Source organism: Dermacentor silvarum, chromosome 7, assembly GCF_013339745.2.
Source record: "Dermacentor silvarum isolate Dsil-2018 chromosome 7, BIME_Dsil_1.4, whole genome shotgun sequence".
In the NCBI taxonomy this organism is placed as follows: Eukaryota; Metazoa; Arthropoda; class Arachnida; order Ixodida; family Ixodidae; genus Dermacentor; species Dermacentor silvarum.
In genome coordinates this window covers 142,302,203-142,374,291 of record NC_051160.1, presented here as the reverse complement: position 1 = coordinate 142,374,291, position 72,089 = coordinate 142,302,203, and the positions used below count along the sequence as shown (strand labels likewise).

The window sequence follows — 72,089 nt, the reverse complement described above, 5'->3', positions numbered from 1 at the left end:
CAAGTTTTGGAAACGCGAAGTCGCTCGTGTATTTGTGCTGCCTAAGTGCAGGAAATAATGCCCGGAAATTGGGGAACGCTTGGAAATCAGATGTTTTCATATAAGTTTGGGATGAGTCGGGTATTTTCTACGCCATGTATGTAAAAGCGAATTGCTTTTGTTTGTAATGCCGCCCATTCACCGCTTTCGCACGTTTCGCCTCGCAGTATTCCTGTCTAAATACCAAAATGACTCATGCTTGTAACATGATGTTACGTGCTTGCAAATGTAACATGCTTGTAATTTACTTTTTTTTCAGCTGGTACCGTCCGGCTGGAGCTATATACAGGAACTACTGCCTTGCCTGCTGGTGTCACAACGTTGGATGAATGCGGACAAAAAGCGCGGAACGAGCTTTTATATAGAGCAAAATAAATATTTTCTAATTGCACAAAAGGTCTTGCGTCTACTTTGTGAAATTGCACGTGGCACAGATTCGATGGGACTTTACGAGATCGTTCGCAATCATTTTTACTAAATAATAAACCGATTCTGCACGAAGAGCAAAAAAAAAAGGAAAAAAAAAGGGGGGGGGGGGGGTGCGGCAGCCGGCGTGCTTGCTTGCGTTCAAAATACGCGCGCCCAAAACCAAAACCGGAAGTGATGCAAGTGATCGACACCGACCGCTTGGCACGCTGCAGTCAATTCGGCCGCTGGGCCCTATGGGAGTGTCCCCTCTTGTTGAATCCCTTTCTCTATGGTTTGACTGCCAAAATGACGAAGCCAAATGGACGCACTGCCACACTGCGGGGCGGCGTTCTGCTATCCGCTGCTGGCATATCAGCGTGGTGTGCGCAAACGCTATAGACTTCACCAGAACTGTTTCCTGGCCTAGTTGGTGTTTGCTGAAGGACATATTTTTTGCAGCACATTAAGACACGCACACAAGAAAGAAACGTATCGCCGCCCGTGACGTCGTCCATGTTTCTTTCTTTTGTGTGCGTCTTGCGGTAAAATATGTCCTTCAGCTAGCGTTTATACTGAGCAGCGTTCGTATCCTGAACCGCACAGTGGTTTCAGCGAAACAAGCAGCAGTACACTTCAAGTACCATGTTTTCCCGCGTAGAACCCGCGTTCCCAGTTATAACACCACGGGAGAAAAAAAGTCTGCGCGTATAGCCCCCGGAAATAACAGCATACAACAGCGCTCAAATCTATGTAAAGGCGTACAGTCTCCGTACGCGACCTGTCCTCGTCTTATCTTCTGTATGCGGCTCTGTTTCCCACATTCTCAGCTTCTGCTGCGCTGCAAAGGGTTGCCGTTGAGCGCAGCTCATTGTGATCGGAGTTATAGTTAGGCGACGCCGCATGCACTATTCGGTAACTGCTAACCGTCTAACACAGCCAACGTGCAAAATGGGACCCGAAAATAGCAAGACAGTGGGCGACCATAAAAGAGGGGAGAAAAGAGCTTCAACACGGGGTTAGAAGAAGGCGCAGTTCCTTAGGGGATAGCGAAACTGACTGGCGGAGAACTTAGCCTTGAGGTGTGGTTTCACAGCGGCAGGCGCAGCGCTGCCGAAACCACACCTTAACGTGAAATTCGCATTTAACCTGCACTACTACTACACCGTGGAATTATGTAAATTTCTGATGTGAGTATATAAGAAAGCTGCAGTTTTTTTTTTTTTTTTTTGGTGGGGGGAAGGGTCATCTAGTGCACCATCGAGATGGGACGCCTGCAACGCCGATGGCTGCGTTCCTCACCACGCCAGCATTGTGAAACGCCTGTTTGGTGGAAGGGCTGTGTTTGTGCTTCGCGCAGTTGCTTCGCGTGCTGTTTGCGCGAATGTGTGGCCCCCGCGTAATTAAACAATATCCTGGGCTTTTGCGCGCCAGAACCACGATCTGATTATGAGGCATGCCATAGTGGGTGACTCCGGAATAATTTTTGCCACCTGGGGTTCTTTAACGTGCACCCAATGCACACAACAGGGATATTTTTGCATTTCGGCCCCATCGAGGTGCGGCCGCCGTGGCCAGAATTTGATCCCACGTCCTTGGGCTTAGCGGCTGAACGCTAAAGTCACTACGCCGCCACGGTGGGTCTACCCCACCGTATTGTCAGAACATTGTCCGAGAAGGTTCAACGCCAGGATGTCGTTTTGCTGTCGTTTTCAATGTTTTGTCCTTGTGGTGAAACTGCCGAATTGTTTTCGTCGCTGTTCTTTTTTCGCACCCACGAACTGGACCCATGAAACACACCCACTAAATCGAAGGCCTAGACTCAATACATGTTTAACTCTACAATGAGTCAAACTGTCGAATCAAGGCATAGAAGTCTCTTTATGCGTGATATTTTTTAACACACTGTGCTCAAGAATACGATGCCATGACCTTATTGAGGGCAGGACAATGTTCCGTCAAAGTATATTGAAGTCGTCTTGCTCTGTAATATTTCGGGTGGTTTGAAGACACGCTGTACAAGCACCATGGTGCACAATATCTGAACGTATATATTCGGTGTTTTGTCAAAGGAACTTACGTCAAACAAGGTGCAGTGTTTAAACACCCAGTCCAGCAGATTGTGAAGTCGCGCTAGAGTTAGGTTGGGGTCGGTGATGGTTTTCCAGAGAATGCGCAGTAGGTCCTGGTAGTGAAGACGGAAAAGGAAGAAGCGACGCCGAGAACACAGGCAACTGCTAAGAACACTCTGAAAAGTAAGGCAGAACAGGCGAGAAGGGAATGAGTCTGGAGGCAGCTGATATGCGTTTGGAGATGTAATGACCATCAAGCACAATTCAAGGCGTCAACGCACGCAGTACTGTCCGTTGCGACCGTGAGAGTTTCTGTGGCTACAGGTATCGACTGAAATCAGCTCTGGTGACGAAACACGTGAGGTTCGTCATATAAGTCGAATAGTCACTGCATATCGTGTATTTTCTGCGTGGCCAACAACATATCAGTGCAGATGAAAAGGACTAAAAGCTCCAGCCAGACATGATGATAATGAGCACAATAGTGGAGCTATGTGAATGTAATGCAGTGATGCAATCGATGAAAATGCCTATGATGCAACGAGTGGAGGGACGACTGGGTTATGTCATTGTCTCCGAGACGAGGAGGGCCTCATTAATGAGCCGTCAATGCCCGGAGGTGAGAATCCTGTTGGGCTAAATAATTGAAATGGCGGTGCCCTACTTTCGGCATGCTTGTTTCGATATTATGAGACGTGTCTGGCTTTGCAACAGTGCCTGAACGAACGAACGAACGAACGAACGAACGACGAACGAACGAACGAACGAACGAACGAACGAACGAACGAACGAACGAACGGACGGACGGACGCGGACGGACGGACGGACGGACGGACGGACGGACGGACGGACGGACGAACGAACGAACGAACGAACAACGAACGAACGAACGAACGACACGAACGAACGAACGAACGAACGACACGAACGAACGAACGAACGAACGAACGGACGACGGACGGACGGACGGACGGACGGACGGACGGACGGACGGACGGCGGACGGACGGACGGACGGACGGACGGAGGACGGACGGACGGACGGACGGACGACGGACGGACGGACGACGGACGAGACGAACGAACGAACGAACGAACGAACAACGAACGAACGAACGAACGAACGAACGAACGAACGAACGAACGAAACGAACGAACGAACGAACGAACGAACGAACGAACGAACGAACGAACGAACGAACGAACGAACGAACGAACGAACGAACGAACGAACGAACGAACGAACGAACGAACGAACGAACGAACTAATAAGTCATCCAGCTAATCAGCTAATCATTTGCGTGCCTTCAGCATTTGCTGAGAGATTTAACAAGGCGGGCAAGTGCACTGTCTTTGTTTAGAACGAAAGGGCAGGTTGACAAATGTACATTTCAGGGAATACAATTCGAAAGCACGCAGAGGTAATCAAGAACGCATGCGCTGTCTATCAGTAGTGTCACTCCCCTTGCTTACATATTCGTCTGCTCTGCTTATTGCTCAGCTTATGGCGTGTCAATGTTGGTTCACACTTATATAATGAACTGTGTGATCGAAACAAAGATGTCAGTATAACAGCATTTATTCTTTGACCTTGACATTGATTTTCCTGGTAAATGAACTATCCGCGGCTTATTAAATCTCCTATTTCAGACGAGCCACTCACAGAACGTAAGTAACCTTGAAATTGGGTAATATTTTTTTTCATTGCCTTCTGCTGTTACATTAGTCTAGCTCAATATTAACATCACACAAGACAACTATTCTGGATTGTGCCTGCATGTGGTACGCTGCACACGAATCTTACGTAGGTCAGCCTGCTGTCAGTCAAGCCGGTCATGGTGGGCTTTTATCATCACTTTAAAGCAATGCGTCTCCATCCGAGACTTTGATGACGGAGAGCGAACAGCCTGAAAAGAAATATTTAATCCTAGGACAGTGCCGTCATAGTGGGTCTACCGCTATATCTATCTATTGTTAGGGGATTATTTTCAAGACAAATAATTTTAGTGGAAACCCGAAATTTGCGCTTAATTTCCAAAGATAATTTTCTTTGGCAATGCTCAGCGAATTCTATACACATATATGTAGTATTCTGGAGAGGATTCTTGGCGTTCGCTCGCAGAGTCTTCGCAAACAAAATTGGCAACGTTGATTTGCGATGTCTCTCGCTTGTCAGAGACATACAATTCTTTCTGCATATTTGACAGCGTTATTATATGGAGTATTTTTTGTGAGTTGTTACCAAGCATGTTGAGACCAACGTAATGTCAAGTGTTGGACGCTAAGAAGTTTATACATACTAGGAACGTTGAGCAGTATGTACAGCGTTACTTATTATTTCTAGCGTTAATAATTAGCATTTGTGTAGCTCAGAAATGTCCGTTTGTGCCTAACTTCTAAGAATAACTTAGTAACAGGTTCCTTAGTGGGCTCCAGAAATAACAGAGTATTTCCGTGGATAATATTTAGTGGAATCCTTGCAAGAAAAATGGCGTACTAAAAATCGATTTCAAAGTATACTGCTGCTGTATGTGTTTAGAAAGGCGCTGTCTATAGTGTGCCCACGCACTCATTAGGAAAAAAAAAACATTTTGGCAAGGAACTCTATCCATTGGTGTGTGTAGTAGACCTAATTACTGCCGAAATATGTTTTCATGGGTGCCGAGATGCTGGTCCTTAGCGCTGCGAATTTGCTGTTCAGATAAGTCGTTCATGAATTGTGAAAGTTCATGCACGACTATGTGAAAGGGGATGATGACACAAAATCTCCTGTTTCGCGCGAAAATTCTTAATGGAATCATCAAGTGCACTGTTTCCCTTTTCTGAGCTTAAAAATCAGCCACCGCACAGTGGAGATTTTTGTTTCCTTCAACAATATGTTGGTCGCCTACTCGTCTATTTATTTAATAGTAACACAGTTTTGCTTTGCCGCTTTTCCGTCAATTATTCTTGAATATGCTATGCATCATGTACTCATACATTTACGATGTTGTCTCTAACGCTAGATCTGCCTGCCCACACACAAGCACTACATGCTTAGGTGCGACAGCTTGTGCACGTGGACGCTTTTCTGCAGTGTATAAAGTTATCAGTATTATTATTTATAACCACACGCTGTCATTTTCAAGCCATTAGTGGAGGAAAACAGTAGCAGGGCATCGGCATTCACTATGCGGGCGCGATCTAGTTATCGCAGTTGTCTGCGTCGTTCAGCGGGAACCTGATAATCAAAGACGTTCATGGGAATCAAAGGAGAGACAAAAATGTCTAAGTGCCTTCATAGCACAGTCAATGGAGACCACGTATCACATAAATCGAAGGTTGCAATCTAATAGTCTTATAACAAAGCAAGCATGTTGCGCAGAGGGATACAAAAGAGAATAGACAGTGCATGAAAGAGGGGTTAAGAGGATGCCTTACTTCGGAGAACTCCTATGCAAATTCATCGGAACTGAGAAATTGTTTTTCTCGGAATCCATAGTACGAGTTTCTTCGTTTATAGAAAAAAGTTAGTCTGCCGACTGTGTGGAGCTGATTTTTCACTTAAGCCATCACTTTTTTACAAAAAATTCATTTATTGTGATATCTATGACGTAAACAATTAGGTTATCCACGCTGTTCTGAAATATGCCACTAAAGTGCGGTTAGGACTTATGCGAAACATTTGTAAATATTGTAAGAACGTCACGTCAGATGTAAACTTATATATTGAATTGACCAGCTGCAATTCTTGCATTTGGTCCAGCAGATGCAAGTTACAGAACTTTGATATTTGATTTCAGTGCAGAACTATGTACTTGTAAACTTCGTACGTGTTTGAATTTTTTTAAGCTGCCCGATGGTAAGCAATTTGCTTAAACAAGACTGTCATGGCAGGTCGCTACAGATATGTAGAACAAGAATGTTTGTGCTTGTCGAATTTTTGGGTGAGACAAATAGGTGCAACTGCTGATGACTGGCAGTCTGCATCGCCTTCCCACCAGTAAGTCGGAACGGAACGAAAACAAAAACGAAGCGCGAAGAAAACAACTACATTTGTGACCAGAACAAAAACATAACCGGAACGTTATTTATTCTTTTGTTTCGGAGTCAAACCGATTTTTTTATCGGTTTTCGGTTCAAGGGGAAAGTCGGCAATCCAAAACAACCGATGGCAGGCAACGTCAGGATTAGCGCGTATCTCAGGCAGGCATAGTGCGAGCAATAGCTGGTTGCGAAACTAATCTAAACCTTCCGCTCGGTGCACCAGCATATCGGCATCATAGCAAAACCCAGGGCTTGCGCGCAGAAGAGCTTATCGTTTCGTTTTCTACGGTTACAACGCTTTGTTACCGAAGTTTTATCGTTCGTTTATATAGTTTAAGTTCATTTTATTGAAACAGCGTTCTCAAATTTCGGTGAGTAGAGTAGATGACGTGCTGTTTCTGAGATCATGCTCAGTGCCTTGACTCGAGGTACTGAGTATGTTCTCAGAATTAGTAATTTCCTTATTGATAAAAATAAATACGGTTCTCATCGTTAATTCGCTTCGGAAATTTTGCATTCGAACCGGGACGGAACTTATCTCAGTGGAAAGAAACTAAAACCAGAACAAAAACATTTCGTTCCGACACCCTGCTTTCCACATACTTCTTAATTTGTCTGCAAATATTGAAGTTCAAGCAGACGAATTTGCTAATCTTTCCCGCACAATGGTAATTGCGGCTGTTTTCTTAGTCCGATTTATTTTATGTTCCATGTTATTTCACGCACAGATTTTGATACTCCATGACTATATCGCCTGTTACGATATACAGTGACCGCCCGAATACAAAAAAATTACTCCATCTCCCGCTAAAGGGAACCATGCGCGGATGCGAAGCAGTGGGGAGATGGTTAGCTTGAGCGGGAGATGGTTTCGCGGCAGCGGCCCGAGCGCTCATCGCGGCGCTGCACAGGCGAGAGAATGAGGTGCGCGCGCTCCGTCATTTTCATTCCGCGGGACTACGTGGCGCCCCCAGCGGAGTATGCAGCTGTCGCACCACCTGTCGAGCGTGCCGCTCCGGATTCCTAGAGGAGAGAAAGGGGGTAGCGTAGGAGAGGAGAGAGAGGGCGAGGGGACGCGCATGCGCTGTGGGGATGTGGCACGCGGGACAACGGACATAGCCGCCGGCAAGAAATGATTCGCATTTAAAATTCGTACCGAGCCTGTTTGCTCAATGATACTCGTCGTCCGCCGTCTTCAAACGACAAGTTCTATAGCACTGTGCCAATAAATGTGCGTAATGTTGGATACAAAGCTCCTGCAACAACTATAGGGGACGGGGCATAGCAGCGAGCTGTCTCGGCAAGTGGCGTTGCTAAATAAGAATGCTATTGCGTCGACGTTTGCCAGTGTCGCCGTGCCTGGAGCTGCCCTTCTGGGCTCCGTGCCTGCCACCGTCGGCGCTGCAGCAGACGGCCAACGACAGCCGCTTCTTCTTCGACCGGCAGCTCCAGGCGTGCACAGTCAAGGAGCAGCTACCCATACCGTGCCTGCACCAGACCGCCGTTATGTTCAGAACCCAACACGAGTGCGTCAGTACTTGTGCAAGTCGACCGCCGGGGGGTGCGTGTAGATTTTGTTTTCTGTGCGCGTGGTACTGTTAGCTTGCAGAGGCACTGCAACCCTTGCGAGGAAGCTTCCTGATTATGGGCACCATTGATATCACCGCACCGCAGCAATTTTGGGCACTGTGGACGAGTCGCATTTATGGTGTTTAGATCAGGTTATAAGCGGCACCTCACCATAATTGACGGCAGTTACACGAATAGAGATAAAACGAAGTGTGTACTTGCAGTCTTAAAAAGTAGTCTGCATAGGGAAAAGCAAACATTACAATGATAATTTATAGACCGGCGTAGTGAGAACTTAATTTTAATTGTTCTTAGTCCGAAGCTAATAAATTGAGCGAGGACTGTTTCCACCTTGCTGGAAGAATTTCTTATTTTCTGAACAGGTTGTTCCAACAGGCATGAAAGAAAGTTAGGGAATGTCCTGGTGGCCAAAGCCACTTCATTTTCCAAAGAGCAGAGTTGGCCACCAAAGTGCACAAAGCTGTCGCCATTCCCGTTGCATTGTGTTAGACTGTTCCAAACCGTTACTCTATTCTTCTACCACTGCTTAACAGTTTTTTTTTCTTTTTCAGTCAGTTTTATTTTTTGGTACTTGTGGCACGACTCGAGGCGTAGTTATTTTTTCCATTACTCTTATTCTTTTGAGAGAGCCTAAATAGAGTTCTTTAAATCTGTAGTTTGTCGGTGGGAGGAATACTTATAAGAGGTTGGAATGTGCCCAAGGTAATGTGGGCGTCATATTGGACACTTTCGAATTACGTCGCCTTGTTTCAGTCATTTGGTAAAGAAGGTTTACGCAGTCGAGTGGCTCAAAAGATCAAACCTCGAGCAATCAGACTACATTCAGCAGGTCAATTTGTCAAGCTTTCTGCCCGCAAGCACCTGTCTAATGATGCCATACCGATTATCACGAGACAACTTGCCTTTGGATGGTAGAAACGAGCACAGGCCCGCTCACGGCGGCCGCGTTTCAATCGGGGTGGACTGCAAGATGCTCGTGTGCTTGGATTTAGGTGCAGCATAAACAACTCCAGGTGGTCGAAATTATTCCGGAGTCCCTCGCTACGGCGTGCCTTATAATCAGATAGTTCCCTTGGCACGTAAAAACCCAGAATTAAGAAAAAAAGACATGCAAATATAAAAGGGACCAGGAAGTACACAGGGGAGATTGCTCACTTGCAACGGATGTTTATCGGAACGAACACGTCGAATGAAACACTCCCCCATGTCTTAAGACACGCGCGCAGTGAATACGAACATTCACCAAATACAATCAATAAGTTTATCGATCAAATCAAATTCAGTTTCTTTCGAAGCAAATCTGAGGTGCCACTGGTACTCGCGTCACTGTTGTGGCAAATAGCCTATGCCTCGGGACTCACGTGCGAGAAATACAATAGTTTTTTTTTCCGCGTGCCTTCATAGTCGAAATACGATGCTGTGACGCGTCCACATTAAGCCACCAGAATAGGACGCCACGGCCGAAGGCACAGACATGAAGTTTTTATACGGTTTCGGATAGGAGTGCATGAGAGCAAACACAGTGAATGCGACATCAGACCTTGGTTGTCTGGAAGAAAGCTGGTCGAGTGGCCGCGTCGTTTGACGCTGTTTCGCCTCTGGAACGAACACAAGACTACTCTGGCGTACTATTCCGTGTTGCTCGTTTAATCTTAAAACTCCCAACTCTGATGCTACAATTGATTACGCCAGGACCCTGATTGCGCTGTGTTAGCGTTACGCCACTGCACCGTTTTGATTGCTCTGTATAATTTTAGGTTACTGATCTGTTACAATGCACTTGCTGTATTATAATTGGTTGTTCAAGCGGTGCCTTTCGTGAAAGCGTCCCTAGAGTGACTGGCAAGGATAGACATTTCCCGAAATTAAAGTTAATGAAGTAAATGACGAAAGTTTGCCTTGCTAGGCATGTGTGGAACCATGTATAAGGTGGTTGTTGCCACTTGCGAGCGCGGCTTCTCTGTGTAGGAAAACATGAGAGGCGGTTTCCACTCTCCGCTCCTCGATGCCTCCGAAGCTAAAATCATAGGAAATAAATGTGTTGCTGCAACCTTCGAACGCGGCGTATTTCTGCAGAAAAACGTGCGAGGCGGTTTTCGCTCGATCTCTCGAATAGAGGCCCTTCTGGCTGACTTCTACCATGGCGCTAGCTGTCGGACAGCCTTGAAGATACCTTCTAATCGTTTGTGATGTGATAGGTTTTATAACTTGTTTTCATGCGATGACCGACATGCGAGACAAGCTTTTCGAGAATTCCGGCAGTGTTTTACGAGAATCCAGGGGGTATTCTGTAAGTGTCCACTTATAGTGGACATGTCCATTTCGTCTGCTGCTGAAGTTCTGATTGGCTTCGATGGGGTACGCGTTCGAAGGAGATAGGCGCTCCCACCCAATAAGCACTTCAGCAGCAGACGAAATGTACATGTCCACTAAATGGACACTTGCAGAATACTCCCCTGTTCTGGTGCAGCAAACTAAACATCTTTAATGGTACAGCGTGTGCTGAGGAGGACAAGTTCTCTAGGCTGAACTGAACAGCACCATCACAAATTTATCACCTGCAGTGAACACGTTTTCTTTCCATGTTTCTGCTAAAAAGTGTTATTAGCACAAAGACGGTGTTGTCGTCTCGAGCGGCCCAGGGAATATAACCACAACGGAGAGCGCGCTATTTCATAAAAAGTCTAAAAAAATTACACCGCCTCCCCTACCGGGAAAAGTGGTGCCCGCGAGCTTGTCCAACCCTAGGGGAGGGGTTGATTAGTTTTTTGAGCGTTTGAGACACATTAAAGAGTCGTTGTGCGTCGACTTCAGCTTGCCAAAACTCTGCATTCGCTCGGCGTTGTCGTTGTGCTTCGGCGATGGCAGCCCTAACGTGAGGATCGCCCCGTCGTTGTCGTTTCGCTTCGACTTCAGCTTGCCGAAGCTCTGGATTAGCCCGGCGCGTAACGAGCACGTTCACGGGTGCGCTCCTGCTGCTGTTCCTTCAAAGCAGCCTGGTCTTCGGCAGAACGAACCAAACGCGGCCTCCCCAACTGACTGCCGGGCCTGAACTGCCGGAAAACGGCGGGCGCGAGGCGAGCGATCACGCGATCACACCCTTTCTCTCCTCCTGAGGGAGGGGACGGCAGTAATTGGATGGGGGTATGGCGGAATCGCGCGCACCAGCTTGCCGAGTTTGCAGTACGGCGTGCCTCATAATCAGAACTGATTTTTTCACGTAAAACCCCAGAAAGAAGATGAACCAATAGTGGCTGTGTAAGGAAGAAGTGCGCCGTGCAGAGCTCCGCAGCCGGATCGCCAGCGCTACTGAAGTGGGGCTCGGGCTCGACGCTGTTCCTGGTGCGCCTGGCTAAACCTACGCTGAAATTTGTCTTGAACACAGTCCAGCTTGGGACTTCGCTTTCGTGGTCGCGAAACCACAAGTGGGTAATTCCGGTGAGGTAAAAAGGGACGGTGGTCGATTATGTGATGTCATCCCATTTGTCATTAAGACTGACGCGTTCGTATGATGAAAGCCAGTCATCAACGTCGTGGTCGTCAGTGCCGCTCAAGATGGGAGGGTCCCGCTGACGGAGTGTGCCGGGGCATACGGAGGACTGGGGAGCAGGTGGTGGTAAGCTCGTGGCGCTTGCGGAGGTCATGATGGCAGGGAGAATCCGGCTGCGCAATTCCAGGATTACAGGAGACCCAGCAAACCTCCACCAATTATGACAAGGAAGTCTAGCACGGCTGTGGACGACACGAAGGACGCCGACAGGAAGACACAGCAGCGTAGGTTTAGCCAGGCGCACCAGGAACAGCGTCGCGCCCGAGCCCCACTTCAGTAGCGCTGGCTATCCGGCTGCGGAGCTCTGCACGGCGCACTTCTTCCTTACAGGTGAATCGATTAGCGTCGTGGTGTCGCAACCTGGATGTCGAAGGTTGGAGTCCATAGCCCGACGAGCAATTTTTATTTTCGCGCGGCTTGGGGTTTTTCGTACGCCAACACCAACACCAACAAAACCAACGGCGACACGAGTGAGGCAATACAAGCTTCGATTGAAAAAACTGTGTGTGTGCTAGTGTGCAAAAAATTTGGACAGTTTCGCACTAGTGGAGCGAAGACTGGGCAAACAGCGAAGCTGGTGGCCCCACCAAGCTCTAGGTGGGTGGCGGCCCAAGCACCTAGATTCTTGGTTCGGCTAAGTTTCTACGTGGTTATGGTTCGAGACTCGACCAAGTTATGGGTGGTTTTGGTAGATAATGTTCATATTCACTTGCAGCTGGAAATTATCCAGGACTCGCAGACCCGGATCGGTTTGTCGACGCTTCTGGATGCACGCACGCCTTTGCTCGCAAATGCGAGCTCGCAACTCCGTATCTTCTGCAACTCGCTGTCGTTTAACCGCCGCTTCTGCGGCGCGATACTCTGGATCGGCCCGAAGTCGTCTGACTCGCTCTCGAATAGTGGCGCGTCGTCTTTCGCGCCGCACTTCCTCTTCCTCCGGAGTGACGATATTCTTCGGTCGCCCCATTCTCTCCACAGCAATGCTCATGCGCTGGCAACGCGGGAGCCATGTATATATACCCCGTGGTCACTGACGTCACGGCTTAGAGCCGCCTGTGCACAACTGCGGCGACCACTCCGCACGGCGTGGTGACGTCATAAAACGGGATAAAACAACGAACGAAATTTCCGAAGCAGAGAATTTCTTGTCTGGATACCTGCGTATTCTCTGATAAGCAATGTCGGTCTAGAGATGCCACACCATAAATTTCAATGTCTGTATTTGTGATTCTGCTTCCTCGCTCTCTGAACGGCCATGATTTATCTATAGTATATTGTTAACTCTTCAGCAATGAGACTGAGCTGTTAGTTCAGCGCTTCTGGAATCCGTTTTGACTTACACCCGTCGTCGTTCTAAAGTCGCTTCTTGATTATATTAAAACAACGCGCCCATCATCTTGTTCTGATGAGGCTGGCCCTTATTCATAAACTGATCGCGTCGATGTGGCACGAATAATATATTAAGAAGTTGTTCATGGGCTAGTTGATTGTGGCCATCTGCAGCAGATCTTGCCGCATTTCCTGGATTTCGTAGCCACCTTGAGAGTACTTCTTTAGGCATTACATTACGCTTTGGCTGCGTGATAGCTCGCTCATCCGTCTTAAGCACTTGGCGTATTCATTTCAAAGCCTTCTCAAAACACTGATTTCAAAGAGAGTGTTTGTTCATTTCATTACACAGTTTTTCTACAGAGTGTACGCAAACCTTCGTAACGATTACGCCTATACTGTACATATTAGAATTCTATAGCATGCGCTGTACAAAGCTGTCAGTTGTGACTCCTTCGCGCGCAATTTTTTTGAGCGGTTATACGAATGTTATTGTTCCGAAAGTTCAGTTTTCTGGGGGCGTCAGTAGTCGTAGTGCAAGATCAAAGGGGATAATTGCATTTCTCCTACGTTTTTCAGAACTCAATTTCAGAAAGGACTGCTTTTACTGATGTGTTGCATTTATTTTGAGCTTTTTATTTTCATCTGAGAAATGCCTTTACCGAGACTTCCATTGATTGTTGGCCAGTGCATTTCATGGTGTCGTTTTTATGTAGTAGGGTTTACTTCCCTTATTGGTCCTGTTGAGTCACACCTCAACTTCTTAACAACGCGTCTAAGCCTTTGCAGATGTTTGTCGCAGCCGCTGTTAGGTAACACACTGGTCTCCACTCCTCGGTGCCTTCGGAGCTAAAATCATAGGAAATAAAACACTGACTAGAACCGATGCGTAAGAGGGAGCAAGAGGTAAATTCAGGCTCAAAAGGAACGAACAATGGCTAGGAAGCCGCATTGGTAAACGTGTATCGGCTTTTAAAAACTCCGAGCACTTGAGAACAACGTTTTCCCGCACAGCCTTGGTTCCCCAGGAGTGCCGAAGGCTGCATCTAGGTCCCTGCACTGCCAGCGACATCGTGGTCACGTACATACCCGTGGGACCGACGGGGTGCCAGCAGACGCGGCAGTGCCACGGCTGGCAGTTTGTCTTCCCCACACTCGCCGAGTGCCAGAACGTCTGCTTCGGTGAGTGGCGCACCCTGCTATGTCGAACAGATAAGTTTCGTACGCGCCCTGATGGGCCCCTAAACCAGCTATGACGAATGAAAAATCAAAGCGGGAACCGTCCTTGATGATTATCTATGTCATGCGAAGCATTTCTGAAAGGTGTAGACGATGCAAATGTATACAAAGAGAGGCGACGATGGAGTGAAGACGACTGCATGACTACCACGAGATGGCGTTAGGATGACGACGATTGTGTGACGTCGACAGCCTGACGACAACGTGATGCCGATGCTGGAGGGATGCCATTGGGATGACGAAGTTGAAATGATTACAGTGGTATCACGACGACGGCGTGACGACAAGAGTATGACGACAATGGGTTGACGACAGTGCAATCGCTACGAGAAAATGACGCCAATGAGACGACCACGACAGCATGACAGTGATTTTGCGACGACGGCACGATGTCGACAATGGGGCATGGCGACAATGGAACGAAAATGTGACGACAGCGGCTCGAAGACGGCGTGATGATGACGATATGTCAACGCAGTGACCGCAACAGAACAAAACGGGCAAAAGACGACGATGACATCATAACGAAAGGATGATCGCACTGTCATGAAGGCAATGGAATGACGATGACAGTGTAACATTGACGGCATGTTGGTGTTGAGCTCACGTCAGCGCTCACGCCCATCACCTGCCACCGCGGGCCACCCTAATTCGCACTATATCCGATGTTTGTTTACGCAATGTCAGGTGCCGGCCAATCGAGCTGTCCTAATTTGCACTATATTCAGTGTTTGTTTGCGTTATGTCCGGTGGATTTTCGAGCCGCACAATCTCCAGGATCGGCCCCCATTTCTCGGAGATAAAATTGAACTGCGTGACCTTGCTTTGACCGTGGCTCCGAGTAGGCAAAGAAATGTTTCGAGTGTAAAAACAGTTGGGTGCTTATTTTCGGACTTTTCTGGTCCCTTTTTAACACGTCGTGGCACCAACAGGGTCCCACACGTGACGTCACCGAGGCAGAGACTGTCTATTAGTCCACATACGAGCGACATCAATTCTGATTCGTCGGCTAGCAAGCCTTTGCCTTGAAGTTTTGTGCTAGTCTCTCTGATTTCTCCTCGTGTAGCATGTTTTGCACTACGTGTGCGGCAGCAACAGAGTGCAGCTGAAAAGCGCGAATTACTGGTAACCGGAAGGTTATAGTGTCTTCAAACAAGAAAAAGTGCCAACGTGACTTTTTGCATTGATAAAAATTGTATCCGCGTGTCTTCTAGAGAAGTGCGCGGCAAGGAGGAGAGAACTCCCGTGGAAAGGGTAGCGAAGGCGGGACAGAAACCGCTTTCTCGCCTGCGAGCTCAGATTGGTTTAGGGACCCTTTAACTCCTGACAGCCTGAATTCTTGCTTGAAGAAAAACATTTGAACTGCCGCAAGAAATATTTATATGGGAGATTACAGCACAAAATAGTTTGCCTCATCATTTGCTACCCTTGGGTGAAATGTGGGGGCACGTTACGAAAACCTGAAACCGGCTTCATGCATAAAAAATGCTTTTACGGTTTTCGCACTGTACAAACTCTGACTTGCTAGATGAGCCTTTTCGAATGCTATGACATCCCGTAAAACATTTAGTGTACATTCATTAATTCATTCACTATTGCATTCTACCATTACTAACATGGGGGAGGGGCAAGGAACTCACAGCCTAACAAAGAAACTTGAGAAGAATGTAAGGACCGCGCAACGAGCGATGGAACGAAGTGTGATAGGAGTAACGTTAAGAGGAAGCTTTAGCTCGGGCCCAACTCCGATGCAGCCTGTTCAAATGCATGTAAAACACAGAAATTATTTTGAGATAATTTTTGACCAATATTAATGAAATTGATTGAATTTGAGAGAGAAAGTTAAATTCTAGTGACTGCTTGAAGCGGAATTTTGATTTAGGGCGTGATGTTTTTTACAAGAATTTCCGAAAATGGGTAAATCTGAAAAAAAAAGACGAACCCTTCCTTATACCGCTAAATGGGGCAAGCGAAGCTTGTCGTGTATTTCTTCGGTGTTCTTCGGAACGAATTGCACTGACGAGTACGACGTTGTGCTCGAACCACAACCGGTCACACGCACTGCAACTGGCTACGAAGTTCCGGTTGAGAAACTCGCGTTGAAACCTGGCCGTCGCACCGGGGAAGTTGGCGCTAGCGTTGGCGAGGTGCGCACCCCCGTTGTCGGATTCCTGGAGGGCAAGAAGACGCTGACGTTTGGCCTCAACATCGCGCTCCCGCAACTCGGGGTCCGCGGCTCTTAGCTGACGTTTCGCCAGGGCTTCGGAAGCCCTCACGCTAGAATCGGCACGTCGATGACGAGCCCTTTCCCGAGCAAGTTCGCGGCGCCGTTGCTCAAACGCAGCCTGCTCCTTGGCGGATCGCACCACGACATTTGAGGTTCCCATCCGGTCGCCGAGTCTGGTCTGAGGCGAGGGAAGCCCGGCGGAGCGCGTGCCAACTCCCTTCCTTTTCCCTCCCCGCGGCACGGCAAACGACCCTGATTGGCCGCGCGCGTCACATGATCCGGTGCCGGTGCAGCTGGAACAGCTGCTCAACTCTGGGAGAACTTTTTTTTTTGCTTGACCACGATTACGCCACCGAAACTTGCGAGACAATACAAGCTACGCTTGAAAAACAGAAGCACGAAGTTTACAAATCGGTAACTCTGTAGCAAGAGCAGATATCGCAGTTCTGTAAACAGCGTCCGTTGGAATGTTCAGAGAGATATCTGAATTTATATCTTACGTGAATTTGTTACAATACTTACTAGGGTTTTACAAATGTCCTACTCACATATGAGCGGTGTATTTGAGAGCTATGTATAATACATTATTTTTAACGCTTTAGACGTACCATTTAATGAAGTTAACAAAACCGTGATACAATTTCTCGCGGTTGACTTTCAGAGTTGTAAACTTGATAGTTACGCATGCTGAAAACTTGTGATTTTCCAGAATTCTTATTAAAAAATTGATGGCGTAAATAAGAAATCCGCCTCCTAAAGTCACTAGATTTTAACTTTGTCTTTTAAACGGAACAAGTCTAATGAAATTTCTTGAAGCAAATGAAGGTAGCCAATACTATATTTGACACTAAGTGGAAAATATGGAGCTGTGTAGGCCATGTAGTGCAAAAGGCAGTTAGCAGGTGTTTTTATTAGAGTTACAGAATGGGATGCCAAGGCAAGGGAAGCGCAGTCGAGGATGGCAGCGAATTGGGTGGTGAGATGAAATGAGTAAATCTGCATGCATTAGATAGAATCAGCTGGCGGAATAGAAGGATAATCAAAGATCGTTGGGATACTGATGATGGTGGTGATGAATGCGATGATAAAAACCGTCAGTAGTGCCGAGATGACTGCAATTCAGCCACGTCAGTTTCGTTGGGTGTTCACCCTCGTTTGGGAATACCATATACTGAACATTGTATTAAAGTTAGAGATGGTGACATGCCGACATCTTTTGTCCGACAACAGGACATGACATCAAAATCGGCCTTTGTCTCGCTTAATCGTTCCATTCGGATTTAGGAGATCAGATTCGGTATGTCGCGAAATTGCGACAGGAGGTTAGAAGTGATTATTATTTCGACTGATCGCCATCGACTGTCATTTTGGTTTCGCGCGAACGCAGGCAACACGTCGCAACGGTGCGGGTTCCCGGCTCCGTCGGCGTTCTGCAGCAACTGGTCCCGCGCCGTACGTTGGTTCTACAACGCATACACGCTGGCCTGCCAGGAGTTCCGCCAGCTGTGTCTGTCTGGCAGGAACCGCTTCGCCACGTATGACCAGTGTCTGCGCGTATGCGTGACCGCCTGATGTGGCTGCCGTTTTGGCCAACACAGGCGCGGACGGCACGTTCAAGGGAGTTCAGAGTGCTCGATAACAAAGCCTCCCAAAAGGAAACAAGGTCCCGCGGTGCACGGTGTATTGACATCGATAATCATGTATTACGACCTCGTGAACTCTAAGTATGTCCGATACAACAGCGGAATCGCTCCAGACGGTGCAGTGGAGTATCGGAGAAGAAACGAGACTTGCTTGAGGGCTTTTCCTGCGCATATATGTGGCGTCTTTATTATTATTATTATTATTATTATTATTATTATTATTATTATTATTATTATTATTATTATTATTATTATTATTATTATTTGTCCAAGCGTGCAGTAAACGTTAATTTGCTACTATAGGCACTGCGTCGTATTCCTTGTGCACTTGCTGCCTGAGCCGTTAACACAACACCTACAGCTGGGGGCGTCGCTCATTGTGCTTGTCACCTGCGTTAGGTGACAAGCACACTGAGTGCACGATTTTCAGGTAACCAACATTTGCATTTCCGTTCCGCCACCATCGAAAGTGTTGATAGGTGAACCCGTCGCATCTCTCCATGGCACCATGTGACACTAAAAACCTGTTAACCCTAAAAAAGCAGAGAACCGCCAACTGTCATTTCTCGTGTGCTCTGGAGTCCCTGCGCAGGTCATCTGCCAGTCTTCGCGGCTGGGTTCTTCACGAGCAGAAAGCAAACCTAAGTTGTCTGTTATTGCTTAACGCTTGTTCTTATGAAAAAAAAAAACGCGTTTCGGTCACTTGTTGTTAACTAAGGTGAAATGCTTCGTGATAAGCCCAACCAAAGCCCGGGTGACCATCACTGTATAGCAGCACGAGCGACGAATGTGGCCGCTGATGATGATGATTTTTGTCATCCCCTTGGAAACGGGACAGTAAGTTTGCGAGTGTATAGGTTGGGTCGTTTGCTACGGTCTTTGCTGTCCCCGTACTGGATGCAGCTGCAGTGGCGCCGAGCGCATTCAGGAAAGCTCACGGGGGCTGTGTGCTGCGCCTGTCGGACACTGGTTGAACCGCGATCGTGTGGATAACGCTTCGCATCGTCTGCTAGCCGCTACTTGTTTACACGTGCGCGTACCGCGCACTTATTCTTTGAAGTCTGCTTATTCCGTTCTCGCAGCGCACTCGTAAATGATGGTATGCATTTTTTTACGATGTAGAGACTCATACGGCTTTGGGCTGTACGTAGTCGTTGCGCTGTGATAACATCGGTGACTGCATAGGCGTCGAGTGCGCGATGTGCGATCGTCGCGCATTTCCCTTCGTCACAATCATTAAAATTTTATTGCCGCATTGTCATTCAAGCATTTTGCAAAAAGAAGAAAGAACAACAACATTTGGCGTCGTTGCAAACAAATGAAGGGGTTTGCTGCGATACCTGAACGCAGCGCTTTAGTGATTCCTTGTAGCGATGTGCTGACCATTCCACAACCTTAGTGATAGCAAGAAACATCAACGAGGTAGCGCGAGATCACTCAGCGGTAGGAAAGAAAATCTTGAGCGATCATATGATGTCGCAGGGCACATTTGACCTCAGGCGTCTAACTGCATGACTGTGGTTGTGACTGTGTTTAGTGGTTACGCGACCATCCCTTAGCTGTTCCCGAGGCACCGTTTTATTATTATTATTATTATTATTATTATTATTATTATTATTATTATTATTATTATTATTATTATTATTATTATTATTATATGCACATTATTAGACTGCTCTTATTAACATCAGGGGATGTGGAGCTTAACCCTGGACCGTCGTCAGAGTCATAATCCGAGGCAACTGTAAACAGCCAGCTTCTCAAGAAAATCCTCAAAGAACAAAGACCAATAAGACGCTCAGCATACTCTCCGCCAACATGAAACAACTGGAAATAACGGTAGGCAATGTTCAAGAACGGCTATCTTCAATGGAGAAAGAGCTTGGACGATTACAAAAATGTGAGGAGAAGCTGGCCGAGCACGAAGTAAACCACAAAGAGACGAGGGAGCTAATGAATGAGTTATCGAATAAGGTGGATGATCTTGAAAACCGTAGTCGGAAAAACAATGTGATAATTTATGGATTAAGTGAAGAAACAAAAGAGGATAATAAATCCTTGCAAGACAGAGTCAAACAAGATATATTTAAGGAGTTGCTTGGCATCGAAGTGAATTCAATTGAGCGCATTCACAGGGTTGGTTATAAACATGCTGGCAAATGCCGACCAGTTATGCTGAGGCTATTTGATTTTTCTGAGAAAGCTAGAATAATGTCATCATGCTCTAAGCTAAAAGGAACGCAAATTTCAATATCGGAGGACTTTTCTAAAAAGATTCGTGACTTGCGCAGTAGACTGTGGCCTTCTGCAACTGTGGAAAAGGCCAATGGAGCAAAGGTGTCACTTGTTTTTGATAAATTGAAAGTAGATGACAAAGTTTATATCTGGGACCAGCTTCTAAACCGCCGAGTGGAAATCACACGATCTGATGCGCAGACGCAGCGTGGCTCCGATCATCCTGCGTCTGGCCGTGTGACCACACGAAGTCGCGATAAAAAATGACAATCTCCAAGCAAAGTTCTCCGAGTTGTTTCGGTTAATGCGCGCAGCGTTGTAAATAAATCCAGTTCCCTCGAAGATGTAATCTCCTGTTATCATCCACATGTCTTAGTAATTACTGAAACATGGTTGCATGCTCATGTACAGGATTCGGAAGTCGTACCTTGTAGTCTCCGGGTTCTCTCAAGCCGCCTTTGTCGTAAGGTTTAGGCTTGACGGCCAACTCCCGTGTGCTTGCCTTGTACTACCGGGGTTCGGCGGTACAAGGACAGGCAGAAACACGACAACACACGATAGTGTAACAAGTATAAAAAGGGTTTATTGCTCCATGGGAATTCGCGTGGAAGCAGGTTATAGAGTCGACCTCGACGTTTGTCGGGGTCGATAGTGGTCGCACGAGGTAGGGCACGACAAAGGAAGGGAACAAGATGGTTACCTGAGCTCCGTCCTTCGTCACGGCTCGCAGTCGTCTCCCATTTCTCCGGCGTGCGCCGGTCGCGCCGATCGCGACCGCCCCGCCTCGTTCTGGGCTCGGTCCAATGAGCGCGGGGCTCCGCGTACACGTCACCGCTGCGTTTGCAACCGGTTTCCAAGAGGATCGCGCCACCGCACGAAAAGCCGTTTGGCTCCCCGAACGGGAAGAGGGAAAAAGGCGTCTGCTCTCCTCACTTCCGTGGCGCGCGTAAGGACGCGGGGAAATATGAACCTTCATAATTCCCACAACCTTCTACTTATAAGCTTATCCGTAAAGATAGTCACGAGGTAGGGGAGTAGCTATCGCCATTAAAAATAATATTGTATTTACAGTATTGGACGGCATTAATAACCATAAAAGTATATGGTGCAAACTTAAATTCTTGGGCAAAAGTATACTTCTAGGGTGCGTATACCGACCCCCAAATGCTTCACCGGAATATTTGGAAGCCATGCACGACTACCTAGCAGATAATACGAATTCCCGGTCGAACATTATAATAACAGGAAACATTAATCTGCCGGGTATAAACTGGTCTAATTTTTCTCACGATGGCAAAGATTCTAAAAGTGCTCATGCATTGCTCACGACTACATTCAACTTCTGTTTACACCAACTAGTTTCCGACGATACCAGGGTCAATAGATCATCATCTTCACTCCTTGATTTAGCACTTGTTAGCAGTTCACTTCAAGGTTGTACGGTTAGTGTTGGAGACGGCATATCTGATCATAAGTTGCTCGCTCTGTCATATCCGGTTGCAGGGACACGTTCTTTTACTAAGCCTTCAGATACTTTCGTCAGAGATTACACACACGCCGACGATAATGCTGTTTTAAACTATTTGGAATCACGCTTTGATAATTTCAGGCAAATCAGTGATGTTAAGAAAATGTGGTCATGCCTCAGAGAAATTTTTCTCTTTTGCGAGCAACGAGTATGTCCCGTTAAAAAAGAAACGCACTAATAGGGAATACCCATGGTTCACGCGAGAAATGATTCATTTAAAACGTAAAATTAAGCGACGACGCAAAAGCGGTAATACAAGTGACCTTTCAAGCCTTACTTCTAACCTTCGGGAGCAAGCCAGATGGGCGAAAGAACGTTTTTTTTTCAGTCACTTTGCAGTCATTTATGAACAAAGAACCCCAAAAGTTCTGGCGCTATCTGTCGAAGGATAAACGGTGTATAACATAAAAGTTTCGGGTGAAAGTATTGTTGACTCGACTGTCATTTCTAACAAATTTAATGGATTTTTTCAATCCGTGTTCACGCGGACAGTTTCACATGCACTGTTACTGTCATATGTCTATGATAGTCCTATGCCTGAGGTAGAGATAACTGTGGACGGTGTTCTTGGCCTCTTGCATAGGCTAGATGTAAAGAAATCACCTGGTCCTGACCAACTGTGCAATACCTTTTTGAGTAGATATGCTGTATGGGTGGCCAAATATTTACATCACATTTTCGTCTTATCTTTAAGCACTGCAGTCATTCCTGATTATTGGCGCTCGGCCAAAATCATTCCGGTGCATAAATCTGGCTCTCCTCTTGAAATTAACAACTACAGGCCCGTGTCTTTAACTAGCACCTGTTGTAAATTATTCGAGCACATTATCTTTAAGGCCATTATTACTTACTTGGAAAATAATAATTTGCTTTATCCCCAACAACACGGCTTTAGATCTGGTTTATCTACTGTAACCCAACTAGCTGAAATAACGGATGAATTAATTAGTACACTCAATATAAAAGGCCAAACAGACGCTATATTTTTGGATTTTTCGAAAGCATTTGATGTCGTTCCTCATCAAGATTTACTAACAAAACTAATAGCAATTGGAATTGAACAGAAAGTAGTTGCATGGATTGAATCTTAATTAAGAGATAGAAAGCAGTGTGTTGCCATAAATGGGAGTGTCTCCGAATATTTGGATGTGTACTCGGGTGTTCCACAGGGCTCTGTCCTCGGGCCTCTCCTTTTCTTGGTATATATTGTCACGTAGTAGTGACGCTGAAGTAAACAGTCGTAAAACTGTGTATGACGAAACTGATCCTTTATTGGGCGAACCTGTGCCCACAAAAGCAAGCTACACTCAAAGCACAACGATAGCGGCGAACACAGTCGGCGATCGTCGAAAATCTGATCAGCGGCGAAACGCGTCGGCTTTTATACCTGAGTCATCGAAGGTTCTAGACTAATCCCTGATGCCCGCGTGTCTTCCAGAAAGTTCTAGACAATTCGCGTCGGTCATGTAATCAGATAACATAAGCGTCGGTGAAAACAGGCAACGGAAAGAAGCATCGATAACGTTCTAGAAAGCGCCGAGTGATAACGTTTAACATTTGTTAGCCGGTGGAAAGCGGCCACCGGTGAAAGATAAACATGTATACGTGTCAATATTAATGATATTCATCTTTGCGTCGAACCACCAATCCAGATTAAATTATTTGCAGACTGTGTTGTATACACAGCCATAAATAACCGAGATGACCAAATTAGGCTCCGTTCCGGCTTCGTCCTTACACCGGACGTGCTAGAGCGGTGGCGGCAGTACCGGCCACGCAGGGAGAGACGTCCTCCTTTCCCTTCTCCTGACCCCCTTCCGTCGCAGGAACTTGGCCCCTCGACAGCCTCGGAGGACGAAGAAGCACCCCAGGAGCCGCACAGGTGCCCTGACTGCGGCGTGGCCACGCGACCATCCGCAGCCCATTTGTTTTGGGAGTGTCAGCGCTACGCTAAGCAGCGGGACCACCACCTGAGGGCGGTGCAAGTGTCGTCCTACGAGGAGTGGATTAGGCCGGCAACTGGATTGGCGGATTCCGACAGGGCCATCCTGGACTCGCTCTTGGGTTTCGCCAAGGACACGCAGCTTCTAGGACGGCTCTAATTTCTCCTTCCCTCTCCCCTTCCTATTCCACATAATAGGCCTTCGAGCCATCCTCCAATAAATACATTTTCATCATCATCATCATCAAGTTGAACAATTCTTTACAGTCCATTGATGCGTGGTGTGCAAGGTGGGGCTTAAGAATAAACACTTCTAAAACAGCTTCCATTACGTTTAGCAACAAAAAGAAGCCCCTTGACTTTACTTACTCTTTAGGTAACGTTACCCTCACGAGAACCGACAAAGTTAAATATTTAGGCATCACACAAGTAACTTCAACTGGGAACCGCATGTTGAAAATGTATGTCGGGGAGCGCTACAGAAATTGTCGTTTTTGAAAAGGAAACTGCGTAATACCCCTTCTGCAGTAAAGCTAAGTGCATACAAATTGCTAGTACGACCGAAATTGGATTATGCATCGGTTATTTGGACCCCTCGCCAACAATACTTGATTAATAAAATCGAAAGAGTACAGAATTTAGCTTTGCGTTTTATTTATTCTGATTACTCCCGTCACTCTAGTATTAGCAACTTACGTAATAGGGCCAACCTACAAAAACTTGAGCAGCGCAGGATCATATCTAGATTAACATTTATTTACCAAATTTATCACGAGAACTTTAAACTATCACGGGAACGATATCTTGAGGATCCTTTCAAACGATCAGAGAGAACACATCACATTAAAAGTATTAGACAACCAGTTAGCCACATTAATGTTCACAAGTTCTCTTTATTTACTCGCGCAATTTATTATCGGAATATGTTACCTGAGGAAGGCAGTAAACTCCGTCTCGTTGGAATCATTTGTTGAAAGTATTAGTAATATCAACTTCTGTTGAAATTCGAGTCCAATAGTGGAGTACATTGCGAGTTAATGATAGTCCTTTGTTCGAGCATTCAATTATGTCATCTATGTCCAGTGTATTGCCATGTTTTTCCACTTTTGTATGTATTATATCTTTGCAACTATGTCAAGCACTTGATTTAAATTTTCTTCTCTTGTTTGTAACCACTCCTGCATGGGCCCGAGAAGGGCCTGCAGTATCTGTAAATAAATAAATAAAAATATAGATATCCCACTACGCATAAATAATCTGATCTCACAAGTGAAGTTTCCTGCTTTAGTACTTTGATTATGCTCTGCAAAAGAAAAGCGGAAATAGAGCATTACAAGAGCATCACGTGCACTTGGGCACAGGACGTCGTAAAGCTTAGTTGCTGGTGGCTAATTTAATGCGCCCTTTAGCATGGTGGTGTTAGTTTGACGGTACGTAGCGAGCATCATTTTCATAAATAAAGAAAACAATGTAATGAGGTTGGCTCCTAAAATAATTCAAAATTATTCGCACCATTCTCAAGCATGTATTCACGCAAAAAATCCATGTGCCAAAATTCTACGTGTTAATTGCCAGCGCAAAAAAAGCCACCTGTATGAAGCCACACAGCGATTCTGCCAATTCGCTGACACTCATAATAGGGGTACCTTGTTTAACTAAATTATCTTGGTAACTATCTTGTATTTGATAGATAATGTTGATAACTTATCACAACTAGCAAACACTGTCCTTGATAAACTATATTGGTGGAGTAAAGCAAATTATTTACAGATTAACTCTAAAAAAAAAACAAAGCTGTCCTTTTTGCACCCGCCCAAAGACATGTAAATCGTAATCTAAACATATTCTATCGATCAGAACGAATTGACGTCACCGCGGACGTGAAAACACTTGGAGTGATTTTTGATCAGCATTTAAACTGGGACAAACACGTAGAACGCGTGGACAACAAGTATGGCAAAAGCATGCGGTGCGCTTTGTAGGCTTCGAGATGTCCTTCCGTTAAAACTACGGTTATTGCTGTATAACACAATATTTATTTCTCATGCAAATTATTGTAGTCTTGTATGGGGGACAACGTCACAAAAAACATGCAGACGTTATCTCTTTTACAAAAAAAAAAAAAAGCATTGCGCCATGTTGCTTGTATTTCTTACGACAGTCATACAAGGACCTTGTTTTCTAAGTTTAATGTTCTCCCATTGCATTACAATTATCAGTTTAATCCTGCTATGAAATATAAAGAAAGCGTAAAACGAGGCCACACGGGATTTACTGATCTTTGTAATCTAAGCAAACCTCATCGCATCAAATACGACATTCGGGAGCGAGAAACTTGGGTCGTGCCTTTTTCACGAACTAATCATGGAAAGGACAGACTATCGTGCCGAATATCGGTATTACTGAACAGTCTTGAAAAAGAAAAATTGGATCTTAGGACTGTTTCACGTCGAATTCTGAAAGAATACTTCATTAGCCGTGCGATTGCATGTGAATAGTGTATGTTGTTATTTGCGTTTCCTTTTCTTGCTTGGAATAATTTTGTATTTGTCTTGTATGTAAAAGTACTTTTATATATTCTTATGTATCTGAAGCAATGTATTGCTTCATGACGTTACATAAATCTCTAATTTCTGCTAGGAAAAGGTGTGTATTGTTGGTAAAAAAAATGGTTATAGTGTATGTTTTTCAAATTGTAGTTTATGTATTGTTGCGTGAAAAAAGCTCACAAAATGTCTGCTGCCAAATACTGTAGGGGCAGGGGCCTTTGCCAAGCCGCTTAAAATAGCGGCTTTTTTGCTCCTGTCCTAGCATTTATACATTAAAAGATGAATGCTGAAATAAGGGAATGGAAGTAAGAGGTAGTTATGTATGCGTACAGGCAGTGAAGTAGAGTCGCAGTGACTAGCTACGTTAGCTTAATTTTACAGGAATACAGTCATTTATAACCAGGGCAAAAATAGCAGAGCGTTGAGTTGCACAACTGCAGTGCCAGCAGAATAGACTGAGCGCAGAAACTGCTTTTTGCGCTACTTTCACGTATCGTAGGAATGCTCAGTGCATTTCGTGCAAACCGCATGGTTTTGTCTTTAGGCAAGCAGCTCGAGCCTCAAATAGCAAGGCAATTCCCTTTGTGGTATCGTACAGACTTTCCATTGTAATTTATTTCTTCTCATTCTTGTAAATATCCATGGCCTTTTTTGTTTCCATTCTTTGCATCCAATTCGCTGTCTCTGTTTCTCTCATTTTCTTTCTGATTACTCCTTGTTGTCTATTTACACTTTCAATTACCCTGTACTTGGTTTCCAACATCCTTGACCTCTTCCTCTATTCTGTGTCCACGCTCTTCAGGTACCGATACTTGTGCACTTTAGCCGACTATTATTTTCATGCCATGTTCCCGAGTCTTTCTTCAAAACTAATTTTGCTCTGCGCTTCTCTGACTTCAAAAGAGGCCCAACCCATGTCACCTTGCACTGCCTCATTTGTGGTTTTACCGTTGGCTACCAAAGCCAACCCGCGTACCGATCTATTGCTAACTTCCAAGCCCAAGATATCTGATTTGAAGCACGCAATGACATTTGCGAACGTTAGCGCTGGCACCATTACTAATTTCCTAGATTCCACGCACCACCCCATATTTGTTGTGGCCCCAAAGTGCTCTATGTTTCATTACTGCTGCATTCCGCTTGCCCTTTATTTTCAGATCGTGTTGGTGGGTGCTTGAGTATAAGCCTTTCCTTCGTTTACGTATACGCCGAAGTACTCATATTGCTTCACTATAGGTATCACTTACTGTTGAATTGACACCATGTACGTAATTACTCGCTTCTTCATTAAAGGTCGTAATTCCCGAAAGATACCTTAAGAAAACGCTCCATAACTGTTTCGCAGCAATTCAGGTAATGGAATAAAAGCGTTACCAAGTCTTCCATTTTTTTGCGGCCACATCGAGAGAGGCGAATTTAATCTTGATAAGTGTGGACGCGAAATGATTGCCACGGTGACCTGTCTGGGTCAAAGCGTTGAATCGCCTGCTTGATTCAGTCTATAGGTAGCGTGCAATAAACGAGGACAAGAGAGAGAGAGACGGGGCACGTGGTGCCAAGTTTTAGTTGCTTTTTCGTTTACCTGGGGTGCTAAACGTAATGCCATGCCATTATGCTTTTATTCTAATCTCATGGCGTAAAATTTACATAATCACCGACGCAAGCACGGCTGATGACCTGCAGCGTTATTTGAACAGGACCATCAGATGCTCTACTCGGGTCACTCTTGTTCATTTTCAAAGCGAATACTGTTGCGTATACCTTGAGAGGTTTTTCTTATCTAATTGGCTGACAAGAGGCGAAGGGGCGCGCCGAAGTGAAGAAAGTTTTTGTGGGGTGAGCTATTAGCGGCGAGAAGTTGGAGTGGCGCCCTCTACGAGTGACGTCACGGCCGGGACGGCGCTCGCTCGGCTGCTGAGCGCGCTCGTTCCCTTCGTGCATGCTTGGAGTACTGGTGGCTCGAGCCATACTTATTGAAGGATGTGCCGGCTTCTTTTTACTGTCATGCCTGAACGGCAGTTTCTTCTTCAAAACCACGAGTCATGAAAATTTGCCGCATGGATATCGCAAGCTCTGTAGCATTGAAGGGGTCTACTGGTTTTGCAATGCGTATATGCCCAGTGTCTGTCCCTAAACCTTGTGCAAAAAGAATGTCTGCAATTTCAACACACGAAGTTGTGTATGATGCTCCTCAAAACACTTAACGTTCCCTTAGTGCTTACCTATGAACGCTATGAGAGACATTGCATTTTACAAGGAAGAAAAAATCTTGGCATTGGTATTTGATGTCAATATTATAAACGCGTGTCAGAAGGAAAGTGCACAGCGAATCTTTTAGCCTTATTCTTATTACTATGGTGAGTTGTTCTAGGCAAATATGGCTACTTTATTAATGCGTAAAAGGAAGAGTTAGGCGCGCATTTTGCATGAAAACGTTTGCTAATGCTTTCATTGCTCTGTGAAACAAGGCACCCAGAAAACGAATTGCACATGGCTGCTAACACGACGGCGCGTATGTATATACTTCGCGAATACCATAACAGCGATCACCTAAAACAACTGTTTCGTGGTTCAGATCGAGAGCCTATCAATTGCACGCGAGAAAATGTTTCATAGTGATCCTCAGTTGCCTCTATCGACATCATGGCACAGCCTTTACGCAACTAAATCTACCGACTGTGATTATGGCGAGGCACGCATTATTCGCGAAACCCATTAGTTCACTACAACTTCGAATTGAAATCAATGAAGCAGTTATTTAAGAGCCTAAATTGCAATGTCTAAGTATACTCGAGGCTATACAGCACAGCTTAGGCTGCGCTGAAGAGGCAAATTCAAACGCCTTCTGCCTCACCATATCTCGATCCTGCGCTGTCTTAACTACACAAACTGAGAACTATTCGCTTTGTGAGTACATAAAAGAGAACCTCACATACCCACCTCGTATAGAGAAGACACCAGAAGCCTCAAATGAATTCACTTGATTTTTGACCTCCACAGGGGAATAATGATATCTTCAATAAGCCCCATACTGCTAATAAATGAGGCTTCGGCTTTTTTCTTGCTGTAGCCACACTGTCCAAAAGGCATATTTCACTATAAAATTAGGGCTGAGCAGCCTGTGTCCGTTCGCCAAACAGATTCGTGATGTCTCTTCCTCAAGAAACAAGCAGCAGTAAATTGCACATGTGAGTTGTACGTGTAGTACGGAACACTGAATAAATATTGATACATTCCTTTGCGTATTCTGTAAATAGCTGTAAGTCTCAATTAGGTTTACTTCGAATTACCGCCACTTAAAATTAACCGGTGAAGAACGGCCTAATTTTGAGAAGCAGTTAAAGAAACAAGTGGTGCTGGTTGAATTTAAACTGCATTGTCAGGTCCTCGTGTTACTGCCGAGCGTTTCTGTGAAGAAATGACAACTTAGATATTTTACCATGAGGTACTCGTCATAAGCAAACACGCTTTAATGGGTTAAAATCAAGGTAAATATAGCAGTCATAGTCACATGCTCGTTGCACCACTGCAGCTATGGTATATATGTGCTATGTTTATGCGTTTATGCTTTTATTAGTTACGCGCTATTTATGCTTTTTTATTAGTCCCTCAATATGCAAAGTCTAGATCCGCGCATGAAAAACACGCAATGGGCTTTTCTGAGCTCCTTCGGCTGGAACTGCAGCGTTGCCCTTGAGAAATAAATTGTCTAGGAAATAAGCTCTTTGAATAAGTTTTCGCAAATGAAGGCGAGGTAAAAATGTATCTGAGATGACCGTCGTAAGTATACAAGCACAGGGAACTACAGCGAACAAGCGGAAGCACTGCAGAAGGCGCCCAGACAGCGCCCGAACTAGGGTGCCTCGATGCCAGCGCCGCCGTTCAGGGTGGTGCCAACCTTTGACCGCCCCCGCGCCGCCGCTTTCTCGCTGCGACGCCATATTGTGTCACAGCGAGCCGTTGCGATTGCTTGGTGCCGGTGCTGAGTTCGAGGCACAGTGCGCGCGGATGCTTCGCGGACGCTTCTACTTGCTAGACAATGTTCAGCCGCATGACTGACAAGCTATCAAGTGCATCGTGTCGACATGTTGTGTTCCCAAGTGTGCCGGATCGACGCGTAAAGGACTGCGTTGTTTTCGCTTCCCCCGGGACCCAGAGCGACGGAAGAGATGGGAAGCCCAAGTAAAGCGCGATCACTGGAAGGCAACGGATAACTCCTGCATTTGCGAGGTAAGTGTCAAGAATGTTTAGACTACCGCACCGTGTTTTTCTTTTCTCTGATCCTCGCTCACGTACCTACGTTCGCTCACGAACTAAGTAAGCACTGCACCGATGCTGTCTCAGTAGCGTATGGTTTGCGAGCGCGCGTCGCATAGGCTTTTTTCGTTTTGATGGGCGCAGTCAGTACCCTTATTTTAAGGACTGACGAAAATGCTTAGCCGCGAAACATTCTTACATTAGCTACGAATCGTCACGTAAGCCACCTATTTTCCTTTTTCACGGGAAGCACACATCGTGTGTGTCTCTTGTTTCTTTTTTTTTTCTTTTTTCGGTACTGGTTATTTGGGACTAAAGAACGCAGTGCTTCGTCTGGGGAGAGCGGCTGTTTTGTACGTGGTAAGCGAAACATTGTGATTTTCTCTGATTTCTCAGGAGATATCTTGCGGACCTCAGGGTGTTACGTTACATAGCTTATTTTTTAGACTTGTACATATTTGTAGCGTGGTGATCGTAAGCCGATGGTCATTCGTGCTCATTCCCGATCGTAGTGGGTACTGTGACGGTCTTTAAATGCCTGTGCACGGTATGCCCAGGTGTAGTAGAGTTAAGGGGCACCATGGGACCAAAATGTTTCGGCGCTTTCTCGCATGGTGTCTGTTGTAGCCTGTGCATTTCTTCGAAACGTGTGAAGCGAGGTAATACAGCATTGCTTCTGCTAAAATTTATTTTTAAGCACTGTAATGGGTTCTCTGTATTTACAAGGCAACTTTTCATATCAATAATCACTTTTGTTGTTTTACCTGTACTTAGAAACACTTTGAAGAGGACCAGTACGAGGGAAATCGACAGGATGGGCGCCGTCTGTTAAAGTCAGCAGCCCTACATCATCATGGACTATATTTTCGAAGTGAAAAACATTGCTAATCTGTATTTGACTGTCTTAGTTTCATTTACGGTTTTTGTAAGTGATATGTATGCAGTGTTGTTTATTTTTGCAATGTAGTTATCAGTGTTCTAATGGTTATTTATGAAATGTTCTGTACTCGCCATCGATGTGTTTGGCTGATGCGACGTAGTCGATGGTAGCTGATGTATGTATTCTGGCTGGATATCTTGATTAATATTACCCGCGGTTGCGTTTTCTTGTTTGCATTCTTGTTTTCGATTTATATTGTGTGTAATAAGGTTGATGTACTCACTTGAACCCCCCCCCCCCCCATGTAATGAATAAATAAAAAAAACTCTCTCTATCCCGATTTGTGTGTCGAGCCTACCTTGCGAATTTTTTTTTATCTCGTCTTTCAACATAACCTTCAGGGCGCCACACAGTACATATAATTTTTCATGTACATATCTCTTTCATGATTGATTGTACTAGACATTATAAGTAAATGTATTTTGTGCATCGTTTGATTTCTTGTGTGTACTACGCAAGATTGACACAGACAAGTTACGTTACATTTTTCTCTACAGCACTAACTAAACCTTATTTTCACATCGCAGTTATTTTTACACCAGCTTAATCCTGTCAGCACACAATTTTGTGGGCAAAAAAAGCAAAAATTGTGCGTAGATATCGTCAAATAATTGCAACGAACGCGAAGAGCACGCGCAACGCAAGGGAAACTAACCGCCGTGCGCGAGTGGCTGGCTACGGTAAAGGAGGCGTGACGTGTACACCAAAATACAACAGCGAAAAAGAAAAACTTCCACACACAGGGGGTCGCAAACCTTATATACCAAGCATCGAAGCGCAAAAAAATAGTGCGTATTTTAAACATACACACGGCATATTAAATGTGATTGAATTAGGCAACTTGGGGCATGTTCCCGGCGCCATACATTTACGTCTGCGACCTTCGACGAGTTAACGGCTATTGGTTATAAAGATATGCAGATGGGACACCGATAAAAAAATCCTCATCAAGGCAAAGCACTTGGAAGCGCGCCGCGAGTAACACTTTATGAACGCAAGCGTAGCTGAGTCTCAGCTCGTGTGACACAATATGGCGGCGCCAGCGGGGTTGTCTCCACCCTGGACGGCGGCGCTGGGCATCGAGGCACCCTAGCCCGAACGGCAGCAGACGACAGGCGCGAGTCCTTGCCCTGACGTCACGCGAGCGGCGCTCGCAGCGCCCCTGTAGGTCGTTCTTGGGGCTAATAACGCACTGAAAGTAAATAACCGGGTGAGGAGAATAGTGCTGGTGTCACCGATTGGTCCACTTCCTCTTGCTTAGTTTGCGATTGCTGGTCGATAATCGCGACGGCGTGCAACGGGGAGTTAAACATGCCGCCAATACTATGCCATAAGGATCAAGTTTAGCCAAATTCATGTTCTACCCATAATCGACTGCGGTTTCCGTTGACACTGGGGCTAGGGTTTCCTCTCCAGAATTACATAATTTTGTAGCGCAAGAATACCGGGAAGGAAAGCTTAGCAGCGACAGAAAAAAAAAAAAAAAAAACCGGCGTTGCACTCACAACTAGTAAGTTTTCTAGGATGCTGTGTGGTTCGTGTATTTAAGTGTGGGTGGGATGCAGACGCTCTCGTCCACCGTACTGTGAGTGGAGTTAAAAAAAAAAGAAAAACCCCAGATCGTTGAAATTCGTCCCGGAAAAATACGCTATGGTGTCGCCTATAGTCTATAGGTGAAGTTGTGGCGGTGAGTCCCACGACATAGCGAAAGGAAATCGGCGAAAATAAGCAAGGCATCCTTAGAAAGACGTGGAAAAAGAATGTGGAAGAAACCATCGTAGACGGTTGTCAAAGTCGGCGATAGCTTTCTTGTGTGACCCTACTATATGAGAGCTATCCCGTGATTCGCGGCGTAACTTAGGCGCACAATTTGACTGGACAGGGCTTTCCTGGTATAAATCGGCGACAATAATAAAGAAATTTTGATACGGTAGGCGTGTCTTAATCGCACGTTATCTCGGTAACGTCACGCTGCCCGTGGCTGCTGTCGCCTGCGCCAACCAATCAGGCGCCCCTCTATCTCCTCTCCCGCACCTGCGCTTCCTTTAACTTTCGTCTACTCTCCTCCTCCTTACCTGTTATCCTCTCCAGTTTACTGCGCGAGAACGCCGTTCGTCCAACCATCCGGAGTGGGGGCATTAGAAAAAGGAAAGGCACGGGAAAGCTTATTGACTTGCGTGGAAAACTTTACTCACACAATTTATGTTTTTTTCCGTGTCAGCTGTACAACTAAGCGAACGGTGCTTTACTGTAGCAGCTGGCACTCTGTTTCTGCACGTGACGAGACAGTCAACTACTGTCTTTCCCGGACGAGCACGTGGCAGCTCGGCAGTCGGTGCCAAAAGGCCGCAGGATTGGGCGCATCTCCTCTCCAGGGTTGACGTCGTAAGGCAAGGCGACAACGGTGTCGCGTTATGCTAGCGACCGGTTGATGGTGGACAGCAGGACTCTCCAAGCAGCCGCGTTGAAAGGACAGCGGCCGCCGTGGTTGAAGGCGTCGCAGTCGCCGCCTGCCTCCCCCACTTGGCGCGCGCTCCGTAGGCTGCGGCTCAGCAACACCTCGTCCATGAACGTCAAGCTGCGTGCAGATATCCAGTGAAGACAATCAGAAACTTCCCTGTCCAATGCCCTCGTTGTACTAATACTTTGAGTGACGGTGACTGATAGTTGCTGCCTATCACACATGAATCACCACTATTCAGAGAACTAAATTCAGTTCCTGTTTTCAACATTTACGAACCAAAAGAGCTTTTTTTTTTTTCAAAATGGAACTGAAAAAAAAATCAATACAGTTCACTTCAGTATAACTACGTCTGAAACGTTGCTAAATACACGTGACAGTCAGGTTCGCGAGATCTCGGACGTGCTACGTTGTCGACCCAACATTGTTAATTTTACTTTTATGATTTGTTGGTCGTGTTTTGCGAGGGTTCATGCAATAATTTATTTTGGTCACATAACGTGCAGATTTTAGAGCGCAGCTGTTTAGACGCCCGTTCCTGCTGCGAGCGTCGGCGTCCTCGGCGTAACCGAGCGAATGAGCACAGCGGAGGATGAAAGAGGGCGATAGCGAAGAGAGCGCGAGGTGGAAAGCAGAGGAGGAGCCAATGGCGACAGCGTGAGTAGAAAAGCGTAGTGCCACGCAAGACAGGCTCTGTGGCGACGATGGCTACGAGATGGCGCCAGAGTGGCGCGCGTCGTCTGTTCACCGATGACATCAACGATATGGCATGCAGCGAGCGCGTCACTGATACCATATATGGAAACAAAGCGCTGCATGTGCGGAGGTCTGTCTGCGTCGGCTGCTGTGAAACGCGCCCACGCGCCACCTAGGCGCTGCCTCTCGCGATCTCCCGATTAGCGAGGCAGTCGAGCCACGCTTCGCTCCGTTTGCAACAGGCCGCACGAGACGGATTGTCCGCGCCAGCCAATTATCGCGAAATGAAAACAGGTATAGAGTTGCACTCAAATTTGGCGTTACAGAGTACCGTAATCGTCGGTGAATTTTTTAAAAATTGTTCTTCAAGTAAGAATCACAGCGTGGTATTGTACACACATGGTTTTTACACAGCTGTATTGCTAGCTGCCAAATGTGATGGTCAGTGGATACTCTTAAGATCATTTACGAGGTTTTTGTCCATTGACCACAGAATTATTTATTGTACATTTTCGTATTGAAATAAAAACTGAATGGAAAAAGCTCAAATTGGATTAGTTTACACTAGTCACAATCACTGTGACTAGCTTTCGCTAGTCCGGTTCCTGCGCTCATACTGATGCTCTGAGTAGCAAGACATTTTCAACAGAAAGTAGGCAATGCGCAAGCTGAGAGCTCGTGCTTAAAAAGCAATATACAACAAATGACTAAGCGCTGCTGGTAGTAGCCGCAACAGGACTTGCGTTCGTCACGAGGGGTGCTTTAGGAATTGAGAGGCGTTCTGTTAGACTCGGTTGCGACAGGCTCATGTTGGGTGTTTATTTGAGCGCTTTGTCAGTCTGCTTCTACTATATTCCCTCGCTCTCCGTTTGGCGCGACCAAGACGTTTGCAGTATTACAGCGAAACGTCGCACTATTAAAATGAAAGAAAAAGAAACTACCGATCCCTCCTAGGAATCTATGTTAGGACTGATAAGTAGTTGCAGGTTGCTGGCTATCCAGCGTCTTTTGGAATATTGCAAAGCGTTACCAGATGGACCAGCACGTTTTTGAAAATTATCTGTGCAACGCTAGCGAGCGTGTGACAGCAGAAGCGAGCTTTCCGTGAAGCCATCCCCTCCGCTTGTTCTCTCGCACTATTGGCTCAACACGTGACCTCTGAGACATAGCGTACTGGCCGGGAATGTCTGTTTCCGGTAGAATTTATTCGATGCCCATTTGTTCGGCTGCCCTGCCGTCCTGCAGAGCGGGGGCAGAAAAACCGACTGCGCGCTCTGACTTGACGATCACCTGTTGGGCCGGTATATATGTTTGGCTTCACTTGTGTTGCGCTATGCTCTCTCGTCCATGGCTTTAGGTCTGCAAACGTAGTGACTTTCATGGAACACCTGGGTTACTGGAGACGTGAATTGCAGCAACAACGCAGGCAACGACTACTCGGGTCTTTGTGTCCAACCACAACGCGTTAGGCATGTTTTCGTCTTACATAGATGAATTTGTCGAAGAAGTGGCAGTTTTGCCCATAGGCGAATCAGTGAAAACGATGGAAACGTTTAGCGTTGAGCTCGAGCTTCTCGTACGGCTTTCTTACAATACGCGGAAGCGACTTGGTACTACGCAGCACGCGAGTCAACTCCTGCTGCGGAAGAGCGCTCTGGCGGATGTGTGAATGCCGGCAGCAGCAGCGTTGCCGGCGTAGTACCTTGATGGTGCACCAGACGAGACCAACGGAACACCGTCGGCGTTAGTCAGTGCTCAATGAAAAGATCAGACAGATTTAGCTTGACATTTATTGTCTGCTCCGCTCAGGGGCCGTATTCTGAAACGCTCCACTTCGGCGAATTTTTTTTCGCTTTCAGGCGTGCGATGATTGGCTGTTTTAGCAAAATTGGATGAGCTGATTGGATGGGTGAGCCCGATGCCATTCAATTTTGATCGACCAGCCAATCAGCGCGCACCTGAAATCGAAAAAAATTTCGCCGAAGTGGAACGTTTCAGAATACGGCCGCAGGCCAGTGTATGCACCGCTCAACAGAAACAGTAATATCTGTATGCGCACAACCCTAATGCCAGCAGCGGAAGACAGAACGTTGCCCTGGCAACGGCAGAGACGGCAAAGGCACTGGGCGTCGCCGCTTTTGCAGCCACACGCACTGCGCGTCTTTGGAGACCTCCTAAACTTCCAGGGTCCAGGCCACCGCAATTGCGTCGGTACCGCAACAGCACAACGACGGCGGCACCGACGGAGCAAACGTGCCTCGAGTGTCTGTATAATTGCTATCGCAATACAAATAAAACAACGTCTAGATGCTAAGCGATTAACATGCAGACGTCTATATCTTCAGCAATTGGGTATTTCGCGAAGGGCGATACGTTTACGGAGAAGCTACAACTTTGTAATGTCTCTGTAAGTAATGCTTGACACAATGTCAGGAAGTGCGGAATCGCTGTGTTTTTTATGTGCGTATGTGAAGCTATATAGTGTCCGTGCGTGAAGTAGAGCACTGCACGGGCTCGGGCTTACCCGAAAGTCCGGGCCGGGCCGGGTGGGGCAGTTTTTGCACGGACTCGGGCCGGGTTCGGGCATGGCATGCGCTTTTTGACCCGGGCCCGGGCCGGGCTCGGGTATTTTGACGCGGGCCCGGGCCGGGCTCGGACTTTCTGGTGGTGTGCAGCGAGTTATCCTCGCGCGTCTCGACTCTGAAAAACCTGTTGCCCCGGCGCAGCTGGAAGCTAGCAGTGCTACTCTTGTGTACTTCCCTTTTCTTCTTCCGTCGTATTTTGCGCTGTTTGAACAGAATTTAAAAGTCCAGGAAGACCGAAGTCGCCTCAAACCAAAGGATGCCATTGTGTTCCTTACCTAAGTCAATGTAATTAATGCTTTCAGCGCGGTGCAAGCGCGTTGGCGACTTGCTGATTCTTCAAAGGCGAATTGGTAAAGCGATGATTGGTAAGACCAGTTAATTGGTCACGAGGCTGAAATATGGCACTGCGCCCATCCATGATTGCACGCATGTTCTCAACCGGCCGCCTAGCAGCAGCGCATTACGCTGTACCATGGAGGAACGAGAAGCTTTCCTTCTCCATTTACTCCTTCCATGCGCTGCGCTCACGACCGGTTGTGGCTGCGCTTCGGGCCAGATGATTGTGTGCACAAGCTCACTCGCGGTGATGACTTATCGCGCTAGCAGATTGTGCACGCCAAGATAGAAACCACTCACTAAGGTCGTAATAATCCAAGGTTCAGGCATGAGTGAGACAATGTATAATGAGATGAGCGGACATATTATATTGCGATAGCAATTATATGGACACTCCAAGAGAACTTCTGCCGCGGTCGTGGACGTCGTTGTGAGGTTCCGTATAAAGTCCAAACACGATAAAATCGTCGCAGCGTGCCGGCGATACGCTGCGTGTGCGAGGGTCAGCCGACACTTGCTGCTCAATCTCGCGCGCGCGAGTGAAAAGGCGGGGCGGAAGCGCGCTGCTTCTAACGCGCGTCAGGCATTGGGGGGTCGTCTTGCTCCGGCGGCGGCCTCGTGGGTGTTGTATCTGGAAAGCGATCTGCGACGTGGAAAAAGGGCGCGCGCGCGCCTCCTCTTCAAAGCGATTTGCCACGTGAACTATGTTCAACTAGAGCCGGTAACTTCGTATGAGCCGTGTTTTCGACGTTTAGTTCGCTTTGAAGCGAAAGGCGGCACGATGGTCAATTCGCTCGCGGCTATAGCTGCGCCTCCTTACTCCAGCGTTCTGACAGCGAGTTTCCGCGGTCATCGAGTCAGATGCGTTCATGTTTACCTGTTCACGCGTGACACCGTGCTTGTCTATTTAGTTAGTAGGCGAATGTGTACAAGTTTATACGGCCCATTAAACTACTATCCTTGCTTCGTATAGCTCTCTACTAATTTTCTATCGCAATCGAAGCTTCGCCTTTCGGGCGAAACTGCGACATTTTCTTTAATACACCAGGGAATATGTATGGGCTGCAGCGCTGATGGCAGACATATTCAAATCATGACTGGCAAATTTTGCCATGACTTCCACTGAGTGAAGACGTTTAATACCCTGTGATTTGCTACAGCTTCGCTGGTCATCCGCCTTCAGAGGGTGGAATGGCTCCTCATTTTCTTCCTGCTTCCCTCTTAAACGTACACGTATAGGCTCTTTATATAAACAGGCAGAGCGAAAGAGGGACTAGCCAAGTTAGCACAGAGGAACAGATACGCACGCCCGCATACATGGAGAAAAAGCGAAGATGCAATGATAGATACCGCTTTGTTCTCACTTTTGTGTTTCGGCGTTAAGTGGTTGACTAAGTATACGGACAGTCAATCTCTCCCTCTATTTCCCGCTTTCTTGGCTCAATCCGACCGAAGGGGAGCTTAGCGAGCATGGGCGGCAAGCATGAACACATCTAATGTCAATGACAGAGAGATATGAACAGAGAGAGTTTGGGTCTGACGTCAATGTTTATGTCACCATGAATAAATTGAAATGAAAACTTTAGTAGTGCTAGTTTTGCTCTACCTTGCAGTGTTAATAAACCAGCTCTCTTTAATAATTTAGTCAATGAATCCGTTAATTTGTATTTATTAAAACATAACCTTATTGCCTTCCTCTGCGCCCCTTCCATTCTTGCAATGAGTTCTTTTGTGTAAGGAAACCAAACATTATTGGCGTGCTCCAGCACTGCTCGAACAAGCATTTTGTAGGCCAGCAAATTTTATCGGGGGCGCAAGACGAAGGTGTCTTCTTAGAAAGATGAGTCGCTTTAGTGCCTCAGCATGTAGATTGATTTCCACTTGAGGTTATTTTGTTAACATGGCTTTCCCATCGGAGAGCGTATGTTAAAGTGACACCTAAATATTTACGCTGAAATGCACAAGTGAGATGTGTGTCGTTAATAATGTAAGTAAACTCAGACATCTGTTTCTTTCTTGCTGCTAGCGTTACAGATTTTTCGGCATTTAGAGTCATCTGCCAATCCTGACACCAAGAAGAGTCAGAATTTCGTATAGGGCAATTATCACTGATTAATTTCGCGGTACGCAATACAATAGTCAGCGAATAGACGGATGTTACCATGTAATCCGGAAGGCAAATCTTTTATGTATATTAAAAATAAACCTGGGTCCAAAACACTGCCTTGGCGCACTCCCGATGCAACAGGTGCTAAATTGAAAGCTTCGTTATGAATAGACACGAATGTTGAGCGGTATAGATGGCACAGTGACTCATGAGTGCACTCACTCACACTCACACTCATTTCAAAGGGGTGAGTGCGAGTGAGTGCCAGTGAGTGTGAGTGGAGGTGAGTGTGAGTGAGTGCCAGTGAATGTTAGTGTGAGTGTGAGTGCGAGCGAGTACCAGTGAGTGTGAGTGCAGGTGAGTGCGAGTGAGTGTGAGTGCAGGTGAGTGCGAGTGAGTGCCAGTGAGTGTGAGTGCAGGTGAGTGCGAATGAGTGCCAGTGAGTGTGAGCGCAGGTGAGTGCGAGTGCGAGTGAGTGCCAGTGAGTGTGAGTGCAGGTGAGTGTGAGTGCGAGTGAGTACTTAGTGATTGTGAGTGCAGGTGAGTGCGAGTGCGAGTGAGTGCCTGTGAGTGTGAGTGCAGGAGAGTGCGAGTGCAAGTGAGTACTTAGTGATTGTGAGTGCAGGTGAGTGCGAGTGCGAGTGAGTGCCTGTGAGTGTGAGTGCAGGTGAGTGTGAGTGCGAGTGAGTACTTAGTGATTGTGAGTGCAGGTGAGTGCGAGTGCGAGTGAGTGCCTGTGAGTGTGAGTGCAGGTGAGTGTGAGTGCGAGTGAGTACTTAGTGATTGTGAGTGCAGGTGAGTGCGAGTGCGAGTGAGTGCCAGTGAGTGTGAGTGCAGGTGAGTGCGAATGAGTGCCAGTGAGTGTGAGCGCAGGTGAGTGCGAGTGCGAGTGCGAGTGAGTGCCAGTGAGTGTGAGTGCAGGTGAGTGTGAGTGCGAGTGAGTACTTAGTGATTGTGAGTGCAGGTGAGTGCGAGTGCGAGTGAGTGCCTATGAGTGTGAGTGCAGGAGAGTGCGAGTGCGAGTGAGTGCCAGTGAGTGTGAGTGCAGGTGAGTGCGAATGAGTGCCAGTGAGTGTGAGCGCAGGTGAGTGCGAGTGCGAGTGAGTGCCAGTGAGTGTGAGTGCAGGTGAGTGTGAGTGCGAGTGAGTACTTAGTGATTGTGAGTGCAGGTGAGTGCGAGTGCGAGTGAGTGCCTGTGAGTGTGAGTGCAGGAGAGTGCGAGTGCGAGTGAGTGCCAGTGAGTGTGAGTGCAGGTGAGTGCGAATGAGTGCCAGTGAGTGTGAGCGCAGGTGAGTGCGAGTGCGAGTGAGTGCCAGTGAGTGTGAGTGCAGGTGAGTGTGAGTGCGAGTGAGTACTTAGTGATTGTGAGTGCAGGTGAGTGCGAGTGCGAGTGAGTGCCAGTGAGTGTGAGTGTAGGAGAGTGCGAGTGCGAGTGAGTGCCAGTGAGTGTGAGTGCAGGTGAGTGCGAGTGCGAGTGAGTGCCTGTGAGTGTGAGTGCAGGTGAGTGTGAGTGCGAGTGAGTACTTAATGATTGTGAGTGCAGGTGAGTGCGAGTGCGAGTGAGTGCCTATGAGTGTGAGTGCAGGAGAGTGCGAGTGCGAGTGTCAGTGAGTGTGAGTGGAGATGAGTGCGAGTGCGAGTGAGTGTCTGTGAGTGTGAGTGTGAACGTGAGTGAGTGCGGGGCCTGGAAAAAATTATGGTGAGTGAGTGTGAGTGAGTGTTCTCCCACACTGCCGACCTATGGCTTCGGCTATAGTGTACTAGAATACGGTTGAGTGGGACGAGCGGCTGGCGCGGCGCATGCTTTGCAGCGAGGCGCCCGACGTGGAAAAATACTGTGGCGGCGCTGCGATATAAGTGGATTGGGCCGCATCAAGATCGCGCCGTTGGAAACTGCTGGCGATACTATTCGTCAGGGTCATTCGTACTACTTCGCGCTCTGGTATTTGCGTTCAGACCGCTCAAATGTTCATAATTGCATATGACATGTATTTATGGCTTAAGAATAAATTCCTTTCATTTTATATTTAATTTTTTTTAATGCCGCTTGGTGATCTTTTTCGATCTCGGGCCGGGCTCGGGCCTAAGGTAAAGGGGTGGCGGGCCGGGCCGGGCGGGTAACGTAGATTATTTCCGGGCCCGGGCCGTGCTCGGGTCTCGCCATAAATCTTTTGATCGGCCTCGGGCGGGCAGCCCAACGTAAAAACGGGCCCGGGCCGGGCCCGGGATGAAAAAATCGGCCCGTGCAGTGCTCTAGCGTGAAGACACTGTGTGGTGACGGCAAAATTACCTGAGCATGGAGTCGAGAACCTCGACAGGGCCGGCTTGGCGGCGCTGCTTGCTCTGCACCCCGTCGCCGCGATCGGCGCCGAGGCGCCCCACGGAGCACATGGCTACCTTGAGGCAGGCGTCGGGGTCCACGTTGTAGCGCTTCAGCACGGCGTCGAAGCGCGCCGAGACGCTGTCCTCGCTGCGGTTGCCATACCAGCCTGCAGTGATAGGAACCAGCAATCACACACACACAACACACACACACACACACACACACACACACACACACACACACACACACACACACACACACACACACACACTGCAGTCCCGTGGGAGCACATTTAGCTGCGCATGCACATAGTGAACCCGTTGCGGCTTTATAGATACCGATATGTGGTCGACTTGTATATGAACACTTTCTCATCACCATCGCCATCATGTTTGAGAGCGAAAGCTCTACTACGCAATGTCTCGCAAGGTAATTCATCACGTCGCCATGACCTTGAGCCGCCGGAGCGCGAGCCGCCTGAGCGCAAGTGTGGTAGGTGTGATCCGCCATGTGATCCGCTGCGGAGAGGCGTCGAAGCTGCGTTCGCTCGGAGCCTCCCCGCTGCAATGCCACGTGACTAGGCGAGGGTTTACCGGCTGCTTCGCCGGCGCTTGGTCGCTCAGTCTCGCCATGGATGGCACGCCGGCTGGGCCGTCTGTGCGTGCGCTTCAGCGCAAGCGACAGGCTGAATCCAATCATCCAGTAGATTCCAATCATCCAGCGAGCAAAGCAGAACACGGACAAGCGCGCACAAACAAGGACAGGGAGTGGTGTAGCAACACAAGCGCTAACTTCCAACTGATCGTTTATTCACAAAATTGTATAATATTGTTACGGGGAGACATTTTCGATTAACCTGTGAAGCCGACAAGCGATCGCGGGCAACCTGACGGGCGATGTCAGCACGGGCAAGAGCATCGCGAGCATAGGCAAAGGATGTGTCTGCGTGAGGATGAACTATGGTGCCCATAGGCAATGGTGGGTCGTAGCCAAATAGTAGATAAAAAGGTGAGTAGCCAGCTGTGTCGTGACGAGAAGAGTTGTAGGCGAAGGTCACAAAAGGCAAGTTAATGTCCCAGTCTCGGTGGTCCTCAGACACGTACATACCAAGCATATCTGTGAGAGTACGGTTGAGGCGTTCAGTAAGGCCGTTTGTCTGGATGGTACGCAGTGGTGAACTTGTGATTAGTCGAGCAAGAACGAAGAATGTCATCGACTACTTTAGACAGGAAGCAGCGGCCGCAGTCCATGATTAACTGACGAGGTGCACCGTGGCGAAGGATGACGTTGTGAAGAAGGAAATCGGCTACATCAGTAGCACAGCTGGTGGGAAGTGCTCATGTAACAGCGTACCGCGTTGCGTAGTCAGTAGCGACTGCAACCCATCTATTGCCAGTGGTTGTCATGGGAAAAGGCCCTAGAAGATCGAGTCCCACCCGGAAAAATGGTTAATCAGGGATATCGAGGGACTGAAGGCTGCCAGCAGGCAGTAGGGCAGGAGTCTTGCGTCGCTGGCAGAGGTCACAAGCCGCAACGTACTGTCGCACAGAACGGTAGAGACCAGGCCAAAAGAAGCGCCTACGAATGCGATCATACGTGTGTGACACGCCTAGGTGTCCGGCCGTGGGTGCATCGTGAAGCTGGCGCAAAACAGTAAAGCGAAGATGCGCGGGAACAACAAGCAAGAGCTCCGCGCCGTCAGGCTGGGCGTTGTAGCGGTGTAAGGTGTCGTTGTGGAGCACAAACATCCGTAGGGAAGGGTCAGGGTGTGGTGAGTTGAGACCGTCTATAATAGGCCGCAAAGAGAGTCGCGGCACTGTTCGTCAGCTATGTGGACGAAGTCTGTAATGGCCAGAACGGAGGTGTCAGGTTCATCTTCCAGTGTATCAGGGGGATCGACCGGGTATCGTGACAAGCAGTCGGCGTCTTGGTGAAGCCATCCAGATTTGTAGAACACAGAAAATGCAAGCGGAGTGCCCAACGGCCAAGGCGACCAGTGGGGTCCTTGAGTGAGGAAAGCCAGCAAAGCGCATGGTGGTCTGTAATAACTGAATAGTGCCTGCCATACAGGTACGGGCGGAATTTTGCGATGGCCCAGACGAGAGCTAAGCACTCGCGTTCTGTGATCGAGTAATTTTGCTCCGACGGCGACAGTAGGCGGCTCGCATAGGCGACCACGCGGTGGAGGCCATGCTGCTGTTGTGCAAGGACGGCGCCTATACCGTGACCACTGGCGTCGGTACGAACGTCCGTGCTGGCTGACGGGTCGAAATGTGCTAGAACAGGTGGGTTCGTTAGTATGGCAACGAGCGATGAAAAGGCGTCCGCTTGGTCACGACCCCAAGTGAAAACGACATCTTTCTTGAGTAGGCCAGTTAGAGGGCGGGCCACTTCCACGAAGTTCTGGACAAAACGACGGAAGTACGAGCACAGGCCAAGAAAACAGCGGACGTCCTTGGCCGACCGTGGAGTAGGGAACTGACTAACCGCGCAGACTTTGTCAGGGTCTGGCTGCACGCCTGCAGCGTCAACAAGGTGGCCGAGTACGCAGATTTGACGGTGCCCAAAGCGACATTTCGACGAGTTAAGCTGAAGACGAGCACGGCGAAAAACATCAAGGATGGTGGACAGGCGAGTGAGATGGTATTCAAACGTAGTCGAAAAAACGATAACATCGTCCAGGTAGCAAAGGCATATGGACCACTTGATGCCTCGAAGAAGAGAGTCCATCATGCGCTCGAAAGTAGAAGGGGCGTTACATAGGCCAAAAGGCATCACTTTAAATTGATAGAGGCCATCAGGAATCACGAATGCGGTCTTCTCGCGGTCTTGGTCGTCCACAGGGATTTGCCAGTATCCTGAGCGCAGATCGATGGAAGAGAAATATCTGGCGCCGTGCAAGCAGTCCAGTGCGTCACCAATACGCGGGAGAGGATACACATCCTTCTTGGTAATCTGGTTGAGGTGGCGGTAGTATACACAGAATCTCCAGCTATTGTCCCTCTTTTTCACAAGTACGACGGGAGAGGCCCAAGGACTGCATGAGGGTTCAATTATGCCTTCGCCCAGCATTTTCTCCACTTCCTGTTGGATGACAGCACGCTCCGGAGCTGACACACGGTAAGGCCGTCGGTGAATAGGACTCGCATCGCCGGTATGAATGCGATGGCTGACGACGGAAGTCTGGCCCAAAGGACGGTCGCCAAAGTCAAAGATATCCTGGTAGGAAACCAGCACGCGGCGAAGGGCAGCGGACTGTGCTGGAGCGAGGTCTCCTGATATCATGCGGGCGAAGTGGTCGCAGGACGAACCTGACTGCGATGACGATGGTGAAAAATCCGGTGGAGGTTTCGTGGTCAGGGCAGAAACCGTGTGGCCGGCCAATGGGGTCAGATGAGCGAGTGATATGCCGCGAGGAAGAACTTGCGTCGAGTAGCCAAAATTGAGGATGGGAAAGGCGGTGCCGTTGTTTGTAACTGCCACCACCGTATAGGAGAGCGCGGCGTTGCGTGTCATGGCGACCTCAGGAATAGGGCAGACAACGTAGTCGCCGTCGGATAGGGGCGGAAAGGCTGAAAGCTGGACGTATATTGCGGCTTGCGGAGGCAGTCGAAGAAACTCGACGGAGCGTAGGCGGGGTGGGCCGGCATCGACGCTGTCGGAGCACGATGGAAGTTCTAGCCGGAGAAGGCCCGCGGAGCAGTCGATAAGGGCAGCGTGTGTGGACAGAAAGTCGATTCCCAAGATGAGGTCATGGGGGCACTGCTCTAGAACAGCAAAAAGAACAGATGTGTGGCGACCAGAAATGGTGATGCGTGCAGTGCACATTCCAAGTACTGGCAGGTGTACTCCCGTCGGCTACTCGGACGGTAGGTGCAGTCGCGGGTGTCAGGACTTTCTGGAGGAGGCGCCGGAGGCTCGAGCTCATTACAGAAATTTGTGCGCCGGTATCAACAAGAGCGGTAGCTGCCACACCATCAACCAGAAATTCAAGAAGGTTGCATCGGGTATGAGGGACAATCAGAGGATTTTCAGGCCGGGTCGTACATGCAGCGTCACCTCCGGGGGCTGCACTGGCTAGTTTTCCGAGAGGCGGTCAAAGGGAGACCGAGAGCGGCGAGGTTGGGGCGAGCGGGACTGACGGCGCTGGGGCGATGGTGAACGGCTGATCCGGTTTTCCCTAGGAGGACGTTTAGCACTTGAGGCCTCAGAACGGAACGACGGGGCATATGGTGCACGGTCCAGGCGATTGTAAGTGTTCGCCGGGTGCATCACACACTATGTAAGCGATAGGACGTGGGCCAGAGGCTGCGGCAATGGCGGGCGATGTGTCCAATCCTAGAGCACGTGAAGCAGATGGGCCGGTCATCAGGTGTGCGCCAATCGGCTGGATTTCGATAACGTGGCCTGAAGGTCGTGTTCGGTCTTGCAGCAGCGACGACAGGGGCGACCGGGTTGGTAGCAGCATGACCGTTATCAAAGGTGGGTAAAATGCCCATATTCGCGACCTCTTGGCGAACCACTGCCTGAATTAGCGAAATTGGAGCGAGGTTGTTTCTTTGCATACCTTCATGAGGGGTAACGGGTCCCATGGCCTCGAGTTCTCGACGGACGATCCTGGTGACGTTTTCTGGAGCTTGCGCTTGCCGAAGCGTGGCTAAACCTTCGCATGAGGACGTGGCAGCCGTATTGGGAAGTCGGTCGAAGCGGTGAGTGATATGTTGACTTTTGGCCAGCTCAATACGACGACATTCAGCGATGACCGACTCCACCGTAGAGCAGTTCTTACACAGTAGCAGATTGAATGCGTCATCGGCTATGCCTTTCAGTACGTGGCCCACTTTGTCCGCTTCAGGCATGTCCTTGTCGACCTTGTGACACAGAGACAACACGTCCTGAATATACGAGATGTACGGCTCTGTGGACGTCTGAGCACGAATTGCGAGCTCCTGCTTGGCCGCTAGTTGTCGTCCGATAGGTCTCCCAAATAGATCGCGTAATTTCTGCTTACAGACGTCCCAACTTGTCAGATCTGCCTCATGCGTCTCGAACCAGAGTAGCGCGGTGCCCCGCAAATAGAAGATGAGATTCGCAAGCATTATCGTCGGCTCCCACTTGTTAGTGCGGCTGACGCGCTCATACATTGCCAGCCATTCATCGACGTCCACGCCGCTTGTGCCGTTGAATGTCTTGGGGTCACGAGGGTGTAAGAGAATGACCGGTGACGGGCCTTGCTCACACTGGGTCGCTTGGTCGGCCATTGTGGTGGCAGCAACGCACCATCCGCGGCGAAGATCCAGTTCCCGGTGTTGTAGCGAGCGTACCCCGCACGTCCACCAAAGATGTTACGGGGAGAATATATATATATATATATATATATATATATATATATATATATATATATATATATATATATATATATATATATATATATATATATATATATATATATATATTGTTGTATTGTACCCCGCACCTCCACCAGAATGTTACGTGTGGAAGGACACAGACGAAAGAGGCTATTTACAGGCTATTTACACTGAAGCCAGACAGCCAGGCCCACAATCGCTCGCACCAAGAGCACAGACACACTTCATCGTCTTTCCCGCGGAGGCTCGTCTCTTCAACATCTTTCGATGCTATCGTAATAATATATATATATATATATATATATATATATATATATATATATATATATATATATACAATGGATATATTTACAAGGTAAGGCGCACAACGCTACAGCAATCGTTCAGGAGAGCGCGTGCACACCAGAAAGCCACGCCGTCGTCGTCGTCCAAGCACCGACCACAGGATCGCCGCTCGTGACAATATGAACAGTTTTCTTCATGACGTCACAAGATCGAAACGCCGACATCAGGTGGCCATGCTCAGAAACTTAGTTTCTTTAGACAACAGAAAAACAGAAGATGCGCTGACAGACGACGCACCCGCCTTTCTATTGCAATTTGCTTCAGTTATCTCCCTAACCTCCTGGTTCTTATTTTTTGCTACTGTTCTACTCATGTTGAACAACGGTTTACACGGCTTCTTTTTCGTTACTCCACACTCATGACAATGCACAGAAAGATTCCCATCACGCTAATTCCCCACCTTCTTCCTGTGTTCTAGAAGTCTTTCATTCAGACACCTACCAAGTTGACTAATTAATCTGGAACCAGACTATAAGGGAACTGCATATACCACGCCAGACACACATGTTACGAAAGGATCACGATGTTTGATAGTGCAAGGTTCTTTCTTTTTATAGAAAGGATTAGTTATTGCGCAAAGTTTCCCTAGCTTCTCGGGGGGCGGAAAGCACCACTCTGACATTGCTACAATTTCCTATCTTCTTTAGGCGGTGAGAGGCATTGTGAATGTATGAAATTACTACAGTGCGGAATCCATGTCCTTTTTGAAAGCATCTTTCCTTTCTTGTTTGTTTTTTCAACTTACCCTCAGCTATACATACTAGAACACTGTCAGGATAACCTGCTGACATAAGTCGTGTCACTTCCCTTTGGAAACTTCCTGCCCTGGAATGAAAACAGCGTTTCTTCAGGGCGTTATCGAAACACTGCCCTTCCTTCCTTTCTTTCTGGGGTTTTACGTGCCAAAACCAATTCTGATTATGAGGCACGCCGTAGTGGAGGGCTCCGAATTAATTTTGACCACCTGGGGTTCTTTAACGTGCACTAGAACGCAAGCACACGGGCGTTTTTGCATTTCGCCTCCATCGAAATGCGACCGCCGCGGCCGGGATTCGATCCCGCGAACTCGTGCTCAGCAGCGCAACGCCTTAGCTGACTGAGCCACTGCGGCGGGTGAAACACTGCCCAGCTATTGCTCTTTTAACGAGTTTCGAATGGGATGAATGATAAGGTAACAGGGGTTTACATGCACTTGGATGATACTCTCAGCATACATGATTCTTAGTGAGTTTTAGCTTCAAACAAAGAAACCGTAACACACCATCTTCTGGAATTTAGTTCATTAATTTTAAAGGATTGCAACATTCGCCAAGAAGGGCTAAGAGCCGATTTACTTCCTTCTTTGCACTAAAAAAATCGTCTGCATATCTCACACATTCGCATTACTAAAACATTTGAGGTGGTGAAAAATTAGTCACAATAGGCTAAAAAATATCACTCACTAAGAGCAGGAGGTCTGTATAGACTCATGCTTAGCTCCTGTTCTTAGTGATATTTTTTTAGCCCATTGTGACTGACAGGCAGACATGAACTTTATTTGGTCCTGAGGAACTACGTGGGGACCCCCAGTGGCAAGTCCGTAGTAGTCGCTGGCCGCGTCCACGTAGGGGCAGGAAGACCGTACTTTTTAATGTTTTACTTTTTTAATTTCAACAAAAACTGATTTGTACATCCATGGGTATTCCCTTCGAGGCATCTCTATAGTTAGAGTTGGAATGAATATTTTTAAATGATTTATTTGGGTGTTGTAGCACAGTGGAGAATAGGAATGACATGAACGCAAGCTTAAAAAAAGTACATTTTGTGACTTGCTAACTGATCTAACGGGAGACAATAAGGTAAGAACACCATGTGCATTAACAGGTGATTTGTTTTCGCTAATCGACATAACATAGTACAGATGCAGCATGTCGAAGCACATCATTAACAGACAGGACAAAAAAATGATAGAGTGACCGAGAACTCATTCACTACATTGTTAACCCGCTTGGTCTGTGTTTTTATCTTCTTTTGCTCAGGTAGGACGCGCTCTGCAGCTCCTCCTTCAGACTTACGCCGCAATTCTTTCCCGCGCAAAAAAAAAAAAAAAAAAAAACAGCAACAATAATAATACCAAAAAAGACGCATGCGTTAGCGTCAACCTGCTGCCTTTATCGGACACTGAACTTTTTTTTGTCCATACGATAAGTTAGCATGCTAGGTCGCGTGTTCACGTGTGTGACGAGATACCGGCCACTATATCTTTTGCTCTGTCCCGTTCTTTTCTTTTCGATGGGGGCGGAATGCAAAGTTATCCGCCTTCATTCCACCCTGCGGATGTGCAGCCAAGGAGGTTTAAGAAAATTGCTGGAGTAGAGATGACGTCTCAAAAGTGAAGCCGGACCGCCGCCATCTTGCCATAGGCACAAAAAAAAAAAAACGTTAACGAATAGCCGGAATTATACGAAGCGCTTTCTTCCTACTCCGTTCTATTTAGGATGGTTAATTTTGCGGCACAGATATTGTTCGACGTCTTTCTTTTTGTCACCGGTTTGAGAAGGAAGCATAAAGGTTTTGTGAAATTTTATGACACACCATGATGTCAATACGCAGCCACAGTTAATGCTGTAGCCAGAAACCACGAACTCTTATGTTCCAATTAGGCTAACATTTACAATAATGATTAAAGTGAAATGAGCTGTGAGCGGATTTTAGCAGTCGCGGCTCTCCTTTGAGGGTAGGCAAACTCTGGTTTCAGCGGTGATTGTAAGAAACTGTGGGGGCTGCCACTCTAGCATTTTCCAAAACCTCCTTGTGTACAGCGGAGCTGGCGCGGACGTTACACTAGCACCACCACGAGTGACGCACGTCACGCGCACGCGCACGTGTGCGGGAGTGCAGCATGCATCCTCATTCTTCTAGGTCGTCCGCCAAGCGCAAGTGCCGTATTGAGCCAAATTAATGTTTTGAAGTAAATTTCGCCAGAAAATGCGTAAAGTACGACTTACACACAAGCTGCAGACGTGATAGCTTCGGATTGTTACTCGAATATACGAGAAAACATAAATCTGCTACGCGGAAAATAGAATGACAAAGCCCTTTTCCGGCTGCCGTTTCAAGTCTGTCTTAGTGGCCGCGTCCGCTAGGTGTCGGCACCATTAGCACATCCTACATGCACATTCTTGTAGGCCCTCCGTCTAGCGCAAGGGCGTTATTGAAGAAATCGAATTTCTCAAAGTAAAATGCGTCAAAGAATTTGTAAAGTACGACTAACATACAACCTGCAGACATGATAGCATCGGATTGTAATTTGAATATGCGAGAAAACAAAATCCTGTTACGCGGTAGTTCAAACACAAACGCCTTTTTCCAGCTGGCGTTGTTTGAAACAGCACGCAACGAAACATGTGAGGTCTACCAACTAGAGGCTACCAGCTTCGCTGTAACACGGCCGTGTACTGTGCATTGGGTTCACGTTAAAAAAGCGAGGGGATGGAAATAACACGGAGACCACCACTACGGGGTGCCTCATAATCGAATTTATTAATTTATTTATTGAAAATACTTTCAGGGCCCGAAGGCACTACAGAAAGGAGTGGGGAGAAAATGACAAGACGCGCAACTAACAAAAATAATACAAGGCATTTTGTAAAGCGATCTTGAACTCGTGATCATCAGTTATGCTTGCGATTGTGGAGGGAAGGTGGTTCCATGCGACGCTTGTCCTAGGAACAAAGAGTCATTACACAATTTTGTGCGACAAGACGGTAGACCAACCTTGAAGCGATGATCGGTCCTTGAAGAAATATAATGAGGTGGATGAAGCAGGATGTCCTTTAAATCGTTGTTATAATAATAGATTTTGTGAAAAAGATTAAGGCGAGATGACTTTCGACGCAACGAAAGGTCAGGCAAGTTTAGGGTTTTCTTCATAGACGTGACACTGGAATGACGTGAATAATTCGATAAGATGAAACGTGCTGCGCGATTTTGAATAGCTTCAAGAGTTTGAATGAGGGTGGTCTGAGTAGGATCCCATATAGCGCATGCGTACTCTAACTTAGAACGCACCAGGGTTTTGTAAAGTGTTAACTTCAGGGACGATGGGGCATCAAAACAATTTCGACGCAGATAGCCAAGCATGCGATTCGCGTTGTTAGCTACATATTCGACATGGGTATTCCACGAGAGGTTAGAAGAAATGTGAACACCAAGGTATTTATAAGTGTAAACAGATGGTAATGGAATATTATTGAGGGAGTAAGTACGCGGACAATGAGTGGTAGCGTGGCGAGAAACTCGCATGCTTTTACATTTAGTTGGGTTAAGTGTCATGAGCCATTGATTGCACCATTCAAACACCCTATCTAGATCGTTTTGCAGATTGGTATAATCAGCATGGTTAGTAATTTTCTGGTAAATTACACAGTCATCTGCAAACAGTCGGACAGTTGAGAAAGAAAGGCAAGTAGGAAGATCATTAATATAAATCAAGAAAAGTAGAGGGCCCAAAACGGACCCTTGCGGAACACCGGATGTTACGGGGGAATTAGGTGAACAAAAGTCATTAGCTGTCACATACTGGCTACGGTTAGAGAGACATTCCTTAATCCATGCAAGTACACTGGGGTCTATGTTAAGTTGATTAAGCTTGAATATAAGTAGGTCGTGTGAGACGGAGTCAAATGCTTTGGCAAAATCTAAATATATGCAATCAGTATCAACGTCATGATCCGCGTTAATAAATAAGTTCCTGGAAATAAATCCTGGGGTTTTGGCACGCAAAACTCGAGAATTAATAATATTAACCATTTGTTTTCTATAACATTTACAGTGAAATCTCGGTAACCGAAAATAGCTAAAACGGAATTACGGAATTTCCGCTTAAACATGGCAACATTCTTACTGTTGGTTGGTTTTGCATTAAGGCAATGCAAGAAAAAAAATTCCTTAAACGGAACCACATTCTTTTCACTCTGGCGATAATAGGGAACGACAAATTTTACCAAAAACCAATCCGAGCGGTCAATCTCAGTGGTGTTGCTACACGCGCCATAGTTTGAGCCTTTCTTCGGGTTTTATTACTAGTTCTCCAATTCTCGCCAACGCAGCTTTGGCTGGCTCTTGTGGCTGCAGTGGTTAATGTGACTCTACTGTGGTCGTGGGTACAGCTGTGGTTGCCGTGCGTTCACAATGTCGGTGAGCTGTGAGCATTCTTAGCGTTACCGATGGCGGCACATAAACGCCCGCCCAATGCGGCTGTGCTGCCGACGAAAATTAAAGTTAACGTTGACTTCGAGAATGGTCGCTTCACTAAAATGGCAATTTGTTTTGAAAGAATGGCATTTTAAGTGAAGCTTTAGAGAGAGAGAGAGAGAGAGAGATAAATAACATTCATTAGCACCGAAGGAACTAAAGCCCAAGTCCGGGCCTCCGGGTAGGCTCATGCCTCCTGGCCCAGAACGTTCTTGACGTGCTGCACCAGAAGCGGCCACCATAGTTTTTGAAACCTTCATGGGGGAGTGGTCCACTCCTCCCAGCTGCCAGGACGCTTGTTGTGTGGTAATTTGGAAAGTATTGCGTTTTTGAATATGGCGTTTGCAGGGCACTCCCACAAGATGTGTTTATTTGATGGATAGGCCCCGCAGTGTTTACAAGTGGGGGAGCCTGGGTCCCTGCTAATATAATGCGTATAGTGTGGTGTGAGTAATGTGTGTGTTTGTGCTTTTCGTATGATTGAGGCGTCTTCTCTCGAAGCTCGTACAAGTGTCGGAGGTGGTGGCCGGTGGTGGTGTCACGCTGAAAAGCGGGCCGATCCTGGCGATAGTGCAGAAAGGGTTCAAGCTCAATGCACATACTCCTGTGGGCTCGAGGACCTGTAACGCGCCCTTGAACTACCCTTGTCACACGTGGGGCCCAAAGAGACAACATCACCAGCCCTTCCCCTGTCGAGAAAATGGGGGTAAGGGAAGCTTGTCGTCCGATTCTAGCATGAGGGCTTCCGAAGCCCAGGCAAAACGTCAGTGAAGAGCCGCGGACCCCGAGTGGCGGGAGCGCGATGTTGAGGGCAAACGTCAGCGAAGAGCCGCCGACCCTGAGTTTAGGGCAAACGAAGCGGAACGCCTGCGACAGTGTCGCCTTGCCGCAAGCTTCGCTTCCCCCATTTTCTCGACAGGGGAAGGGCTCTGAATTTTTTAGCGTAAGTATGTTTTGTGCTGCTAGCTCTAGTCACCGGCTGCGCGCATGTAATGGCTATGTAAGAAAAAAGCTTTGTTATCACATCTGCTACACCTATTATGTGCTGTTGGCAACAAAGCATCTGAAGATTTTCAAAAGAGCTCATGTTTCGAGTTCAATCTGTCAGTAAAATGAACATCTGATAACCGAAACTTTTTTCCTTGGTTCCGTGATGTTGCGATTAATGAGAGTGCACTGCATGTCAATGAACGCGCAATAAGTTCTCGTTTGTCTGTCAGCATCAGTAGTGTGTGTTCTTATGTTCTCGTGTCCCCGTCTGAGCTGCGCCGCAGCCCAAAATATTGCTCAACCAACTAGCCCACCAATTTATGCTGAGCGAGTGAAAGTTTTGTGAGAATACGGGTACAGATTACCGTCGGGCCTCGGCTTCTCGCCACCGGTGAATGTGGCTTGCATCCTTGAAGCGGTACAATCACCCACAGTTAAAAAAAAGCTAGCGGACATGTTCGAATCTTATCAAAGCGAAACTTTATTGAAGCTGGTAAATAAATGTCACACTTAAATTATTCGCGTACAGTCATGTTTATTTTCATCCCTCCCATGCAACGTGTAATGTCATCCAATGGGTATCTGTGTGCGCCTCATAGGTGACAAGCTAGTAGGAACTGTGGGAAATCTACACTAGCGTATCGTGTCGGTAGGATGCGATACTGAAGAGGAGAGAAAACTAGGAAACGTTGATATTTGTTCATATCTAAAAATTACAGAGCATTGAAAACAAAGACGCAGGCGTATACATATACCCAACACAAGCGTCCACTATCAACTAAAGCACTTATTGAAGACACGGGTTCATCAATATACACTAAACAAGTTCCTAATATTCACTTCAATTGCGCGTGCAGTTGAACTGCATGCGCAGTCCAACAGTCGAAGTGTATATTTGACTGAAAAACTTATTGAAGACACGAGTTCATGGATATACACTAAACAAGTTCCTAATATTCACTTCAATTGTGCGTGCAGTTGAATAGTCGAAGTGTATATTAAGAACTTGTTTAGTGCATATTAGAAACTCGTTTAGTGTAGGTTAGAAACTCGTTTAGTGTACATTGAGGAACTCGTTTCCCAAGTAAAGTTTCCGGTTGATAATCAGCGCCTGTTGCGTGTGCCTTCGTGTTCATTTTCGGCACGATGTTATTATTTAGAGAGAGATTTGATACGGGATAGAGAAGAAGTGCGCATCTGACCGTGGCGACGTGTGGCGGCCTCGAGGACGGGCGTGGGTTCGGCGGGAGTTGCCATGGCGTCTGGGGCCGTCGTCAGCAGGCTCACGTTGACGGCCAGACGCACGTAGGGCAGCGGCCGGAACGTGCTACTCAGCGTCACCGCCGGCCACACGACGCCCGCTACGCACAACACGGAAAAGGCGCGCTCGCTCTCAAGCCAGCAGTGTGCAATTGCGCGCAACTGCGTCCTCGCACACGGCCCTTCCAGTTATTTGGAAACTAAGCTCGCGCACGTCGATAGGGCGCAATCAGGGCTTAAAGTGTCTTTTCACAGGAAGGGGGGGGGGGGCACATGGCACACACGCTCATATATATATATATATATATATATATATATATATATATATATATATATATATATATAGCAGTGAAGCGTTGAATCACAGGATCCGGCAGTGAAACAGGTCAAACAATACAAGCACGTAAGAAAACTACCCCGATTTTAATGACCTTGCGACCCGGAACCAGACTTCACTCCGGGCCACATCAACCGTATAATCGCGATTAAATCATTTATTAAAAAATTGGAGAGTTAGAATTGTCCCGCACAAGGCACCACTGGTTATAAAATCACCTCCAGTAACTGTCGAAAGGGTGCCGCAGTGCTACAGGCAACCTGCCGAGGGGGGCCGAGCCCCTCCTTAAAAAATAGAGAGCGCCCCCCCCCCCCCCCCCCCCCGACTTTAGGCACTGGGCGCAATCGTGGCGCCTGCAACATTTGTTAAAGAAACTGGCCTACGGGTGTAATTACAATAAAACCATTTCTCGGGCTCTTTGTCACGGGATCACCAACGTTGAAAAAGAAGACAATCCAGGCTTAAGAGCTAAAGTATTTCGACTTGCTTTCTTTTTCTAAAAAAAAAAAAATGCTACGTATGTGCGATGCATATTCGTAAACTGCGCACTTTCTTCACTTCCATGCTATGTTGTCGCGTCAGCATAAGCGCACATTTTATTTATTTATTTGACATACTACAGTCCTATCGACATACAGCAAAAGTGCACTGACAGAAACAAACAGTAATAAAGTTGGCACGCATGAAATACACGAATAAAAAAAAAAGCACGAACGAAACTGCATTTTTAGATTGTGAAAACAAGGCATCGAACAGTACAGCTCTCATAAATGTCAACCGCAAACGAAAGCAACCGAGAAAGCAGGCAGGAAGAGACAAAATGTTAACAATCGCTATTTTCAAAAATAACCCTAGGCAATTGAGGAACGAGTGAAAGCGGGCAACAAGTTACAAGTGTCGACGGAACGAGCTGTATTGAGTCGACATACCAGCGACAACTAATCCGTTGCATGTGTACAGACAGGAGTTCTGAGGTTCGTTGCGACCATTCCTATGCGAAAGCGGAACAGGTTGCTTTTTTTGTATGGATCATCATCATCATAATCACCACCATCATCATCATCTTTCTATTTGCATGTCCACTGCAGCACGATGGCCTCTCCCCGTGATCTCCAATTACTTCTGTCTTGCGCTAGCTGATTCCAACTTACACATGCAAATTTCCTAATTTTGAGCACCCCACCTAATTTCCGGCCGTCCTCGACTGCGCTTCCTTTCCCTTGGCACCCATTTTGTAATTCTAGTGGTCCACTGGTTATCTGCCGTACGCATTGCATGGCCTGCCGAGCTCCATCTTTTTCTCTTTATTTCGAGTAGAATATCCGCTATTCCCGTTTGCCTTCTGATCCACACCGCTCTCTTCCTGTCTCTTAACGTTGCTCCTAACATTTTTCGTTCCATCGCTCCTTGCGCGGTCTTTAACCGTTTCTCGAGCTTCTTTCTTAATCTCCAAGTTTCTGCCCCATATGCTAACCTTGGTAGAACGCAATGCCTTTACACTTTTCTTTTCAACTACAATGGTAATATCCCAGTCAGGATTTGGTAATGCCTGTCGTATGCACTCCAACCCATTTTGATTCTTCTGTAAATTTCCTTCTCATGATCAGGGTCCCGTGGGAGTAATTGACCTAGATAAACGTACTCCTGCTCAGACTCTAGGGGCTGAATGGCGGTTATGAATTCTTGTTCCCTTTTCAGGCTATTGAACATTACTTTTGTCTTCTGCATAAAAATATTCAACCCTAGTCTTAGACTTTCTCGGTTAAGGTTCTCAATCCTTTGTTGCAATTCATCTCCAGCGTTGCTGAACAGGACGATGTACAGCAACTATGCCCGGTAACGTCTCAATTTCGAAATCCTTATAAAGGTTCCGGACCACGAAAGAATATTCGAGTATCGTTTGGACTAACGATTTATTTACCAGTAATTTAGCGTCTTTAGATGCAAGAGGTAGCTGACGATGAAGATAACCCAACTTTTAAAGCTTTACCAAAAATTGGGTTGATTTGCTTGTGCCGCGAAAATTTACTTGTAAAGAGGACGCCTAAGTATTTGAATTCCGATATGCTTTTATATGAATGTCATGACAGGAATAATCAAAACATGATGGGGTGAGTTTGGTGGTGAATGGCTTCAAAACTGTTTTCCGGAGGTTTATATTCACCGGTCACTTTTCACATTATGTGAAAAAATGTATATAAAAGTAATTGAAACAATGATGATCTGCTGTACAAGTAAATATGATAAACAAGAGCACAGTCATCTGCATACAGCCGGATATTAGACGTGACGTCATGCAGGAGGTCGTTAATATAATTAAAAAGAACAGTCAGTAGTTCAAGACTGATTCCTGCGATACCCCTTAAGAATACACCTGAATGGTGTGAATGAATTATGATGTGCTTATGAATGATGTGCTCCCACATTTTTACATGTATACCATGTTAGGAAATGGGCTTATAATTGCATAAGACGAGCGACTTTCGTAGTGGGATAAATTTGGAAAGGCTGCACGAGGACGGCACCATCCTCGAGTTTAAACATTTCTGAGATATGAAAAATGATAGCCAGATACTGGAAAGTCCATAACGAGTATCGTACATAGCGTGGCTTACACATCTTTCAGAGTGTCAAAGTTCAACTCGTTGATGAAACCGCGTCACGTGCCACATCACTGCATGACACGATAGAAAGGATTTTATCTCGTGTTGACTCGGCCACTTCTGCACTTGCATCAATGCGTAATAGCCAAGATGACCTAGAAAATAGGTCTCGCCGGAATAATTTAATTTGTTTGTGGCTTCCCGACGCCGCGAAGGAGACATGGGCTAAATCAGAAGAAAAGATTGCGTCCTTCTGTACAGAGAAATTAAATGTATCACTCGAACTAAAATCTATGGAAATAGCACGTAGAATAGGACGGTACTTCGAGCACAAGAAAAGACCATTAGTAGTAAAATTTATATCCTTAGAAGAAAGACAACGTGTCCTTTCGGCCGCCTCGAGGTTAAAGGGAACAGGATTTGGCATTAGTAAAAACTATTTAAAGAAGGTTCGTTTTGAGCGCAAGAAGTTGTTTCAGTTTGTTAAACCACGTGGCGATGACTTCAAACTTACCTACAATAAGCTCAATATAGGGAAGGAAACCTACAGGTATAATGCTGGAACTGATGACGTAGACAGCACACAACCTCAATTTCATTGTTGTGAATTGTTGGTCTAAAAAAAAAGAGAACATGAGTTTGAATATCGTTTGAAATTGACAAAACCTCAAGTAGTGATTGACAAAGTCATGGCTTGATACTTCAGCCTACAACGGCGAAATATTTCCTTCAGACTGCACTGTGTACAGCAAAGACCGCAACAGCCATGGTGGTGGTGTTTTTGTTTTGATCCACAGCAGTCTGAGCAGCACTCCCATCAACGTAGAAAGCTGCCTTTGTGAAATGGTCTGGTGTAGGGTGATGCTCTCAAACGACCACACCGTGGCAATTGGATCATTCTACAGGCCTCCAAACTGCGGGTCACCGGAGCCTTTCTGTCAAATTAATGACATCCTGCTCGCGTTAAACACGACACATATTATTCTTGGTGGCGACTTTAACTTTCCCCATATTAAATGGGAAAGATTTTAAGCCGAAAAATAATTCCTCGTGTCTTATTTCCACAGCATTTTGCGAGATGATAAAAGCCAACTTTCTGTTCCAGTTCATTGAGCGCTCAACAAGGTTAGAATGAGCTAATGAAAGCATACTTGATCTGTTTCTCTGTAACGATCGAGATCTCGTGTCCAGCGTCACGGTAATTCCCCGAATAAGCGACCATGAAGTCGTTACTGCAAAATTAACGTATACTGCTACGCGCCGAAAAAGCCTACCGCCACCGAAGGTGTTCTTTTATAATAAAGCAGATTACTCATCCCTATCTCTGGAACTCGATGGCTTTCTACTTAAAATTTCGTCGACACACCTCAAACATTGACATTAATTTTGCCTGGTATTTGTTTAAAGCTAAGCTATTGTCATTAGTTCAAATTTACGTCTCATCACACATTGTATCTTCCCGACGACAAACTGATAAGCCATGGATGAACCGCAACCTTCGATCAATTATTAACCGAAGGCACCAATTATATTGCAAATATTGCGCATGCCCGGATTCCGACACGTATATTAAGATGAAATATTTAAACAAGACAATAAACAAAGAAATGAGAGTAGATGAGGCTACATGTAGCTCTGCGCACATTAGGTGACAAAATAAAATCTAATCCGAAATATATCTGGAAGTATATGTCAAAAGTAAAAGGAACAATAAAGTAGCTGTCCCTAATACTATAGATGACCTAAATTAGGGTGATGACGTAACCAGCAAAACTAAGGACTTTATTCACTACTTCCAATCAATATTTTCCGGCACTTCTGCTATTGTGGAAGACTTGCCGAATTTTGCCGATTTCGAACAAATGGAAAACATAGAAATAACAAAACAGGGAGTTGCTTCACTGCTCAAAAACGTTAAAGTTAGTTCCGTATCTGATCCTGACCACCTTTCAAACTATGCCTTAAAAAACTGTACTGCATCCGTCGCCCAATTTCTAGTAATTCGTTTTCAAACATTCATCGAAGAGGGGTCCTTGCCCAAAGATTGGAAAAGTGGTAACATAGTATCTGTATTTAAAGGCGGTGACAGGACAAAGAAAAAAAATTACAGACCTATTTCACCAATTAGCGTCTCATGTAAGCTACTAGAGCATATAATTTATACCAACTTAATGAGTCACCTACAGAGCAACGGATTCTTTTGCCCCACGCAACATGGGTTTCGACGGGGGTTCTCGTGTGACACTCAGCTAATCGAATTCACCCATTACATCGCATCATAAATAAATACCGGACACCAGGTTGACTGCGTGTTTCCCGATTTTCAGAAAGGTTTTGATTCTGCTGCACATAACCTTCTACTGATAGAATTGTCCGCCATCAAAATTCCAGCATCACTGACGAAATGGCTCGAGGCGTATCTGACTGGTAGAAAGCAGCGTGTTGTCCTTGAGGGACTGACCTCATCAGAGACCGAAGTCTTATCGGGCATTCCACAGGGGTCCCTCTTGGGCCCCTGTTATTTCTGATATTCATAAATGACATAGGAATGCGTGTTTCCAGTCACATACGCCTGTATGGTTGACTTCCTTTAGCGCAGCTCAGTTTGAGTATGAAGGGAAAAAGGGGACAGGTGACAGCGTGAGCGCTAACTTCCAACTGGTTTTATTTCATGACCCTATTGCACATTATATAGCCCGCTCAAAGCACACGTGACATAGCACACAAAAATAAAAAATAAAAAATAAAAATAAGCATGCGATTGCAGTTCATTTAACCTGTGTTGATAATCTAAGAAATTCACGTTCCTTGCTTGATAAAGCTAAAAAGGGTGTGCTTACGCACAGCTTTTTACATTTCAAAATGGCATCAGCCTCAATAATCTCACGCGTCACTTGATTGTGGCTACGTCCTATGATGATGCATCTGTCAAGTAGTGGTTTGCAGCCGCAAGATTTGCAATGTATGGCAAGGAACCCGCTTGATGAAATTTTGTTGTTAGCATTGTAATTATGCTCGCGCAAGCGATCGTTAATACACCTACCGGTCTGCCCAATGTAGACACTGTTACACGACAAGGGAAACTTATACACTACTGCGCGAGTGCAACCAACATACTTGTTAACATGTCTTTTTCCACATACTGGTAGCGCGTCTTTCTTAGGGTTAGTAAGTTTGCAAAGCCTATCCAGTTTATCAGGAACAGAGAAAACAACTCGGATGTTCGCTCTTTGTGCAACCTTTTTTAAATTGTGAGAAACATTGTGAATGTATGGCAACACACTTGTTTTGCAACCAGCGGTCACTGCAATGTTCTCCTGTCGTATGCGCTTCCGAGAATCTCTGAGCAAGCATTCTGCCACGGACACTTGTACTGGCATCGGGTAGCCTGCATTTGACAAGCGCTTGCTTTGCCCTTCAAAACTAGCGAACACAGCGTGGTGGCACGATTTTTTTCAGGGCATTGTTACTCGTGCTCGAGGTATCGAACGCATGCGACAACGGCGAGCCGAGGAGGCGGCATTGCGGGCAGATCACTGTCAACGTGGCAATGGCAGGAACGCGTTCGCTAACGACGTCACTAACGGCGCTGCCAATGGCGCGCGCGCTTGGATGCGACGTAGAGAACGACGTAACTGACGGCGCAGCCAATGGAGACGTTTATCGAAACATGTGGCGAACGGTTTTTCGTTTCGCCTAGCCATATACTGCTGTCGCTGTAAAAATCAACTTGGAAAACATTTGACCGAAGGCCTGTTCAGGCCTTTCTACGGCAGGCATGATGCATACAGGGACACCAGCGACAAAATAACGTAACTTCTTTTCTAACCTCATTAATGAAGTGCTCAGTTTTTTACCAAGATGTTCGGGGCCTACGCTCGAAATCCTCCTGTTTCTATGAGAAAATTCTAGCCTGCTCATACCATGTTATATGCTTAACTGAAACTTGGCTTTGCAACGACTTACTGTCTAAGAATTGCTTTCCACCGGAATACACAGTTCATAGATGTGACCGCCTGTATGATGCGTGCGTTAAATACGGCAGCGGTGTGCTAATTGCCGTGCGGAACAATCTTAGCGTTTTAAGGCGTGCGGACCTTGAGATTATACGAGAAACTGTGTGGGTTGAAATTCCTGTTAAAAGCGGCAAAAATTTGTTGCTCTGCGCAGCCTACTTACCGCCTAACATAAGTAACGTGCAGTTTTCTGAGCATATGAATGACTTAGTTGAAGTTATTGACGTAGCAAAATATAATATCCTAATAGCTGGCGATTTCGATGTTCCGTGTATTGTTTGGGATTCTTCACGCACGACATCCGTATCTTCGTCTCCTCGCTGTGATGCGCTGGTCTTCTTTGTCGAATTTCTTGGATTAATGCAGTTTAACAAGGTCCCAAAGGCCGCTGGAAATTTTTGAGGTCTGATTATGGCTAATTTCCGTGTTGCTGAGTCTTCTGTTGCTGTTAGCGGTTTAGTTCCTGTTGAACATTGCCATGTACCGCTCAAATTCGGAATTTTTCTAGAGGGAATTCATGTGTCGAGCGAGCCTGTTCGCTCATTTGTTTTTCCGAACGCTGACTATCTAGGTCTTTACCACTATTGCATGTTGCCGACTGGTCAAAATTGTACCGCGCCACAGACGTCAAAAAAGCAGTTAGCATGCTTACTGATAATGTAAGATGTGCTTTGGAAGCCTTCAGTCCCTGCAAAGAGTTTAGCCCTGCGCGCTATCCTACGTGGTTTTCTAAGGAATTGCGCGGTTTACTTCGTAAAAAGCTAAGGTACCATAAGAAGTTAAAGAAAACAGAATCGTCGGGGTGATACGAAATATTCAACGTCTTGCGAAGCGAGGTGAAACGCGCAATGCGTAGAGACAGTGATGCATACATTAAGTTTGCCGAATATCGCGTAAAATGCGATCCCAAACGTTTCTGGACCTATTTAAAAGATTACAGTTCTGAGCGGGACGAAATTAATGTCATAAAGCATCCTTCTCGTGGCACTCTTAGAAACTGCCACAATATCGCCAATGCATTCGCCTGAACATTTTTCATGGGTTTTCTTGAATACAGCGCATGTTCCTAGCTCTGGTGACTGGCAGTACATCTTTTGTGACCATTTTAACATTTCATGTTTTTCAGAACATGATATCGTGGCAGCCGTAAGTAAGCTGAAACCAAAGCATTATCTTGCTTGCGACCGAATACCAAGTTTTGTTACCAAAGGCTGTTCTTCTATTTTTGTTCCTCTTTTTACGCATATTTTTAATCTTGCTTTGCTTACGAGTGCGTTTTCTTCTTGCTAGAAGAATGCAATAGTTGTGCGAATTCATAAAAGTGGCAGCGTGAGCGACATGAAAAATTATCGCCCCATGTCCCTCTTGTCTCCGTTTGCAAAACTGTTTGAAATATCTATGTTTACACATCAGTCGTTTGTCTTTAAGCATAAGATTAGTATATGTTTGTTCAAGGCAGGTTTGTGGAAACAAACCTTGTTTCTTTTCTTGATGCTGCGGGACCCACTGTTGCTAATCGGAGACAGTTAAACATGGTATACTTGGACCTGTCGAAAGCATTTGATGTTTCTCATCACCTTCTTATCCATAAACTCTTAAGTTACCGCGTTATTAACAGCCTGTGCACGCTGATTAAAGACTACCTGTCCACTCGGTTAAATTATGTTCGCGTTGGTGCTAAATACTCTTTGCTTTATGGATCAACTTCCGGTGTTCCGCAAGGGTCTATCTTAGGCCCAATAATTTTAAATGTTTTTGTTAATAATCTTGAAGAATGTTTGCGTAATTCGAGTCTCCTTTTGTACGCTTATGATATTAAGCTTTACCGTGAAATAGAATCAGTGCAGAATTCTGTATTATTACAGGAAGGTGTGAATTCTGTCGTGGAGTGGTGTGCTTCTAACTTTTTTGCGTATTAACCCAACTAAGATACTTGTTGTTTCCTTTAGTCGCAAGATGACCACTTTATCATACGAATACTCACTTGATAACTTTCCTTTGAAAAGAGCGAGTTCTACGCGCGACTTAGAAATATTGGTTGACTGCCGACTAACTTTCGAACAACATGTTTCAACATTTTTAATGCATCTTACAGAAAGTTAAGTCTGATATCAAGAATGACAAAAAAAGTTTACGAATGTCAACTGCGTTGTTCTCTTGTATTCTTCTTTTGTCCGCACCAAGCTAGGGTTTAGTTCTGGTGTATAGAACTGTATTAGTTTGAACAATGTGGCTAAAATTGAATGTGTTCAGCGACGTTTCATTTGTATCCTGTACGATCGATTTCTGGGACGCCGTGTATTTTACGCCTATGAGTGTGTACTGCGCATGTTTACACCTCTAGAAATAAGGCGAAAATTTCGCGATCACCTATTCTTGAATAAACTAATTCATAACCACTTTTCCTGTCCGCGGTTACTGTCGGCTGTAACGTTCTGTGTGCCTCGCCAAAACTTGCGTAATCCCAGAATTTCTACGCTAACTGCTCTTGCATCTCTAACGCTATAACACGTATTGTGACACAACAAAATACTTTGCGTTACGATGTTGACATTTTCAGCTCTTGTATTTGCTCATTATCTGACTTCTGTCATCGACGTAATTCAATTCTTTTGTTGCATTTTACCACTGTTCTTTCAGGTTTTCTGTTTTGTTTGTTGTTTTTTGTTTTCTGTTCTTTGTGTAACACAAGTGCACCAATATTAAGGCGTAGAGCTGTTCTTGGGAACTTTCACAAATAAATGAAATGAAATGAAATTAAAATGAACAACACAAGTTACATATTACCCAGAACAGATCGTCCGCTAAAAGTACAATAGTACAAATGCGGTATCAGTCTGTATAAGCGTTCCTTCTTTCCTGAAACTGCGGACGACTGGAATAAACTGCCGCATGAAATTGTCACAGCAACGCCATATGTGTATGAAAATTTTGTTGTCGCAACATTTGTATGTTTAGTACAAAAAGTTGTTTTGCTTCAGATAGAATAGGAGATTAACCTTTCCTGTCTACGGCTTTTATTTTGAACCTCAATTGTAATATTGCCTTAATCGCTGTACTTATAAAGATATTATTGTGTTGTATTATGTATGACATTGCATTTATATTGTATTTCATAATAACCTTAGCTGTAGTGCTGTATTCAGTACTGTATTTTTCAATATTAATATTATGTTGTATTATGTATTAGATGTATTCTTTTGAACCGTCAGCCATCTGTATTTGAACATACGTAAAATACCCCTACTCCCTACCCTACCATACCCCCACTCCAATGCCCAACATTGGGCGCTGTAGGTATGTAAATAAATAAATAAATAAATAATAAATAAATAAATAAATAAATAAATAAATAAACTAATGTTTAAATAAATATCAGTTTAATTGAGATACTTACTCATTTTTGATTAATTTTTGCTTTTTGCCGCACTGTAATTTTTCCACTTATAGAGTGCATAAATACTAGCATATAATACACTTTTGTCTTTTTACGTAAATTCACGTTATTTTTGTGGTGAGGCGGTGTCTTGCGGCTCAAGGGCCAGATGTGGCCATGGAGCATCATGCAAGTGGTGATGAGTTGTAGATGAACCAATGAATTACGTAGGGTATACACGTAACATAACTGTAAAAAGGCGTAAAAACAGATGTTGAAAAGTAAATTCTGAGGTTTTACATTTTCAAACCAGGATTTGATTATGAGGCTCGCCGTGGTGGGGGAATCCAGATTAATTTTGACCACCTGGGGCTCTGTAACGCGCACCCATTGCACGGTACACGATGGTTGTTGCATTCCGACCCTCCTGGAATGCGGCCGCAGCGGCCGGGATCGAACCGGCGACCTCGAGCTACGTAGCACAATGGCATAGCCGCTGAGCAACCGGGATGGGTCACTGTAGCGGTAAAGTGCGTAGAATGTATATGTATTAAAATTAGCACAACGACTCGTGAGGTGTGCTATGAACATAACAGGTAGGGCACAAATGGGTGGTGTGCTAAAACGCGTCGGGGGCGACAGTTTGCGAGATAGACGGCTGTCTTAGCTGAGCCCTTGAACGCAAAGGCGTGGAGGCACGTGCTATAAAAAAACGCTACTGTCAAAGTAGCAGCCTCTGGTGAGAGGACGTGCTCCACATTTCTTGGGCTGATAACATGCAATGAAACAACATTATGTAAGAAGCTTAAACTTGTTTACTGTCAAAAAACAGGCCTGAGAGAAAGAACATTGCCGGATGAAGAGGAATATGCTGTCCTTATACAAAAAAATTGCGCATTACTTAAGGTTCTGCTTCCCGAGATTCTAGCCAGGCGTAAACGATGGCCAGCCTCTCCTCCCATATAGGGCAGGTTTGCCACCAGCCAACCAGTAATTGTGTGTGCTGTTACGTGTGACGCATTCTGAGTGATCAGAAGATGACGTCAGCTTGTCTTTTGTATTTTTCCTATGTTGGGGTTAAGCACATGCACTTTAATAAAGGTTTATGTGTCCCACATACGTTGCCAATAGCTCCCCAGTTTCTTGCGCAGGAAAGGCTGCAGATCAATTAGCAGGGACAGCTATAGATTAATAGCTAGATTTGGTTGCCATGTATGTGGGGATTTCGTCGGCTAGCATGTTGACCTCGATGCCTATGTGGCCAGGCACTCAGCATATTATCACATGTTAATGGGATGCATAAATATTGCACAAGATTGAATAAAGCGAAAGAATTATACGATTCTTACTTTTTATAGATATTAAAGCTTTTACGACGCTTAAGGAGTTCGTAAATATAATTGCCTTCCGTAGTTTTAATTCTTTGATCTGTTTCACTGCTGGCAATATTGCATAGGCCTCTGTCACAAAGAAATACTCGTTTGGATGAGCAGGAAATGAGATCAAGAGAAAGATGGACCGACTGCTGCGTAAGATTCACCACCATGTGAATTTTATGCGTCGGTGTGAAATTTTGGACAAGAGTACTTCGACAAAAGTTCAAGTAAGTTCATTCTAATGTGAATCTCAGGAGCATGCTTCGAGACCTCCACAAACGACGTGTAACATTCTATGAGCTGCTACTTCCATGGGGGTAACAACTTCGTTGGAGTCATTAGGGGGCGTTTGATATGTGGAACACCCATGTCTTCACCGATATTCCTCACACGCAAGGAGAAAGACTCCCCCAGTCCTGGTAGAATATACTAAAATTGTAGCACACGTCTAATTGTGTACGGGTGTGTAACAAGGATGTTGACAGTTATAGCGTATATTCGGGAAATATGTGAAGCTGGAGTATGTCCTTCGCAGATGCCTTGAAACCTGATTATATTCCACGTAGAGACGTTGTATAGGACTTGTTCTGAAGGCGTCTGTGGCCAGGCGAATGCGTATATTGTCAACATATTCCAGCATCTTCAAGGCGCTCGGAGTAGCCGACTGATGATATATGGTACCGTAGTGTAAGCACAATCCCTAACAATATCATTCTGGCTGTCACAGCAAAGGATGCCGGTCAGTTCAGTCGCCGAATCTTTTTCTATTGTCTAATTGGTGGGTGCATTCTTCGCTCTCATCTGCAGGAGTCATGAAGGAGATAGTGGCCGAATACTGCATCAGGGAGGCCAATTCCTGTCCTGGTGAGGGAGTGATTTTGTTGAAGCTTAGTGGGCCTTCCTAATTCGGTTGCACCTGGACTAGTATAGCCCCACCAGCTCTCGGCAGTTTTTTTTCCGATGTCAGGTGCCACTCCATGCCTGAAAATGTAGTGGACTGGAGGAGGATTCGAACTTACGACCTTCAGATTAGAAACCCGGTATTCTACATCTGCTCCTTGCCTCGCTGTACTTGCTTGCGTATAAAAAGTTTGCAGTTGCCAATAGACGTTTCATCGAGAAGTGATCATTTCCGAAGGCTTTACATAGCGAGCAGCCAGTATCAGTTTCGATACGATGTCAGCAAAACTAATTACCAGGGAGGCATGAAACAACGTCATTAGGAAACGTGCATTCATCAATGATAAGTGCATTATGAAGCACGGACTCCGTACATTTTTCAACTGTATAGATATACCGGATGTTACAGAAATTAAACAGTCAACAGATCGTAGTGGCGGAGCGGAGGTGCCACAAAACACTGGCGTTGTGCTCAAAGGGCTACAAAGGCGGCAGGTGACCTACCCGGCGTGAATCCGACGTAGCCGAGCGTACCCGGGAACCAGAAGACCAGCGTAGCCGCGCTGGTGAGCAGCACGGCCAGGGCTCCCAGCACGTTGTAGCTGACGTGCTGGCTCAGGAGATCCAGCGCAGACTGCAACGCCGGCCGCAGCATGCGCCCGAACACCGGCAGCACCTGACGGACCTGCGGCGTAAGGCGCTGGCTGAATGAACGCCGCCGCGAGTGCATACCTCCCGATTTTTTGTTTACAGTTTACAATACTGCGCTCGTTCTGCAATTTTACGAATGTTGCGTGAAGTTCTCCGAAAAATAAAGTCCCTTCGCGAAAAAGTTTAAACGTGTCGAGGAATGGGGCGGCGCAAGAGTGCGAAAAATACGTACGAAAAAGGAACTGGGATGCGTCGCCCTTTTGCGGTAGCATCAGACGCCACATACTAATGGGGCGCTTGCTTCGAGCAAGTTCATCTAGAAAAGTTCCTGAAGTAGGTGCAACCGACAGCAGTAAATCCGCTGAAAAAGTCATTTTTATTTATACAGGATGTGCTTCTTGTCACAAGTTGTCAGTATCGATCTTCTGTTGCAAGTTTGCTGCTGCTTGGCAGCGGTGTCTAAATAAAGGCAAATCGTCGTTAATAAAGTGTGTATGTATCTCATAGAAGGCTTGTGTCCAGGGCGAACTTTAATAAAATGCGTATTATTACCTCTCTTTCTCCCACTTTCTCATGTCCGCGGAATTATTACGAATTTTAATGTTCACAGGTTAGCAGGCATGCTAGTACCATCCACGATAGGTGGTATAGCCCGTATTCAAACTCGAAGAACCGTGGAACCGGAGGAAATCGAATACTTGCAGTCAGCCAATTGGTGTAATGCGGGCAGGCATGCCAGTCACTGCGATTCGTTACGCGACGCTGTACTGGCAGTAATTATTTGTGCTAGTACCCTGCCCGCTCCAGCTTTTAAATTCTGCTACTTCTCACATTAAAAGAGAACTGGAAAATAAAAGTCCCAGTGCCGAAACATGACGCATAAGTGACTCTACCACGCACGCTGCCACCAAGGCGACGTGACGTTTAAATTCTTATCTCTTCTAATAATGATACAATTTGAACAATTATTTCGGTAAAACACTTCTTAAACGGCGCCTTACAAGTTCCAGCTTATAACCTAAATTTCCAACAGGGCTGGCGAGGGGCCCTTTACGAGAAGGGCAGCATGAATTAGAGAGGGAAAAAGAGGTGTACTTTATTGTCCGAACGATTCATTGCCTGTGCCGTCGTCAGTGGTATGACACATGCGGTGTTGTATTGAGGTTGGCAAATTTGCTGGAAACATGGATCAGAGAGAAAATGAGCGTAGGTGACGTTCTACACTCTAAAGTCAGCAACTTTTATTATAAAGGGCGAATATTTTCGCTTTTTATGGCATCCGCTATATTTTGTTTAGCTTGACTAATGACCTAAGCCAGAACTTGAATTGCTCGTGAGGCGTATAGCTGACATCAGCCAGAGTAAAATTTAGTGGAGTGAAACTTAGGTGATTGCGTTGCCATGACAGTTGTGCTACAGCATGATGTGCTGCATGATACATGGCGCTAAAGTTGGCGCTAAGAGTCCATTGTGCCTGTAAATTTTCATAATGTTGTGCTACGTTATGATAGGAATACATTGAGCTCTTCAGCTAAATATATATATATATATATATATATATATATTGACTTCTTATAATATGAATATATATATATATATATATATATATATATATATATATATATATATATATACTAACATAGCATACTTGGAATGTGATGATTGTGACGTCTCGACAGCTGCGCACGTGTGCCCCCTTACGAGCCCGCAATTTCGTGCACACTGTGACGCGCTGCCGTGCATACGATCAACACACCTCGAGATTTCTTTTAGACACCGCCTACAATGCTATAAATACACGCGTTGCCGTCGGCGGGTTTGAACCTCTGTCTCCCAGCTCAGCATCCCGATGCTCTAAGCATGCATCGGACCACGATCGCACGCACGTTTCTATCGAGCGAAAGTCGCTCTTCGATGTGTTTTTGGTGCGTGTATCACGTGGTAGTTTCTCGCAAGCATCCCTAGGGACAGCTAGCGCTTCGAAACGCTGTGTTTTAAACCCTTGATACACAGGCGGCCTTAACCGTGGTTAACGTAACCGAGGTTAACGTAACCACGCCTGACGAGTTGTCTGGCGTGCCGCGTCTACAGGCCGCATTGTCTGGCTGTTCACGCTGTACGGATCTGGTGTCAAAACTCGAGTTAATGTTAAACCTTGGTTTATGATTCTGCGCCGCAGTGTGTTGGAATTCCAGCGGAAATTGAACTAGCGGCGTGCCTTATTCATCACCACCGTGAACCATGAATATGAATGCCATGTAACTCCGCCGGACTGCGGCTGGGGTTAACTTTGGTTAAGTGAGTAACTGCCCTGAAGCTTAACCGCGGTTAAGGGCACCCGTGTAGCAAGGGTAGTAGACCGCACGGCTTTCGGGATTAGCCCTATATTTTGTGAGAGGAACGTGATACTTGCAGATTGGTTGAAATCCGCCTATCATGCTAGCGCATTTAAACGTCTATTCTATACATGTCTGGTGTGGCTGTGTTCAATCATTTAGTGTAAGGAATGGCGTTTACCCACAAACTGTGAAAGTGGGCACCGTATGGCATTACTCTGTTTAGAGTGAATGGCTGAGATTAAGAGCAAGAAGTACAGTTGGGCCTATGAGGGAACGCGTGCAGCACATCACTGGCTCTTCGGTCACCTAACTAGTAAAAGGCACGGTCAGCGGACCCGGAAGCCATGCAGGAAATGAATAAAATCGAAAAAGTGCCCAAGACTTCTGGACTTTGTTCATGCCGCCGCGCACTGCTCTTGTCTATTTCTGTATAGACGAAAAATAAAGTTTGATTTATTGATTGGCTGATTGATAAGGGGGAGTCTCCTGACGCAAGAAGGGAGTAATTGGAAATCGCTGGAAGTGCGCTTCGTCCTGCAGGGGGCTGATGAAGATGAATATGAAGATTTGGGTGGCAATTTGTATGACGAATAAACTTGCTTTTGCGGTAAGAATGCGCTACACGATGCGCTTTAGGACGTACCTCGTTCATCGTGTCCTGAACCGTGAGCTGCGCCGAAGGGGCGGCGTCCTTGGCCGCAGCAGCGGTTGCCAGCAACGCCGGTGACGTAAGCGTGGCGCACAGCAGAAAGGAGGACACGGCCCAGTGCATGGTTCAGCGCTCGTCTCTGCTCCTTGCAGCGTCGGGTACGGAGGACCAGGAGCGGGCACCTTTACAGACTTGTGTGGTGCTGTAAGCAATAAAGGGAGCGCGAATTCCCGCACAGAAGGATTATCCCGCAGTGGCGATTTGTGACAGCGCTATTCGCAAACGAGCTCTGATTAACAGCTCATCATTGCAGAAGCGCTGTACATTCTAGCCTGTATAAGTTTCCAACCGGTTTAACATAGAGACGTCATTTAACATCTCAGGCGATCAGCCAGGCTAACATCTCCAGCGTATCATTAAAGATTGTGTCCCTCTTTCTCTGTATTACTAAAAAAATACCTTGTAGGAGAGAAGGCATCCAAAAACCTTCCAATGTTCTTACAGGTAGCACCTGACAGCCAGTGGGAAAACAATATAACTAACTAATTTTAAGATAGGCAAGAAA

General features: G+C 46.3%; 1 protein-coding gene across 1 annotated transcript; it reads right to left on the bottom strand.

Annotated features, from left to right (window-relative positions):
• Positions 1-33,902: 33,902 nt before the first annotated feature.
• On the bottom strand, positions 33,903-71,647 carry LOC119458498 (uncharacterized). Its single transcript, XM_049671636.1, has 5 exons — positions 71,519-71,647; positions 68,390-68,570; positions 55,220-55,378; positions 42,046-42,244; positions 33,903-34,148 (listed from the first exon to the last, which is right to left on the bottom strand). Exons 1-5 carry the CDS (start codon positions 71,645-71,647, stop codon positions 33,983-33,985), a joined length of 834 nt encoding a protein of 277 aa, XP_049527593.1. The 3' UTR covers positions 33,903-33,982.
• Positions 71,648-72,089: the final 442 nt, after the last annotated feature.

Excerpts from the sequence above, each read along its gene's own strand:
- LOC119458498 (XM_049671636.1), bottom strand. The coding sequence starts at position 71,647 with ATGCACTGGGCCGTGTCCTCCTTTCTGCTGTGCGCCACGCTTACGTCA. Across the intron at positions 68,571-71,518 it reads TTCAGGACACGATGAACGAG|GTCCGTCAGGTGCTGCCGGT; the intron begins GTACGTCCTAAA and ends CTTACGCCGCAG. Across the intron at positions 55,379-68,389 it reads CTACGTCGGATTCACGCCGG|CGGGCGTCGTGTGGCCGGCG; the intron begins GTAGGTCACCTG and ends TGTTGTGCGTAG.